This window comes from Sabethes cyaneus, chromosome 3, assembly GCF_943734655.1.
Source record: "Sabethes cyaneus chromosome 3, idSabCyanKW18_F2, whole genome shotgun sequence".
Lineage (NCBI taxonomy): Eukaryota > Metazoa > Arthropoda > Insecta > Diptera > Culicidae > Sabethes > Sabethes cyaneus.
The window spans coordinates 21,968,925-22,027,627 of NC_071355.1; the positions used below are offsets into that span (position 1 = coordinate 21,968,925).

General features: G+C 39.1%; 3 protein-coding genes and 1 long non-coding RNA gene across 4 annotated transcripts; 3 read left to right on the forward strand and 1 right to left on the reverse strand.

Annotated features, from left to right (window-relative positions):
* The first annotated feature begins 22,352 nt into the window (after positions 1-22,352).
* On the forward strand, positions 22,353-23,500 carry LOC128739369 (arrestin domain-containing protein 2-like). Its single transcript, XM_053834853.1, has 3 exons — positions 22,353-22,467; positions 22,532-22,711; positions 22,773-23,500. The coding sequence occupies exons 1-3, from the start codon at positions 22,353-22,355 to the stop codon at positions 23,498-23,500; spliced, it is 1,023 nt and encodes a 340-aa protein (XP_053690828.1).
* An 803-nt stretch (positions 23,501-24,303) lies between these two features.
* Positions 24,304-24,561, reverse strand: LOC128744027 (uncharacterized). The gene is made up of 2 exons (XR_008412348.1): positions 24,431-24,561; positions 24,304-24,360 (listed from the first exon to the last, which is right to left on the reverse strand). It is a non-coding gene; the product is annotated as an uncharacterized LOC128744027 (long non-coding RNA).
* Positions 24,562-33,478: 8,917 nt separating this feature from the next.
* On the forward strand, positions 33,479-34,687 carry LOC128743293 (arrestin domain-containing protein 17-like). The gene is made up of 3 exons (XM_053839843.1): positions 33,479-33,670; positions 33,727-33,852; positions 33,915-34,687. The coding sequence occupies exons 1-3, from the start codon at positions 33,556-33,558 to the stop codon at positions 34,631-34,633; spliced, it is 960 nt and encodes a 319-aa protein (XP_053695818.1). The 5' UTR covers positions 33,479-33,555; the 3' UTR covers positions 34,634-34,687.
* A 12,567-nt stretch (positions 34,688-47,254) lies between these two features.
* LOC128743935 (arrestin domain-containing protein 17-like) lies at positions 47,255-48,515 on the forward strand. The gene is made up of 3 exons (XM_053840649.1): positions 47,255-47,369; positions 47,615-47,746; positions 47,803-48,515. Exons 1-3 carry the CDS (start codon positions 47,255-47,257, stop codon positions 48,513-48,515), a joined length of 960 nt encoding a protein of 319 aa, XP_053696624.1.
* Positions 48,516-58,703: the final 10,188 nt, after the last annotated feature.

Here is a 58,703-nt window from a genome sequence, read left to right on the forward strand (position 1 = left end):
CCGTTTTGCAACTACATTTGCACTGGCATCCGGTCACGCAGGGTTTATCCGGAGTTCCACAGCAGGTGGTGCATTTGCAATCTGCAGAACAATTAATTTAAGGTTAACAACAACAAATACCACCCACAATCAATACCACAATACGCACCTTTACCACAGCACTTGCACGGCATTTTGATCCTGTCAGTTTTTTCCTACACTTTCGCACTTCCGAATGATAAAAGATTAAGACACTTGGTGGGTGTTAGGTACCAGTTGAGTGCTAAACTATGCAACTATTGCATATGATGCTGTCGATTCCCCGAGGGAACACTTTTATAGGTAACTTTCGATTGAACGCGCAGCGTGCGGAAAGTTCGGAAGCATTTGTTTACGGTGCGCGCTGCCTCTGTATCGATGGATGGTGTCGTGTCGTGCGCAATTGACAAACAAGACGCTTGAATGCATCGTACGTAGCAGGCCGGGTGGATTCGTCGGTTATGTTCTATTTTGCGCTCTTACTATTTACCTTGCCCGCAGATGATAGAAATGAGTCAAACCGTAATCGTCACCGTCCGTCACGACTAGTTTCCTCAGTTGGAACGAAATTGCTCGAGGGTAATGATTGGAACGGCAGCAAATAATGATAACGCTTGCGAACTGAATTTATTCGTTTGCGGTGTGCATCGAAAAATTGAATAAATTATTAGTAGACATTACTATGAAAAGGACCTAGACTTAGACGCAAAATCCTTTTCTGGGGCATGGAGATTTTTCAAAATCAAATTTCTGGGGAAATTCGTTAATAGCTTTATAAACCAGTTGATTCTGCAATGCTCAGTTAATCAATTGTTAACATTAAAATTTGGTGTCGTCCGGAAAAATAGGAAACATTTAGGTTTTTTTGACAGTTTTGACGAACCCAAATGTTGTTGATCATTAATCACCAATTGATAAAAAATCTTTTTAAATTCCGGAGTCCCACCTGTCCATTTTGTAAGTACATAAACAAAATGAAGGCCACTTGCTTTGTTAAATGAAAATGGTAAACTTTCCACCAACAGGTTCAACCTTTCATCGAACACAGGAAAACACATTCGTCTATGACGTGAAAATTAACCGGTCTAAGAAAGGTGTTCCTAGCCATGTTGGCCATTTTAACCAATGTTTTTATCAAATTATACACTTGAAGGTAATTGAAATAAACACGCATGTAAAGCAAGCGTTAGCCACATGCAAACCAGTCGGCCGAGCACAGGTTCGTTGTGGTTGGCCGGCAAATGCTGTGAGTATTAATCCTGATTTCACGGTGAATAGTGCATTCAATTCAAGGTCAGTTGGAGTAGACTAACGAAACGTACTTTGATTGTCCTGTTCCTGTCGCTATACCGTACTGTGAATGGACAACAATCGGAGGACTTTTTCCGCTTCCTGTCGGTCGGCTTCCATCTCGGTGCACTTACCATTCGTCGGCTTCATCCCTGGTCAACACGTTCCGGTTACCATAAGGAAAGTTAATGGCGGTAACATTATATCAATTAGCATAAAATTGCTGCAGTACAGCCACGAGCGTGCAAGAAAGCTAATCAATAGCATCAAAGCGAGCCCGCTTTCGGTCGTCAGCCAGCGGGAAGAATCTGTCACGTACGAAGTGGACCTGCCGCTGCCGCGAGGTATTCCACCGACTGGTGAAGACCACCGCCGTCAAGTCGGCTATCAGCTGGAAGTTACGCTAAAAATCGGGACCATGAAATACCTGCGACTTGCGTTACCTATTCGGATCGTACCACCCAAACTGGTGAAAGGTAGAATTGTTCCACTGGATAGTGACGTTTTAGTTCCAGTAGTGGCGTTTCTGTAAATAATAGAAAAAAATGATGACAATGCAAATTGTTTTTCCGAGAAAGGAATTGCATCAGCTTGGGAACTGTCAATGTGTCATCACATCATGGCATACTATGCCTCGTCACAGCATGTACGTTGCGCCCGGAACGAAAGGGCGCATGTTGCCTCTCGCGCCTGCATCGAATGGGTTATCATGAGAGAGGTGCTTAAGATTGCACACGACTTTTTTATCGGTAGCATGTTCAGCATGTATAAAAGCAGTTTTGCGGTTTCAATGAGCAACATTCACTTGGTGCAAGTAGTATAGCTAAGCTTCAAGAGTTTCTCTGTGATTTTACTCGGTTCAACTTTACCTAACCTCATCGAGAAAAAAAAACAGTACAATGTCCTGTCGGTGTTGTGGAAATGGTAAGTAATTTGAAATTGCGGTTCAACACAAATTTAGAAAATTCATTTCTGTTTCTAGGAAATTGCAAGTGTACCACTTGCTGCGGAGATAATGTGTCCTGTCGGGGGCCGAACTGTCAATGTAGCTGCTCGTGCAAGACTGGAACGGGTTGCAATCAATCAGGATGTTGTTGTTGAAGACATGTTACGATTTTGCTTTGAAATCTATATGTAAAATGAGAGTTTTGCAGTTGTAGTCAATAAAACAATTAAAGACGACATATGTATTTTAACTGTATAATATATTTTACAATAGTAGAAAAATTCCTCTCCATTGTACTCGCTCCTGGGCTACTCGTCGCCGATTCGTTGCGCGTCTCGACACACGCAAGTTGGCTTCAACCTGGTCGAGCCATCTAGCACATTGGCCCCTCTATTCCTGGTGCCGGTGGGGTTCACGAAGAGAACGGATCACTGCCCAGTCTTTCGGCATCCTTGCGACGTGGTCGGCCCACCGTAATCTCCCAACTTTCGCCAGGTGTACGATGGGAATCTCTCCAAGCAGTGCCTATAGCTCGTGATTCATACGCCTCCGTTACTCTTCGCTTTCCGTTTGTAGTCCGCCAAAAATAGTCCGCAACATCTTTCGTTCAAATACGGCTGGTGCACGTATGTCCTCCGTTAGCAAAGTTACTGTCTCTAGTCCGTAGAGGACTACCGGTCTGATTAGCGTTTTGTACATCGTCAGCTTTGTGCGGCGGCGTATGCTCCCAGATCGAAGTATCTTGTGGAGGGAAAAACAGGCTCGATTTTCAGCTTGAATGCGTCGTTAGCTCTCCTTTCTCGTATTATTGTCGGCGGTGACCAGAGATCTCAATATATACGAACTCATCAACCGCTTCCAGTTCATCGCCGTCAATAGTCACTGTCCATGGGAGGCAAACATTGCTTTCTCTTGAGCCTTTTTCTACCGTATATTTGATTTTCGACGCATTGGTTTGTAACCCTAATCTCCTAGTCTCCGTTTTTAGTCTGGTGTAGATTGTCTCCGCCGTCTCAAAGTTTCTAGTAATGATGTCGAGGTCGTCTGCAAAAGCTAGGAGTTGGCTACTCTTGCTGAAAATCGTACCTCTCGTTTCAATGCCCACTCGCCGGATCACACATTCAATAGCGATATTGAATAACATACAGGACAGTCCATCCCCTGGCCGCAACCCTCTGCGCGATTCGAAAGGGCTGGAGGGTGTCCCCGAAACGTGCACATAGCATATCACTCGCTCCAGTCCAGTCATCCACTTGTGCATTATCTGCCATAGCTGTTCACGTTCAACTGTATCGTATGTTGCTCTGAAATCTACGAAAATATGATGCGTGGGCACGTTGTACTCCCGGCCTTTCTGGTGGACTTGCCGGAGAATAAAATTTGATTCGATTCGATTTGATTCGAGGGTCGTTGGTCAGGTGATCGCAGAATCTTACGCTCAAAAATACCATGTGGTCGTCGGTCGCTCTCTTTCAACGTTTATGCTTCATGACCGTTGAATACCTTCTGCAAAATTAGCGTCTTATAGCGCGTGGGATCCGGAAGGGGTTGCAGCGTCGGGCTATCACGCTGCTGCAATCTCCACCAGCTGCCATATACTCCGTTTTGCTATAGTTTATAGTGAGTCCTACCCTCGTAGCTTCCTCCTTAAGATGCGTGGTCGCCTCTTCCACAGCTCTACGGTTGACACCGATGATATCGATGTTGTCAGCGAGATCAGTTCTCTGCACGCCTGCCCTTCGAATAGCACCTTCCAATTCAAATCATCTAACGTCACAAACGATCCGATATCTCACCGCTTTTGTGACGCAGGATTCTGTACCAGTAAGACTTGCACGTATCAACCTAATTAGTTTTGTTGGAAAACCATATTCAAACATAATCCGCCACGACTCATTTCGTTTAACTGAATCGCACGTCGTCTTGAAGTCTATAAAGAAATGATGAACTTGCAAGTGCAATGGCTGGAAGTTATCGAGGATTTTTAACCGCTCAATTAGCTTCGAGGTACGTTGCCGGTCTAACAAACCGGTCGTCGTATATTCTAATCTCGACGGGGCGGTGCTGCTAGATAGAGTCAATAGGATTATTGCAATAGCCCCGTAACTGTCCTGTACTCGAATAGCCGGCTGCGAAATCTGCCGATAAAGAAGGGTCAAGTGCTTGAAACACGTTTAAACCCAAGGCTTTCCTATTTTTCCATTTTCAATTTTAAGTCCACTTTTAAGTTGTTTAAGTTTAAGTGACAGTGGAAACCCTAAAGAAAATTATATTTTGTCACATGCATTTTTTTCTTCTCCATTTAAAGGGAAATGAGCAGTCATTAACATTTCATCGGAGAAACCAATTTCGGAAGCAGTTTTCGGTCCCAAAACAGAGGCTTTTAGAAATGTATTTACTGCGTTCTTCTTAGGGTAAATGATTTTGAAATGGACCTAGTCGAATTCTGATCTTGAATGGACCTATTTTTAAATAAGAATTTTAGGATATAATTATCAAGTCTTTGTACTGTATTTAGCTTTTATGTTTATCTTTAATCATTTCTGAACGTAAATATACCAAAATTAAATTAAAATTATAGCCAAAACCACTTTATTGCCGCTTATTTAAAAGTAGCTGTTTTTCAGCGTTTTGGCAGTCACCATAGAGTATTTTCAAACTGTTACTACCCGGAACCCTTCTGGTTTGAAATAAAACAATACTCTTAAAATGATGCTAAAATATGTGTAATTTCAATTTAGGTATTTAAAAGTTCAGTAAAACCAGTAATAAACCAGTAATTCAGTAAAATCTTCAAATTCCTTAAAAATGTTAACCCCCTTTTTTGATCTTGAATGGACCTAGTTTTGATTTTAGAATGGACCTAGTTTTGCGCTCCGAGACATCGCTGGCGGTAGCTATCATTGCCTACCACTAACGAACACGCCGTTGTATATTCCATATAACTGCTTGTTGTCACTATAGTATCTCCGTTTATAATTAATCTATAAGCACGGGATATTGAAAGTTGGCTTGATTTATAGCCTAAATAAAAACTTAATTTTATTGATAAAACTAACTATCACTCATCCTTTTTCGTAGTTGCTTCATAGTGTTTGTACATTGTAGCCTCTAGTTTTGAAACTAAAAAGTCTTCCTAATTAGTTAGCTAACATATGTCATTTTATGCTTAAAACAATATAAACTTAATTTATACTCAGTATTGTACAAACATTTTAACCATCATTGATTAAAAGATAAGATGGATCAAAAGATAAGAGGGATACTAACTGCATTCTGTTAAGGGGGCATAGTACCTTTTCAATTTTTTAAAACCTAAATTTTTTATTGATTATTTCGAAAGATTAACATTTTGACCATATGTGTTTGAAGTCGTTTGCATGAATTCCAAATATTGACAAAGTTACAGCTATTTGTACCGCGCATGTCTGGAGCGATTAAACAACGAGTAAAAACTTCAACGTCGTTTTTCTCGAAACCAGGTTTTGAAAGTCGGTACCATAAATATCTCAAGAACGGCTCAAGCAATTCTTATGATTCTTTTTTTGTTTGAAAGCCAACAAAATTATCTAGTGTTTGACCTATCCTTTTCTTGATATTGTAATTTTTGAATTTTTTAGAAATGTTTAAAGTCAATCTTTAAACATTTCTAAAATTTCGCTTAAAAACCATACTTTTATGTTTCAATGTCTGCCATTTTGTTATGTGTTCGAATTCTAAAAAAGGATGGATCAAACACGAGATAATTTAATGTTCTTTCATGTCGTTTTGGAATTTTTCAATTCGGATAAGCCCCCCAGCGCCAATCCATGGTACCGCAATTCATGGTTTTTTTGAACGACTATCTTCAAGGCGCCATAGGGGCAAGGGAAGAGGTTCGCTTATGAAAACAAAATTGCAAATATTAGTATAAAATGCAATGTTTCGAATGCAAAAAAACCGATTCAATTTGCCTTTCGCGTTATCGAGAAAAAATTATTTGAAATTAGGCAAAAAATATGGTGTAAAAGGTACTATGCCCCTTAAAAAAGAGCTATTTTTGCTTCATTTGCATTTAGCACAAAACCAGTTACACTTAAATTTTTCAATTGGATTTTACGTATTTGTTTTAGCACGAAGCAAAAGTGTAATCTATATAATCTATATAAGTAATCTATATAAGTAGAGCAAAATTTTCCCAATTTGTTCGCCTTATGTAAAAAAATTCCCAAATTATGCTAAACGGGACAATTCTTGTATCATTAAAAGTAATGCACAGAAGAATGAAACAAGTTATTTGAGAATACAATTCTGAAGATTTATATATAGCTTTATTGTATAGGAAACTCTAATATTGGAACTTCGAATTGAGTTACAAAGCTAATATTCCAAACTCTATTTAAAGTGGTTATCCCTGCTTAACTATCTACAGGCAACATCGTAAAAATGGTTGGAATCAAAATTTTTTTCATGGACAAATAACGTCCTGTATTTTCCATATAAATACAGCAAAAAGTTTTGCTGTAAGTTTAAGTTTTGACAAAACTCAGATGAGAAATAGTTTAAACACGTTAATCAAGCATATACCAAAGCTTCAAAACACCTTTAGCGCGCTGACCGAAAACCCTAAGGCCAATAAAATTCAACCGGATCCTGTAGTCACAAAATCAGACTCGTCTGAGTAAAAAGAAGCAGCCACTTCTGATGGTTAAGAACGCCAACTTCCTCACCCTCGTGAAACTTTGTGATGCCCAACCGCCCTACAAAATTACCCGGTTTGGCAATAAAATCATCTCTGCGTCAATGGAGGATTTAGAAATTAGGTAAAGGCCTGGATAATGATATGGTGCAAAAAACATAAAATTTGGATCAATATCTGGACCATTTTCGAACTGGATATGCCCAAAAAAATAATATTGTATTTGATAATTTTCTAGTTTAGTTAAAATAATTATGGGGCTCAGAATAAAATAAAATTAGGCCATTACAAATATTTTATAAAGTTTTTGTCCTTCCGGTGTCGGTTCCGGGCCACTAAAGGGGGGGGGGAACAAAGTGAATTTTTTAATCGAGCAAAACACATGGGTTTGAAGCATTTTTATTTAAAGTTTAAGCGTGAAAACCAAATCTGTTCTTGCTTTTAATATATACGTTATTATTTTCCACGCAAAAATGTACGAAAAGAAGACAAAAACGAGAGAATTTTTTTTGGACGATTTTCGGAAACTCCGAATTCGAATTTCCATTTCTGTTTCGTGCTAGAAGTGTTAAGTACACTCATTTTTCGAGTTTTTCAGGCTGTAGAGGCCACGGAAAATTGATTTTATACTCATATCCTCCAAATTTTTTTTAGCCCCCCGAGTTTTCAAGCCAATTTCCAAAGGGGGGGGGGGGTGACAAAAACTTAAAAAATATTTTGCGAAGGCCTTATATTCCGCCGATAAGTAAGCAGGTTGACTTCACATCACCTTTTGGTCGATTGACAGATTAAAAATCAGTTTAGTAAAATATTCAAAATCAAGCAACCGGACTAACGTTGTGCTACGTCATCCGTGGTCGTATCTTATACACAACCCCTCTGATTTTTTTCTTGGGGGATGTAAAGTTTTCTTTAAGCACCTCTCCCCTCTGACTTGTGACAAAATTAATACCTCCTTGTCCACCGAAATTGAGTGACCCTGAGATCTAAAATATTCATTTTTGAAACTTCCTATTTTCTATCTGGTACAGTTCTTCATCGACTATCATTTAAAATTAAAACCTAGTATCTAAGCTTACCTTTAAACCTAGTAGAATTACCAAGTCTAATTTTTTCAAGCACCATTTACAGTATGATTTCGAATTTGACAACAAATGCGTGTCGCCTATGTTGCCAAAAGCGAATCCGTGGCAAAATCTAGACCATATTTCAACTGAAAAAATTGCATATAAATGTATCAAAAATTGAATAATTACCACTAATTAACGAATTTTTCACGATTGCAATATTCAAAATGTTCGACAGGGGCTGTCGCAAACCTTTAGATGCTTTGCAGTAAGACGTAGTCCTACGTCAGTAAAAGTCTGACCTTTCGAAATATGTAGTCACTAAATAAAAACTCGAACCCCGCTGTACTTGATAAACTACGTTTAATACAAGTTATATTACATATTTTTAATGAATGGTTTAAATTTTTGAAACTAATAGGCGACATAATTTTTTTATGACGTGGAAATCGTTTCAACCATATCTGAACAACAGGTAATAATAAATTCCCAATATACAAATGTCACACACAGATACATACACAACGCATATCATGTCACTGAAACATGGTTCAATTGGTGGGCTGACATAAAAACAAGACCCTCGGTGACTGTGACCGATTTCAAATTTTTCAACCGACTTTCATACCTTTCTCTCTATACCGCCTACTTAGCTTCGAGGTACGACGCTGGTCTAACAAGCCAGTCGTCGCATGTTCGAATCTCGGCTAGACGGTGCTTGCTTGATAGAGTCAGTAGGATCGTTACACTGGCCCCGTAATTTTCCTGTACTCTAAACAGCCGGCTGCGAAGTCTGTCGATAAAGAAGGGTAATGTCTAATGACGGTTTTAAGCCCACGACTTTGCTTTCATACCTTTCTAACAGAGTATAAGAAAGGTAAAAGCTGTTCAACCTTGTGTCCTATTAATAAATAACAGTAGTATAGTTGTACTATTAAAAAAAAATTCTTTGTTATTATTTTGTTCATTTACATGGAAGAAACTATGACAATCCTAATTTAGGTCCATTTCAAAATCAAAAATAGGTCCAATTCAAGATCATGTTGGGTCCATTCAAGATCAAAAAAAGGCTTTGTCAAAAAACGATATATTTAATAAAAGTTTCATCAATTATACATTTTTAAAGTACTGATAATGTAGAAAAAACCCGATTTAATCCACCTAGTGGTGAAAGGAACCTTTGTTATACGGTCTTACTTGGTATTTGAGATAGAAATCGACACGTTTTCGGAACATAAATCATCTATTGGTTAACGTTGCGTAATGCCTTGGTTTACATAAAATTTTTGAAAATTGAATAAGTTTACAAATTTTGAACAAAATAGGAACACTTTTAAATTTTGATAGATCCTTTTTTCATGTAATTGCTGAGTAAGGATAAGTAAGTTGTTATTAATTTGAGTAAGTGCAAATAAAAGTAAGTTGTAAGAGGAAATCTTATTCTTTAACATATACATTGCCTAGTAAAGGCCTAGTTTATAGGTTTATGAACTATGCATAATTTCCTGTAATGCCATTCTATTTGATTCACATCAATAGAGTTTTCTTGAATAATTTTAATCAATTTTTATTAACCTTCGGTTACTTACGCTGTTGTATTTTGTACAACACGTGTAGGTTTTTCAACGCCATATTGTTATAAAGTTACAAATCGTTGTTTAACTAACGAATATTCTTCAATAAACTTATTCTGAGCAAAATGTGATAATTATTCAATGCATTAATAATTTAAATTGTTTGAAAAATAGATCAGCATAAACCGCCATCACAGAAACGAAACAATCAGCATGCGAGGTGTACCGCAATTGACCTCAAGTGGAATTTTCTCTCGTTTCTACATAAGGAAAAATGGAAAAAATAGCAAAACTAGCCAATGTAAAATGTTAAAAATGTATCCGTCTGCTGGTAGTTGAGTAATTCGTAGTGAAAATTAAGGTATTTTTTATAATCAAAGTGCTACAGTTCCTAAACAAGCAAACATAGAGGTATACTATATTCAACAAAGTTGTGTATTTTTATCATTTGTACAATTTTGTAATACAAGAAAAAGTCATACAACAATTACAAAAAGAGCAATGATAGAAAAACTGAGTTTACAAATTCATATACAATAAATAAGATTTTTCTATCTTAGCTGTAGAGATGGAAGGTTACTGTCTCTAGCAAAATTTCTTGTAATAATATGCTCTATAACTTTGCAGAGCACATCAATGTGTTATATTGATACTGAAGAAAAATATTTTTTTTTATTTCATTTTTAGGGGGATTAGTCAAAATTTAGATTCCACCAGACGATAGAGCTTTTAATTTCAAGAAACTATTCTAAAGGTTGGATAAACTTAAAACCAAGTTTTCCCAGTCAAACCTCTAGTGCGCACGATTTCTTTGGTTTGGGGTTATAGTGCGCGCGAGTAACTGTGTTGCAAAAGTTGGCGCGAGTGTTCGAGGGTTAATATCTTTTGACCGGTACAACCAATTCTTATGAAATTTTGCATATATATTCGTAGTGTCAAAACCTCTCGTTTGATATTAAAATAATTGAAATTAGGTAAATTATCTTGGTTAAAATCATTATAAATTATTGTTAATTTTGGAGTGGTGTATACGGTTGCTCATAACTTTCAAATTAAACGTCCAATCAAAAAACCATTCAATAGTGATCTATTAGCATATATTATCTTTCAAATGAGACTAATAGCGCATAAATCGGTTTAGCCATCTCTAAGAAACAGGCGATAATTATTACCTTGTCAAAACAGGTTTTTTAAGCATAACTTTTAAACTACTTGTTTGTTTTCAATTAAAAATTTCTGAATAATTTAGCTTTAATAAGGGCTTTCATTTGATACTAAGATCGTTGAAATCGGTCATGTAGTTCTAGAGAAACCCGTGTCACGTATTTTTCACATTTTTGTTTATAACTTTTAAACGAAACGTCGTGTCACGAAGCAACTCAATAGTGATCTACTAGACAATAATACCTTTCAAACAAAAGTAATAGCGAACGATTCGGTTCAGCCATCTCTGAGAAACAGGCGATAGAAAAAATCATTACATACATACACACACACACACACACACACACACACACAGACATTGCTCAAATCGTCGAACCCTATCGATTGGTATATGTGACTTGGCCCTCCGGGCCTCGGATCAATTTCGTGTTTTTCGACCACTTTTTAAACCTTTGTTATAGTATAACAAAGGTAAAAGGTGGTACTTTCCAACAAATAGTAACATCACCACATATCTATACCTATAAAGAATGATTTCTGTCTGTCTGTCTGTCCTGTGTTCCTTATAGAATCAAAAACTACTGAACCAATCGGCGTGAAAATTTGCATGTAGAGGTTTTTGGGGCCAGGAAAGGTTTTAGTGATGGTTAGAGACCCCTCCCCCCACTAAGAGGGGGGGCTCCCATACAAATGAAACACAAATTTCTGCATAACTCGAGAACTAATCAAGCAAATAGAACCAAATTTGGCATGTGGGTGTTTTCGGTGACAAGAATTTATTCTAGAGTAATTTGAGACCCCTCCCCTCTTTATAAGGGGAATTATAACTCCTCTCCCCTTTAAGAGGGGGGGTTTCCATACAAATTTCCTCATAACTCGAGAACTAATCAAGCAAATGGAACCAAAATTGGCATGTGAAGGTTTTCGAGGGCAAGAAAATTTTCCATGTTGAATTAGGACCCCTCCTCACTTTAAGAGGGGGGGCTCCTGTACAAATGAAATACCAATTCCCTCATAACTCGAGAACTAATCAAGCAAACGGAACCAAATTTGGCATGTGTGTGTTTTTGAAGACAAAATTTTTTTCTATGATGAATTGGGACCAATCCCCACTTTAAGAGGGGGGGGGGGCTCCTATACAAACGAAATACAAATTTCCTTATAACTCGAGAGCTAATCCAGCAAATGGAACCAAATTTGGCATGTAGGTGTTTTTGGAGGCATGAATGTTTTCTATGATGAATAAGAACCTCTCCCCACTTTAGGAGGGGGGGCTCCTATACAAATGAAATACAAATTTCCTCATAACTCGAGAACTAATCAAGCAAATAGAACCAAATTTGGCATGTGGGTGTTTTCGGTGACAAGAATTTATTCTATGGTAAATTGAGACCCCTCCCTCTTTATAAGGGGAATTGTAACTCCTCTCCCCTTTAAGAGGGGGGGTTTCCATACAAATTTCCTCATAACTCGAGAACTAATCAAGCAAATGCAACCAAATTTGGCATGTGAAGGTTTTCGAGAGCAAGAAAATTTTCTATGGTGAATTAGGACCCCTCCTCACTTTAAGAGGAGGGGCTCCTGTACAAATGAAATACAAATTTCCTCATAACTCGAGAACTAATCAAGCGAATTGAACCAAATTTGGCATGTGTGTGTTTTTGGAGACAATTTTTTTTTCAATGATGAATTGGGACCCCTCCCCACTTTAGGAGGGGGGGTCCTATACAAACGAAATACAAATTTCCTCATAACTCGAGAACTAATCCAGCAAATGGAACCAAATTTGGCGTGTAGGTGTTTTTGGAGGCAAGAATTTTTTCTGTGATGAATTAGGACCTCTTCCCACATTAGGAGGGGGGGCTCCAATACAAATGAAATACAAATTTCCCCATAACTCGAGAACTAATCAAGCAAATAGAACCAAATTCGGCATGTGGAGGTTTTTGGAGGCAAAAATATTTTCTACGGTGAATTAGGATCCTTCCACACTTCAAGAGGGGGGCTTCTACACAAATGAAATACAAATTTCCTCATATTTCGAGAACTAATCAAGCAAATGCAACCATATTTGGCGTGTGGGTGTTTTTGGAGGCAACCGTTTTTCCCATGATGAATTAGGACTTCTTACCTTTTTAGGAGGGGAGGGGGCTCCCATTCAAACGAAATACAAATTTGCTCATAACTTTAGAACTAATCAAGCAAATGGAACCAAATTTGGCATGTGAGAGTTTTAGATGGCAGAATTTTTTTTCTGTGGTGTATTACGACCCCTTTCCCTTTTAAGAGGGTGGGCTCCCATACAAATGAAATACAAATTTCCTTATATTTGAGTACTAATCAAGCAAATGGAACCAAATTTAGCATGTAGGAGATTTTTGAGTCTTGAATTTATTTTATGATAGTTAGAGACCTCTCACCCCTGTGGTAGGGGGATATGGACTCTCATACAAATAAAACAGAAATTTTTGCGAAACTCAAAAACTAATGCAACTCGAGAAATTCGAGACTCTTCCATAAAACATTAATCAATAACAAGACCACAAAAACTATCTATAGTAACACTAGATCATTCAGGACGAGCCGGTCGCGAGTGTTGCCGGTGACCCGCCGTCGGAAGCGCCGCCCACTGGGGGGCTTGCAAAACTCGAGAAGTGACAAAGATCATCCGAGATTCATGATTTATGTACAACACAGGTTAATTTGTGGCAATACGAAGTTTGTCGGGTCAGCTAGTTATTTATAAATGACGAGTAAATTGAGCAGGAGTGCGAGTGGTGGTGTTAAAAAGCGCTAAATAGGTCCATTCAAGATCAATTACCCTACCAATCTGAATGCATAGAATATATTTTCATAAATAGAATTTTTGATTTAAACGAAAAAACTGCTTTTGAAATTTACAGAATCATCCTTGAATGATGTAATTTTTTGTTGTTCCTGAGTTATAACTGAAAAACTCGGTTTTCCTGAGTTCAAAAATTCATATCTCATGAACCAAACAACGTAAAGGAAACCGTTTCTTATGGAAAGATTAGTAAATTTTCTTGGCATTTTCACAGATGGGGTTCAAATCCAGTTATAATCTTCGATTATAGCTTGGTTCGACCCATGCACCTTCCAGCATTACCATTACGCCCCCCTCCCTCACTTTCCCGCTCTTTCCCCTCCATTCCGAAAATTTCATTACCCCTACCGTCCCTTCATCAATTGTAGAACCACCGTTTCAAAAAAAACTACAAGGTATACAGCCCTAAGGGTTGTATAAATGGGTGACGTAGGACTATATGTTTATAAGAATCTATGAGTGCCATTGTTTAAAAGAAAAGAGCGAAATACTCAGATTCAATTCTTCATTGAATGCAATGGTGGCTTTGAAAATACGTGGACGGGAGTTCATAAGGACAACGCCTGCAGCCATTGAGCCATAGAAGATTTCTTTTAAAAATCACTTGTGTGTACCATAAAAGTTGAAATAGTAATGAATGACCAGCCCACAGATTGTTGTATTAAATATGATTATGCGTAGCTTGACATGTTTCAATAATCTTACTTTTACTCGCTTGTGGCCTTTAAAAGGGCCATTGGTTACAAATAAGATTCACTGTCTTTTGCCTCGAGAAGGTTTTACTAGTTTACTTTCACAGCTTACAGCTTGTTACATAGCATAAAATATGGCACATACGCAAAAATTTCTGTTTTATTTGTATGAGAGTCCTTATCCTCCTACCACAGGGGCGAGGGGTCTCAAACCATCATAAAATAAATGCATACCTCCATAAACCGTTACATGCCAAATTTGTTTCCATTTGCTTGATTAGCTCTGGAGTTATGAGGAAATTCTACCCTCTAAAACCCCATATGCCAAATTTGGTTCCATTTGCTTGATTAGTTCTAGAGTTATGAAGAAATTTGTATTTCATTTGTATGGGAGCCCCCCCTCTTAAAAGGGGAAGAGGTCTCAGTACACCATAGAAAAAATTCTTGCCTTCGGAAACCCCACTTAAAATTAAAAAAGAAGAAAACTTATCCAATTTAGTTCTACTATGTGTATTTTATTCACGACAGATACGTATCTCGCCTACGACTTGCAGGCTTCCTCAGTGTTTGTTTTCGAACTGAGGAAGCCTGCAAGTCGAAGGCGAAATACGTATCTGTCGTGAATGAAATACACATAGTAGAATCAAATTGGATAAGTTTTCTTCTTTCTTAATTTTAGGTTTCGTATTCTACTAAGACGCTCCAAAAACTTTAGTCCCCAAGTAACAATCTAATAGCAAATTGGTCTTATTCATTTCTTATAGTGGGTTTATCAGAGCATCGCAAAGTCTATCTGGTTTTATAATGTTTTTCCCCAAGTAAATTTTATCTTATTTGATTAACATTTCTGAAGAATGACTGAAGGAGAAACACCCATAAAACTGCATTATGAATAAGTGTAATTCACATTATAAGCAGTTTTAAAGGAAACTTGATTTCTGCCCAAAACGACGCTCCTTAAAACTTAACAATAGTTTTGACAACAATTTAAGGCATTCTTCTGTAAGATTGGTTTATCTTAACAATGCTGCCATAAAATTCTCTTAAAACCGTATATTCTTGAAAGAGAAATCATACTCCTAAGAAAGAACATTCTAATGTAAACAACTAATCTGTCAAAATGGGTGTTTGAACCTAGAGTAAATTGGATAAATATGCATCTTTTAAGCGAGAATTCAGCAAAAATTTGTCCAATGTTTTGAAAACTATTTCATATGAACGATCAGCGAAGTCACAAAACAATGAAGTTCCCAAGTAACACACTTGGTTCTAAATAAGAATTGACAACGGATTTAAAACAAATCGAATTGCTAACCTTTCGTTTCCACATACTTAATTACGACCGGATTAACACTGAAACAGCGCAAGAAACGAGCTAAAATATAACATGTTCGTGAAATATTTCAAAGTGACGCCTATGCGTTGCATGGTTTTTGTACTACCAACTAAAAAGCTTAATCGCGCTGTTGACAGGAATTTTTTTCTGATATTTCCCTGAAGTTATATTTACATTTACAAGCAAATAATGACAGACATTTTTCGCAAAATAAAATGGCCAAAGTTATATTTCGGTAATTCATCAATAACTCAAAGCAACATTGTAGCCTTCAAATAACCCAAACTAAAGTGCAATTTTAAATTTATCGTGAACTTTGCCATTCTACTTCCGAAAAATTGATGCGCTCAAGATTTACTTTTATAAGCCAAAGTTGAGTGGAATCGAAATAAATATCATTTTTTGACAATCTCACAAAACATGCTAATCTCTTTGAAAACCGGTGGGATATTTTGTATTAATTATGTTATATGTCCCTTGTATATATAAAATCATTCTACGACACAAAAATAATGATCTATTACATTATATTTTGGCGCAGTCATCAGCCATGTTTATACAAGATTGCGTTCAAATGAGCACACCGATAACCGAAAAATTCGAAACCAATAAAAAGCTTTACTGTATGCATTTTGCTTCGCGTTAACTTACAACTGATTCACAGTTAATTTTTATTTGTGAAAGAACTTAAATTGCGCTCAAAAAATACCCAGAATACTCATAAATTGGAGCATTTAAGCTCAATAAAGTACTGCAATGTTGCGAAAATGTGTCAAAGTTATGGATCTGTGCTGTATTCATTGTCATCGCTTCGCCGCTGTTCAATGCCGGCAATTCGCCACTACGTAGTTGCTGATATTGGTTTGATTTTTGTGTGAGAAAAAAAGAGAAGGAAGTATTTTTGCTTTTGTTTTCACGTAAGTTTTGACAATTCGGCATGGAGTTTCGTGTGGGTGCGAACAGGTTTAGAAATCTCTTTTACTTTCGTAGTCGCGAATACTCAGTTGTAAATGTTCAATAAAAACTTAGCTTTACAACCGAAATGCAACTTTAACCTGTCATTCTGGCTGAAAACATCGGCGTTAGAAATAAAACATTTTTATAACATCTTGTTTTCCATGAAACTTATTTATAATTTAAATGCAACTGCTTTCTGAATATTTTTCTAAAAAACATGTTGCAAGTGTTACTTGGGTTATCAGGAACAACTGACTATGGTGTGTTAGTTAGGGTAAGTTAGAGAAGGGCGGTGCTGGTGATGATGCATTAGTAAATTTGTATGAACTGGATAAATTTGGTTCGATTGTGTTTTGCCGGCGGCGGTGCGGGTTTCCTCTAGAGTTGGTCGTGTTTTTTTAAACTTTATTAGCCAGCGTTTTTGTTTGGAAAATGCTTGGAGGGGTTGAAGCAGACGAGGCATATTTTCTAAACCCGATAGTAAAGAAGAAGTATATTGAAAATTCTGTAGATTAAGCTTTACGCATGGACGTAGGGATGGTTCCTCCTCAGAAGAAAAAAAGAGAAGAGAAAAATTCAAACTGTGCTCAGTCTTCAACGCGATTTATTCTGCTCCGTTTCATTTTAACTTTTCTCTTTCTTGCTGAACGCAGTTGTATGAGCAACCGCACACTGTGCTACTCATTGAGGAGAATGTTAATACACTTTGAATACGTTGATGCGATGCGCTGACGTATGACAACTACGGGTAGTTTTAACATGGGTAGTGCGTTGCGAAAAAACGACGATTGTCAGTCGGTCATTGCCATTAGAAAAATATTAATCCATTAATGCAGTTGAATTCTTACATTTAGTATATTCAGTTGAGTTTGGCTCGTGAACGCAACTGCATCATATGGTTAGGCATGTCACAACGGCAACAGTGCGAAAAATGTTATTTAGATATGACAACATTAGAATTCCCATGCATTTGCTTCTTGACGCGCACCAACAGGAAAGTCCCATTATAAACAAAGGTAATTCGCCGCTAAGATTCAAAATTTAACGACTTTTGATTGTCTTGACGCCTCTGAGTCTATAGTTGTTGTACGCGCACCGGTTGTTTTGTTTTCACGTTTACTGCTGTAGCTACCGAGAGGACCGGGAGCAAAACCGAAAGTTGCTCATTTAAAGAGCGCATTAAGAAGTTTTTCTGCGCGTCAGTTTTTCTCATTATGTTTAGTCTCTTTCTCATTGTGTGAATTTATTTCTCATTTCTGAAAGCAGTTCTGCTCATTGTATTGAACAAAAAAAGTTGCACTTTTTGCACAATGAGTGAGGAAATAACAAGCCTGCATGGACGCATTGTCGTGCAGTCCTCTTTTAATTTTTAAAATCAATTTATATTGATGGTCAACATGACGACTGCTATACTTTAAAAATATTGAGCTTAATGCAAGTACAAACAACACGTTACATCGACACTTCGTTGACGTTTTCTTTGTTTATACTAGAATGGTAATCTTGCAAAAAACTTGGTGCTCTGAAGTAATTCAAACAATTCTTATTCAAGCGTAACTTGTCTTCTTCAAGAATGCAATAAGTATAGATGAACTTTTCGCCCTCTTGGATAAATTTTCTTTGTCTTGTGTAAGAAATGTTAGTCTAATAAGCGCTTTCTGGTTGATTTAGATAAAACCATTGAAAAAATTGCGAACAGGGCTGTTTTGATTACTTTTGAAATTGAAACCAATTGCATAAAAATGTTTTATTTTACAATTCCGTAGGTGTTAAATAAATGTTTGGACATGTAAAAGGCTTTTTGCCGCAATTTGTTAAAAATTTGGTAGTTATCAACTTCTTCATGAAATGATAGAATGTTTGTATTGATTAAATTTTCAATAATCTAGCAAAAATAACCGGCGCGTTAAAATTTTCTAACTTTCATGTCACATCGACAAACTGAGCGTGGCACGAAAAAAATCTCATTTATGGGCAACCTAGCAGCTGCTTTTATTACCATTTTTATTATTTATATCCATTTTGGAAAAGCAATATCTGTGAATGCTTTTTTCTCTTATAGCTCTTAGTCACTTTAAAAAATTCAAGGCTGTGAAAAGTGTATGTTGTCTTGCAAGTGTTCTTTGAGAAGATAACCATAAAATCATCAACACTTGTGGTGGTTTTCTTTTAGTTTTAAGCGACTCTTGAAAATCACTATAATAAATAGATATCGATAAGAATTACAAGTTTTGAAAGGACCTTGGGAAATATTCTTGAGATCCTTCTTTAGTGTGGGCCTCCTTAGTTTTTTACGGGTTTTATGGCTGTTTTATCGAAGTTTTGTAGAATTACAAGTTTTTTAATCGGTTTTAAGGAGCAAATGCTGGAAACCTCTTCAAGTGCATCTTAAAATTGAATTTATTACTTGGGTCAACCTCCACTTGCCAAATTTGGTTCCATTTGCTTGCTTAGCTGTAGATTTATGAAGAAATTTGCATTTCATTTGTATGGGAGCCCCCCCCTCTCTTAGAAATGAAAGGGGTCTCAGTACACCATAGAAAAAAATCCCACCTTCAAGAAACCCCCAATGCCAAATTTGGTTCCATTTGCTTGATTAGTTCTCGAGTTTTGAAAAAAAAAAATAAAATTGCTGGCCATTTTATCTTTCCAAAGACATACAAATTGTTCAGTTTCGTTGAGTAGTTTAGTAGTTATTAGCATTTGAAATCTTTCATTCCAACGTTACACTTCTATTTTCGTTTTCACAAAGTGCTACCCAGTCCCAGATAGTAAACAAAAACGTAGTCCTACGTCAAAAATATTAATATTGATGCCTGACCGCATTTCAAGGTCAAACACTAAAAAACACGAGTTTGGTCTATAGATACGTGACAGAATAAGAGGGAAAACGGAACATAAAAAAAGTGGAAAAGAGGAAAACGGAAGTGAAAGAAAAAAAACGCGGCAAAAAACAATGAGACATGACAGAAAAAGATGAAGAACGGAGCAAAAACAAAGAAAAATGATAGAAAAGAAGGAAGAAGGAAGCCGAAGAAAACGAGAAAAAAATGAAGATAAACTGAACAAAAAAAGAAAAAAAATAAGACAACAAAGGAGAAAAACGGGATAAAAAAGAAGAAAGGACGAGGAGAAAATATGGGAGCAGCAAAAAGAAGAAACAAGAACAGATAAAGAGACAACGGGACAGGAAAGAACAAAAAATGGGGAGAAAAAAATGAAAATGGGAGACGAAACGGATAAATCGGAAAGGAAAACCAGAACGTGAAAGCAAAAGAGGAAAAGCAAGACAAAATAAGAGGAGGGCGAATGAATAAACAACGAAATAAAAAAACGGACACGAGACTCGGGAAAATGGAGAAAGGGCCTGGACGGGGAAAATCGGAAGCAGAACGACGAAAAATGGAACAGCGGAAATTTAGGAATCATGATTAGGGCAAAACACAGGAAAGGGAGAGAAGAGAAATGGAACAGGGAAAGAGGAAACGCAGAAAAAAGGAACAACGAGAGAGAAAACGAAGGAAAACGAGACAGGAAAAGTGTTGACACCGCAGTCAACTGTTGGGCAGTGCGACGGTGTAATCAGCCAAGGTGCAATCCACAGAACGTGACTCGTGTAAACTGACGGATAAAAGTCAAAACAAATGAAGAGAAGTGAATCTAAGTTTTGGCAAAATTAATTAAACTAAATAGTTATAAAAATTTCCCGCCAGTGCTTTATATATTGAAGAGCTAAAGTGGATAAAACGTTAAGACAGTTTGTGAAAGTTAAACGTGATTCTAAATAAACACTTGAGTGTACAGTGTTTTGAAATAGAAATTGGAGATACAAGTCTGCTCACTAGGTCAAAGGTTTGAACGCGCGAATCTTGCTGTTGTTGTGCTTATTACCTAGCCTGAAAGGAGAGAAAGATTAATATTTAAATCAAAAAGTCAAAAGAGAAAAAAAATCAGAAAGAAACAGGAAAAAAAAACTAAAGGTAAAACGTAAAAAAAACTGGAGTTAAAAAAGGAATACTGGAGATGAAAACGAGGCAAAAACAGAATAAAAAGACAGAAAAGACCTTAAAACAGGGCATCAAAAAAGGAAAACAGCACAGACGAAGACGAAAAATGTGAAAGAAAAAGGCAATAAAAAGAAGTAGAAAAATCCGAAACCTGGAAACGAAAAAAGAGAAGAAGAAAATAGAAAAGATTGAAAATGGGGAAGAATAAGAATAACAATAAGAATAAGAATAAGAAAAAAAAAGGAACACGAAACGAAACAATAGAACAGGAATCACGGGGCAGAAAAAACGGCAAACATGAGAAATGAGAAAGAACGGATGAAAAACGCTACAGGAAAGGAGAAAAAGTGGAAAAATGAGACTGCAACAGGGAAAAGGCAGAACAGAAAAAAGGTAAAATGTGTGATAGAATAAGATGAAAAATGTCAATTTTGATTTTAGGTCAAACTTCGTGTCTATGTACGGTTTGAAGTAAAATTTAAAGCTCGAATTAGTCCTAATTCGAGTCTAATTTAATTCTAATTTTAGGTTTAATTTTAAGTCAAATTTTAACTGTTATTTCAAGTCCAATTTCAAATGTAATTCCAAGTCTAATTTCAAGTCCAATTTAAATCCAATTCATTTCCAGTTTAGAGTACAATTTGAATCCAGTTTCAAATCTAATTTAAACTTTATTTTCAAACCTAATTTCAAGTCTATTTTAATTCTAAATGAAATCAAATAAAATTTTATATTTCAATGTTTAATTTCAAATGAAAAGTTCAAATTCTGTTTTAAGTACGGCTTCATGTCTAAATCCAAGTAAAACTTCCAGACCAAATTACTTCAAATTTAAGTCTAATTTCAAATCCAATTTCCAGTTCAATTTGAAGTAAAGCTTCACACCCAAATCAGTCCAAACACAACTCTAATTAAATACCTAATGTCCAGAGTCCGATTTCAAGTCAAATCTCAACTCTAATTTCTATTCTAGGTTCAAATCTAATTTCTAGTCCAATTTCAACTATGATTTTGGATTTTTGGAATATTTGGAAGGTATTTGAGTTCATTTCAGGGGTTGCAAATCAGTTCCTCTACTGTTTGATTAACTTTTATTTTTTAAGTTTTGGGGATAATAGGGCACAATGAACCCTTTTCCGAAGTATTTTTACCAGTATTTTTACATAAGAATAGGTAACAAATTTTAATATAAGAGCAAGACATGTAATAATTCTGTTATCCTCATTATTTTGGTTGACCAGAAATATAACAAATGCTGTTATTTCTATCTAATTGAAATATATTTTTGTTATCTGTCTGTTATAATCATTTGTTCGGTTGGTGAAATCTATATTTGCAAGAATAAGAACACTTTTTTCCGACTTTTGTTTGAAATTTTCTACCATCCCCGAATATGAATCTATTCAGCCATCAAAAATCCAGGAGAAATTATTGAATCGACCCAGAATCGCATTATCAATGAGCCATTGTCACACTCTGCTGCTGCTTACGCATTTTCGAACAAATCTCTACGGAAACCAGTTGCAGCAACAGCAGCAAAAGTGCGCCCAAAGTGTTGCCAAAATATATGTACCGCATAGAACAGCCGTACGGGACAGACTGGCGCCTGTGAGAAGACAGCATCTTTAGCATCATCACACATCAGCAGCACAGAGCACAGCATATTACGCGGTGAACCACCGACCGCCTGCCCGTATGTACTTAGTTTGCATGGGCTAGGACAGAGAACCGGGTGTTGCTCCCGACTAGGACACGCTCGGTGCAGGACTACAAGCAGAATGCGCATCAAAGTGGAAGTTATCCTTACCAGTGGCTCCGACGGAGTGTTCCACCCTGGCCAGGAAGTGGTTGGCGAGGTGCTTGTTGGATTAACCAAAACGATTAAGGTTACACGTACGAGTGCACTCGCAATTGGCGATTTTATTGTTGATGCCGTAATTGTCTCTCACTTTTGCAGGCGTGAAATTGGTGGTATGTGGCTTGGGACTGACGGAGTGGAATGAGGTCGACGGAAGAAGTGCACGGTTCCTGACGTTGGAGCAGTTCTTTTTTCAGGCGAATGACACCGCTTCCAGTACCACGTACAGTGGCAGAGAGCGCTACATGTACTCGGAGCTGGTCCTCAGTCAGCCCAATGGTATGGATTTGTACCTTTTTTTCGATGGTTTATCAGAAAGTGAAATACTAGCTATTTTTAGACTTTATGACAGCTGGTGGTTACTCGTATGGATTCGCTTGTCCGCTTCCGGTTACACTGCCTGCTTCATTCGAAGGAAACGATGGTTCCATTCGGTATTCTCTTACGGCCATTTTGGAACGGCCCTGGAAACGCTCAAAATCACATTCACTTAACTTTCAAGTCACGCGTCAAGTAAGCCTCAACGATGATCACCTTGTGCCACTGAAGGCCAACTATACCAAAACGCTTGGATGTTGGCCATGTCTCGCCGGTGTCTCGCTTTCCATGTCGGTACAGTTGCCAACCAACGGATTCGTTCCGGGACAGATAATTCCGGCGCTAATCATCGTTACCAGCAGAAGAAACGTCAAAATTCGCAAAGTCATAACAACACTAAGACAGCAAACGACGTACAGTGCACAGTCGCCCAAACGGCGCCAGCGAATCGAAACTACCGTCATCTGTCAGAACGTATCGCCGGGAATTACCCTCCCGGAAGGGGGTGTCCTGGCCGAGGATAACCTGCAAGTGCCTTGCTTGCTGCCGTCGACCAGCAGCAAACATTCGAAGCTCATCAAGGTGGCGTACGAGCTTAGGGTGAGCATGGAAATCGACACGTGTTTCCTGCAGGACCCCTGCGTCACCCTAGCCATTCCGATCGTAATCGGAACACTGACCGAGCAAGACGGTGCGGAACTGTCCGACAACGAATCCGTGCACGTATGGTCGCTGCAGTCGGAAAACTAAAAACACAGCACAAGATATAAGCTTCCCTTTTTATTAAATTTGTCTAAAAACCGTTCAGTATTGTAATAATATTATGTAGTATAGGAAACATTGGAATTACAAGATTTATGGGATATTCGACACGGCAACGTGTGATCCCATAATTTAGATTAAGGCCAGCGTCTCGAAAAAATGAAATATATTTCGAACGCTTATAGCTCTGCCAATTCTGAATTGTCTTTGATGGTTTGCATACCAATCGATTCATAAAAAAATGTAACAATTGCGTGATAATTATATAATTGTTGTTTTTCATTTGCTAGATTGTGAAAATTGGTGAAAAGTTTTAGGAGTAAATTTTCTCACCCACATTTCCGCTGGGATCGGCTTGCTGTCCCCTGACGCAGACGACAACTAGAAACATCTCCTATTTACTGCATTTCCGATTATTTCCGTTCAAAAAAGTTGATCCATTCCGGTATTGTTTCGTTAAATAGTAACGTTCGAACTTTTCTGTAAATATATGAAAAAGCGAACAAACTCACTGAGTCATGAAATTGTTTTTCCAAGAACGTCATGTCATCACATGGCATACTATGGTGCTTTGTCAGCACGTACGTTGCGCCCGGAACGAATGGGCGCATGTTGCCTCTCGCGCTGCTGGTTGGTATCGAAGGGGTTTATCATGAGTGGTATGTTAAAGATTGCACACGACTTTCTTATCAGTATAGTAGCATGTTCGGCGTGTATAAAAGCTGTTTAGGTTTTTCAATACCAGCATTCACTTCGTACAAGTAGCGTAGATAAGCTTCAACAGTTTTTCGGTGATTTTACCCGGTTCCACTTTACCTAACCTCGTTGAGAAAATACAGTACAATGTCCTGTCGGTGTTGTGGAAATAGTAAGTCATTTGAGAGTCCGATTCAGCCAAATTTAGAATTTAGTACTTACCGTAAACCAAATTCATTTCTGTTTCTAGCAAATTGCCAGTGCACCACTTGCTGCGGAGATGGTGCACCCTGCGGGACGAACTGTCAATGCAGCTGCTCGTGCAAGACCGGAACGGGCTGCAATCAACCAGGATGTTGTTGTTAAAGACATGTTACGGTTTAGTGTTAAAATCTATATGTAAAATGAAAGTTTGGAGTTTAAGTAAATAAAACAATTAACGGGAAACTAGCAGTCATCAACTTTTCATCGTTCAGCCCAATTTTGGAAGCAGTTTTTGGGCCCAAAAGCGGGGTTCTGTTTAAAAAAAATGTAAATACTGCATTCTTCCTGCCAATCTGAACACAGCGAATATATTTTCATGAACAGAATTTTTGTTTCAAACAAAAAAACTGCTTATGAAATTGGCAGAATCGATGACGACTAATTTCACCTTAAAGACGACATATGTTTTTGAACTGTATATACAGGGTGCTAGGTAGCTTAGTGCCAATATTTCAGAGGGTGATAGAGGATCATATTTGACGAAAAAATCCTTCTACGCATATGGCCAAATCTCAATCGTTACAGAGTTATTAAACATTTTCAGCTTTCGGTTCTGTTTACCTTAAATTAGCTCTGGTACAAAAGCTATGCTAGCTAGCTCAATTATGTTACTTCCATTCGAAAGCTGAGAAAATTTTGTATTAAAAATTGCGTTTAAACCTCCCACTTTATGAAATTTAGTAACTTTTAAGAAGCAAAAAGCTTTGAAATAAGTGTTTCTCAAGGTATTTTAATCGAATTTCTCCTAAAAATGTGTGATAAAACTGATTGCTGTTATTCACCAATTTAAAGCGTTCTCCAATTAGTTCTTTGCCGTAAAACGTCTATCTCTTTTTGTTTCGTCGCAATTTGATTTTAAACGTATGAGTTTGGGTGTTGAATAAGTAGGTAACCGAAATCTCATACATCACGCATATCACACTAGATTACCACGTGCGTTGAACACATTCTGACACGTATGAAAAACAACAAAAATGTTTTTCATAAATTGAGGGTTCGCCGCCACTTTTGCTTGCATAATCCTGCAAAACTCAAGCCGCTTAGGTTTATTCGCTAGCAGCAGCTCTTGAACCTGCAGTGTCAACAAATACTCCGTGAAGTAAATATTTCGCCCATGCTGACACTATGCTAGGCTGCGACGTTTTAACACCGAAAGAAAAGCTATTCTGAAGAAATATTTAGGATACAGGACTCTACCCCTCCACAGCCGACAGGTAGCGGCACGCGACACAAACTCTGTGCACAAACGCCTGAGTCGTTCTTGCTTTCGAAACTGTCTATGAAATGTCGAGCAGCAAAAATTGAAACGAGACCCTAAATCTCGGGTACTTTTTCATGGCGATGTATCTGACAATGAGAGATTCTCTTCGTTTCTCCTCTCTTCCGCTTTTTACGGCGAAACTAAAGCATTAAAAGGAAAATTTTCAAAACATTTGGCTAGCTAGTGCCTCCGGCAACCGATTCGTGCAAAGCTGACGGTCTACCCTCGGTTATGCTCCTCGATGATAAAACAGATTTTTTACGTTATTTACGCACAGATTTTTTACAGTTATGTACGCTGATCTATCCGCGGCTTTCGCGTACCATTGCCACGCGGCCCAGCAGCCGTTATACCAAGCAGTTACTGAGTCGTTGACGGATCCCTGTCGGAAACGGTAACTGGGTCTCGGATAGGTCCGGGATGGTGGCTATATGGACGACAAGCAGGTTCCCGGTTCAAGAGGTTGTGTCAACTGCAGACGAGAGCTTTGCGGTTGCCAAAGTGGGTGGAGTGTGCTACTGCAGCTGTTATGCTCCGCCGAGTTGGTCGATTGAGCAGTTTACGCGGATGGTAGACCGAGTATCAGTTGTGCTGACTGGTTTAAGGCCGGTGGTTGTGGCGGGCGACTTTAACGCTTGACTGAGGAAGTCGTCGCACGAACCATAGGGGTCGGATTCTGCTTGAGGCTCTGGCAAAGCTCAACGTAGACCTGGCCAACGTCGGCACCACTAGTAGCTTCAGTAGGAATGGTGCAGAGTCTATCATCGACGTGACATTCGGCAGTCCTGGTCTGATAGGAGACTGGAGGGTAGACAATGGCTACACTCACAGTGACCATCAGGCGGTCCGCTATGGTGTTGGTCAGATAACGAGGCGGCAGGCGGCGGGTAGAGCCAACACTCCGACCACCCGTGGATGGAAGACATCATACTTCGATCCCGAAGTATTTGTGGAAGCGATCCGAAGAGAGTGCGGTGATCGCGATATGCCCGATTCGAACGCTGATCATTTGGTAGAGGTGCTGTCGCGAGCGTGTGACGCCACCATGTCTAGGAAAAGCCGACCGTGGTATGGTAGATCACCGGTTTACTGGTGGACAGAAGAAATTGCGGAACTCCGCGGAGCCTGCTTTCGTGCAAGGAGAATTATGCAATTATGCAAAGAGCTTGTTCGGATGAGGGCAGAGCAGAATGTCGAGTAGCACTAGTTTCTGCACGCGCAGCGCTTAAGAGTGGGATAATAGCTAGCAAGCGAGCGTGCTTTGAAAAGTTGTGTGCCAGTGCCAATGCGAACCCGTGGGGTGATGCCTACAGGGTCGTAATGGCCCACAGAGCGATCGCCAGAGAAGCTGGAGCGGATCATCGAGGGCCTCTTTCCGCGCCACGAGCCAAGGCCCTGGCCTCAGGCCGCTGAGTCGTCCCACGGCCGACGTTCCAGTATCTCAGATCATAGCGTAGGACGGTCGGCCTCCGTGCCGAACATCCAAAGTAACATGGGCGACGGCGGATTAGGATTAGGTCGGGGAGGAAGTAACGGTTACGAACGAGGAACTCATTGAGATCGCTAAATCCCTAAAGGTGAGCAACCCAAGGAGCAAAACGGCAGCAGTTAAAAGAGCAGGTGTGGAATAAGAGTTGCGTGGTAGCATCCGGTGCTGAATAAGCGAATTTGCTGAAGTACGTGTTGTTTAAACGTTATATCCCACATTTTTCCTAGCTTCTAATCAACATCTACATGTTGTTATTTAAGTGTGGAACGAGAGTCGAATAGGCATTGTGCAAACATATCAGCAGCACAGCTAAGAACAAGTGTAGAATACCGGTCGTTTAAAAGCTACCATATCAGCTAAGAGCAATTGTGGAGAAAAAGTGGAATAAGAGTGGAATAAGCATTGTGCAAACGTATCAGCAGTATTACAGAAAGCACGTGTGGAATAGTGGTGGAATAAGGATGGAATAAACGTGGCGCAAACGTATTAGCATCATTGCTGACAGCACGTGCAGAATAAAAGTGGAATAAATATTGCGCAAACGAATCAGCAGCATTGCTGAGAGCAACTGTGGAATAGTGATGGAATAAGGGTCGAATGAAAGCTGCGCAAACGTATCTGCTGCATTGTTGAGAGCAAGTGTGAAATATGTGTCGATTAATCGTCGTACAAATGTATCAGTAGCACCACCAGGTGCAGGTGTGGAATAAATAGTGCTTGATGGCAGCCAATAACACCAATAACTTGAATGACACTTTATACTTTACACTTTATAATTTATATAAATAAATTTATATTAGGTACACTTTATTTCTTTTTTTACAGATTAAGAATAGAAAAAATTTGCATTACCACTTATAGCAGAGACAAGTCTTTGCTGGTCGTGGCAATCCTTTTATTTGTTGTTGTCTGGACGGTATGTATCTCCCTTGGCGTGTCGTTATCCCTCGTCTAAGGCAACCAGCTCTCTTGACGCTTTGCGAGTTACTCACAATAGATTTGCTCAGCAAGATGAATTGCGTCGGGCTAAAGCCGCCAGAATTGTTATGGTCGGGTAGCATAGTGGCGATACCACCACTGCTAGCGCCGTACCGTAATCGCGTGACCAGCTCCCGCTGCCGGTGCACAAAACCCCACTTCTGCTCGTGCCATCCACTGCTGCTTTTTGTTTTTTAGATGAAAAAAACTAAATCCGATCCGATGACAAATATACGTAGCGATTAGCTCAGAAAGCAGTACTATCTGCGTAAACTAATGACGGGGTGACAAAAGCACTATTCCTCTGCGGTACTGGCACGAACCACTTCTGCTGTTAACTATTCTCCGCTGTTGCTAACTAATAACATCACTGCTAACTAACTGAACAATCGCACACAATGTTCGCAGCTAGCCGAAAGTTCTGGATTTCCAGTTTCCAGTGAATTTCACTCAGTAGCACCGCTCACCGTCGTCAATATTCAAGAGAAAAAAAACTTTGCGTTGTGAGTGTGTTATGTTGCTGGTATTGCTGGTGGTACAAGCGAAATACTTTAGCACAAATAGTTTATTAAATGTTTAACATGTGCAGAATAAATACTTCTAAAGCAATCTTGTACAGCAGATGTCAAACATGATTTAAGAAACTACTCTTCAGCGCTTAAATGTATTTTAGCCCATTTTTGTTCCACGCTTGACAAACTTAAACTGGTAAATCCACATCGGCTAAAAACTCGGAGCCTGTCATCTGTCAGATTATCTCAGATGTGTTCGTCGATGGCTTCCGATCATCAGGATGTAAGTTCGAACCCGGATGAATGAAAAAAGTATAATGGCAGGCTTGATAAATTTTGAGTCAACCAACGATTTCCTACTAAGTCTCTCATTAAATTATAAAAATACGAATACAAAAGTGAACATGAAAATAACGAAACCCTCAAAATAAAATAACAGTAGGTACTTCCTGCATATTTTATTCTTTTTGCTTGTCTAAATATTGAACTGCTGTGGAATAAACGTAGCTTCAGTGTCATTAGCAGCAGTTTAATAAACATCTCTATGCGTACTGAATAAACGTTTTACTATACGTTGATTAACAGCCATACAAACGCATCTTCCACGTCCATATTCCGCACTGTGCTGTTTAAATTCTCCAAAACCTACTGTATAAGCATTGAACAGAGGTGTTTAGATATACTTTAAAAGCAGCTATACAGCATGTGCTGAATAAAAGCTGTCGGTGAAACGTTTAATAAGCAAAAATTGTTCCTTGGGAAGGCACCGGGACCAGACGGAATCCCGAATATGGCCATCAAAGCGGCTATTCTGGAGGCTCCCGAATTATTCGGGGCAGTAATGAGTAGATGCCTGGAAGCTGGCCACTTCCCGGACAGATGGAAGCGACAGAACCTGGTCCTATTGCCGAAGCCGGGAAACCCTCCGGGTGTCCCCTCGTCATATAGGCCGATCTGTCTGCTCGATAATGCCGGCAAGGTACTGGAAAGGGTTATCCTTAACAGACTCGTACAGTACACTGAGGGTACAAACGGTCTGTCAAGGAACCAATTCGGTTTCCGAAAATGCAAATCTACGGTGGATGCCATCTTGTCTGTCACTAAGACAGCGGAGGTGGCGATCCAGCGCAAGAGGACAGGTATTCGCTATTGCGCAGTTGTTACGCTCGACGTGAGAAATGCGTTTAATAGCGTTAGCTGGGACTCCATAGCCAACTCGCTTCGGAACGTCCAAGTGCCGGTGTCGCTGTACAGAATTCTGGAAAATTATTTCCAGAATCGTGTGCTATGCTACAACACGGAGGAGGGTCAGAAGTGCGATCCAATCACCGCAGGGGTTCTGTAAGGTTCCATACTGGGCCCGGAGTTGTGGAACGTCATGTATGACGAGGTGTTGAAGCTAAAGCTCCCGGTAGAGGTGATGATTGTCGGCTTTGCGGATGACATCACCTTGGAAGTCTATGGTGAATCTATCAGAGAGGTAGAGTTGACGGCTGCCCACTCTATAAGCATTGTTGAAGATTGGATGCGATCCAGGAAACTGGAGCTAACGCATCATAAAACGGAGGTTATCGTGGTGAACAACCGTAAGTCGGTGCAGCAAGCAAATATCAGCGTCGGGGACTGCACCATTTTGTCAACGCGGTCCTTAAACCTCCTGGGAGTGCAAGAAGGCTTCCACAGCTATTTCGGCATTGTCTCGTATGATGTCTAATAGCTCTGCGGTATATGGCAGCAAGCGAAGGCTATTGGCCAACGTGGTCCAGTCCATACTCAGGTATGGCTTACTTGAGCTACAAAACCGCTGGAAAGCCGATCAACGGCGAATGAACAGCCTAACTACCATAGTCCAGTTATTTAAGAGTGTGCGTTAAGCACAATAGCCCCTCCCTGAAGCAATACCGATAAGGTGGTGCCAGGGGGGATTGAGGCTGGAGACTCGAGTAGGCTTTTAGTGGGTCTGGCTGGATCCTCATGCCCCAGTAGGGGGGTCGGGATACCAAACCCCACCCCCTGAGTTGTCTTCTCAGGTGTCTGATAGCAGATTTCCCTATTTGTAAAACGAAAAAAAAAATCCGCGGCTTTCGACAAATTGAACCATCAAATTGCTATTCACCTTTCATTCTGGTAGACTAAAATTTTCGGATCGTCTTAGTAAAATACGAAACCTGGAAAATTAAATAAAAAGAAATTTTTTTTTTTGACAGATACGTATTTCGCTTACAACTTGCAGGCTTTCTCAGTGTCTGTTTTCGAACTAATTTAATTTTCCAACATTCTGGTAGCCCACAAGGCAGCCATCACGGGTAAAAGTAGCTGTTTTTCGTTTGCATTATTCTACCATCTTTAGAATGTTTACCTTCCAACTACTTCCAACTATTTCATGCATTATTTCAATGATATTATATAAATTAAAGTGTTGGAAGCTTGAATCACGTTTTGAGGAGTGATTCAAACTTCGAACAGCTATTCCGGTTTTCCGGGTTTTCCTTCGGGAAAATTAATTGTTTGCATTGTAAAGCTGTAGAAAGCAAACTCGCTTTATATGTAGTACATGGAGTTCGAAAATATTAGCAAATGACTTCAGAAATATGGATTAAAATTAATTATTGTGTGAACAATTTAAACCACACTGTTAGGGGGATTTCAAAAGACAGTGTTTAGACAAATAATGTAATTTCACTCATTTAAGTTGAGTGACACTAAAACTGAGACTGAAATATTCGAGCTTTGAATGTCGACCATGGAAGTGTTCGAAGTTTGAATCAAAACCGAACTGTAACTTTTTGGTGTTTTTCATTATAAAATAACATTTTATCCTCATTTTCAAAATTTTCCCATAAAAATAAATAAATTGTCATGCTATCGAACCATTCATGGGGGTACAATAAAGATGTTTTCGAACATTTCGCTTTGAAGAACGTTCCAGCATGGCTTAAGTGTTCGAAGTTTGAATCAGAACGGTACCCAAATCTTGCAAATTTATCCGACTTGCAACTTTCATGCCTTGCTTGCGGATTTTATGATAAAATGATAAAATTTTTGTCTACAAAGTGAGTAGCAATAACTGTCAGTGTTCTTTGGACGTGTTTGATTAAAAATGGGCTAACCATACATGTGTCTGCATATTTTTCGTTTAGAATGTATTCAAGTGTCAACACTGCTTGCACGTTTGTTATGAATTTTCATCCGTTTATGAGTCGTTGTAATCATGGATGCAAAAAGGGAACTTGTGATAAGTCTGGTTTTGAAACATTTTCGACCATATGATATTTTAAAGAAGTTGAAGCCATTTGGAACAAATGAAAGATTCATCTTTCGAACCATCAACCGATACAAGCAAACCGGTTCTTGGAAAATACTCGCTAAACATGGCCGTAAACGCACTGTAAAGACACCGGAAGCCATCAAACGAGTAAAAAAGCGAATTCGACGGAAACCAGATCAGTCTGAACGGTAAATGACCAAGGAACTGAAAATTTCGCAGTCAGCCATGAAAAATATGTCGAAAGATGATCTTTGATTAATTCCATACAAAAACAAACGGGTGCACGGTTTGACTGAAGCGGAAGGTTGCAAAAGTCGAAAGATGTCGGTAGCTGTTCAAGCGGGTACGGTGATTGTGATTTCTCGGGACAAACTGGCTGTTCAAAGGTTCCAGAATGTTTCCAGGGTGATGGCATGGGGATGTTTCTCCGAAAATTTGAAGGTTCCATTGCTGTTCATTGGACCAGGTGTTACATCGATAATGTTTTGAAAAATCATTCCAATCGGCAAAAAATACCACACGAACGCACACCAACAAGATTCTGCACCGTCTCACCAAGCGAAAGCTACACAGGTTTGCTGTGAGGACAATTTTCCGGATTTCATTTCTTCGAAAGAGTGGCCTGCCTCTTCGTCTGAGTAGAATCCTCTCTACTTTCCTTGCATGGGGTCACATGCTAGGCAAACCAAAGGTTTGTCTGTGGATATTTTCAAGCAATGCCTTAGAACCTGTATCGTGCGTGCAAGCACGCTTCTCAACAACGATGTCATGTCATTACATGAAATACACTCAAAATTGTAATTTATGTAAGCTTATTTTTGTGACTTATTTGTTGCTTTACTGAAAGTTATTACTACTCGCCCTGTAAAACCGTCTGTTTTTAGAACTTTTGATAGCTAATTAAAAGTTATTACGTTGAGCGTCTTAGCAGAATCTCGAATACGAGTCTAGTTAGGAAGCCATCCTAATTTGACTCGTAATTTTTGATAGTTTTTTAACCGCTGTGTTAAGTAGTTTACAATACAAAAACACGTTACAAAAATTAATCATCACCGGTCATTCGTCCTACATTCATCCAAGAGCATACTCCGATTCTCACAATACTCATTCAGTGTGTAGGAAATTGGCTCACCTTCGTGCGTCACTCTCCGTCTTATGCCTATACCCGGACGGTTACAATTCTCATCTCGCCAGTCTGTTCGTCATCCTTTCCCGTTTCGCACCGCTCTGTTCACGAGGCAGCGCCTGCAAGTTAGGCAAAGACAAAAAACACGTTGGCTGGCTGGTGCTTAACGATGGAAATCCAACCGTTTTAGTTGTATCCTTTACGACGCACTCAGTGGACACTAGGACTGGTGAAGCATATAAGCTTAGGTGGTGGTGCCACCACTATCAGTATTTAGTTACAGTTAATGTAAATCAATAGAGACATGCATAATCGCATGCCTTACACGCACGATTGACGCAGCATCGGCGACAGACTGGCGCCGCCGCTTGCTGTGATGCTGTTCACTTTCTCTGCTGGTTCAGGATTCAAACGTCGTCGCTTTCGTCATCCTGTCTGCGGCTGCTAAGATGCCACCGAAGCTCGAGATCATTCTCACCAACAGTACGGATGGGATTTTCTATCCTGGCCAGGAAGTGATCGGTGACGTGATTGTAACTCTCAGAAAAAGCTATAACGTGTCCAGTGAGTACCAAAAGATATTCGATTGGAAAGCAAATTAACCGGTTAATTTTTTGCAGAATTAAAGTTAACAATTTTTGGTGTTGGTAAAACAAAATGGTTCGAACGGCAAGGTCGTGGTTCGATAGCCTACAAGGCGAAAGAACGTTACTTGTACTCAGAGTTGGTCCTGTTCCAAGCTGACGGTAACGATTTTAATTCGTCATCATACAGACAATACAAACTACTCAACTTGAAACAATTGCAGAAAAATACAAGGATGTCCCGACCGGAACGTACAGTCATGGTTTTGCGTGTGTCCTACCGGACACGCTGCCTGCTTCGTTCGAGGGCAAGCGTGGCCACATTCGTTACTGGCTAAAGGCAACCCTCGAACGTCCCTGGAGACAATCGAAGATTCATTCTCTCAACTTCCAACTCGTCCGGCAGCTTGATCTGAACAATGAAATCCTTATGCCGGTTCGTTCCGAACTAACCAAATCTCTCGGCTACTGGCCGTGCGTTCCGAGCGGTGTTCTGTACGCCTCCGTAGAGCTACCTACGTCCGGATTCGTACCGGGACAGTTCATTCCAGCGGTCATCCAGGTGAACAATAAGGGCGGTAACAAAATCACTCGAATCGTCACCATGCTGGTCCAGAAGATTACCTACAACGCCAAACGACCGAAGGTCCATCAGAAGGTGAAACGGCTGGTCGTGTGCAAGAGTGTAACACCGGAAATAACCCTTCCGGAAGGAGGTGTACTTGCGGCGGAAAACCTACAGGTACCGTGGGTGCTTCCGACTAGCAGTTTTTCACGGGTGATAGAAATCGGTTACGAGCTGGTGGTCGAGTTTGAAATCGATACGTGTTTCTTCAATGCCAACCAAAGTGTCCGCGTTCCGGTGGTAATCGGGGTGATTCCGGCGCGTGATGCCGACGCCGTGGAAAACAATGCTATCCGTGTGTGGACGCGGAAAGCTTGAATATCGGAACCGGTACTGGCTGTTATTGTTGCATTATAAGGTCTGAGAAAAATTAAAGTGTCTACGGCTTTTCTCGTTACGAGATTTATCGTTGAATTTTCATATCTTTAGCAAACTTTGCCAAATAAAAGATTCATCTATTGCGCAGTGTTTGATGGTCTGATAGTGTTATTCGAATGTTTAAAGAATCGGTGACATGAGTTAAAAAATTTGAATGATTTCTGCTCTATAGGGTGAAATATCTTCTGGTTTTATACTGTTAAAATCATTTTATTTTTAGTTTTGTTTTCCTATGTCTTTCAGGGAACGGATAATCTTGTCATCATAAATATTTCGATGGCAGATTTTACAAATTTCAGTTTTCTTATTGTAGCATACATCGAACTTCCCACCTGAAGGTAAAACAGACGACGAGAAAGAAGCACGTGCACGGTTGACACTTGATTTGCATGCGTGTTTGTTTTCAATTACTTTCAAGTGTATAATTTGACGAAAATATTGGTTAAAAAACCCACATGGTCAGGTACACCTTAGTCAAACTGGTTAATTTACACGTCATAGAGGAATGTATTCTCTTGCGTTCGATGAAAGGCTATGAAGGCTAAAAGCGTTGGTGGAAAGTTCGCATCTTGCACCTAAGAAATGGCGTTGAATATTTTTATGTACGTGAAAAATGACCGGATGGGGTTCCAAAATTTAAAAATAACGTTTGTCTATTGGTGAGCTATGAACTTAGAAGTAAGTGAGCAGATAGTATAGAACGCGCTTGGATTAGACGGAACCAGATTGGATAGCATCAAAGCGACAAGATTGTTTTTTAGGATAACGAATGATTGAGCAGTGGTGTTTAATTTGAATTTTCTGTGCTAAAAAAATATTGTTCGAGTTCAGCACACAATGACCAAAAAACATCCATGCGTCAATCATGTGGTTGTTTCTGGAATTTTCCTGCACTACCAGTCCCAGTAAGTAGGGCACACAGTCAGACTAATTTTCATCGAAAACTAATCAATTTTTGTTGTTCAGAGAAAACCGCAGCTTCCTGATTGTACTTAAGAGTAACAATCCTATATAATATTGTGTGTTCAATTTCAATCACAAGCGGTGACTATTAAACACTATTAGAATCGCTTTACTTACTATTATTACGCTTTATTACTATATACATGCTATCCCTAATATAGGTAATTGAGGCTTCGGCAAGCGTTATCTTTTACTCGACGTCATCGTTCCAATTATTATTGCCCACGAACTCTTTCGTTCCAACTGAGCAAACTGACGTGACAATCATCGATGGTTGGTAAGTGCGCAAAATGCAACATAACCGACCGACAAAGTCACCCGGCCTGCTGCGAACTATTAGCGCGAGCCTCTTGTCAATTGCGCACGACACGAAAATTGTACATATAAAAGTGTCCCCCGCGGGATCGACGGAATAGTTTGTGGGTTAACCAGAAGCAATCAACCAGTTTACAACCGACGAGTGTCGAACTTCTTTAATTTATTGGAAAGTGCAAAAGTTTGAAAAAGTTACAGGATCAAAATGCCGTGCAAGTGCTGTGGTAAAGGTAATTATTTCTACCTAGCTGTATGGATACGATAGTTTCTGTTTAAACTAAAATTCATTTATTATACAGCTGATTGCAAATGCACAAACTGCTGTGGAACTCCGGACAAACCATGCGTGACGGGATGCCAATGCAATTGTGGTTGCAAGACGAATAAAGGTTGTGACCAGCCCAAAGGATGTTGCTGAAAATTCCAAAACAAGCTGAATCAAGTTGAATCTAAAATGTTTGTTATGTTAAAAAAATAAACAGTGTTCTTTTGGTAGCTAAAAGTTATTGGCGTTAAAATTTTGAAAATATTCAGATCCATTGCATTAGCTTCTAGCAGAAGGAACCGGAAGGTTTGCTGGAACCAATGGTGAACCTGTGGGGAAGGGCTAAAGGGAGCTAAGTTCTTTATCAATTTCAGATCTCGACTCTATATTGGACTTTTTCCTTTGTTTTGTTAGACTTCGTCTTTCTGAAAAGTAGCTCTGGCGTGCCCAGGCTGGGGCATACTTGGGTACGTGCCCCACCATATCTGTAAAATTTATTGTAAAGCAAAATAATTTCTGCAACTCAGAAGTCCACAGTTTTTAATTTATTCCGTCACTGTTTTTGCTATGAGTAAACTGATTGCGTAAAAAAAGTTCCAGTTTTAAGTCTACTTGTTAATTAAATTTCAAGTTTAGTTTCAAGCCAAATTTAAACTCAATTTTAAATTCAAATTCAATTCAACACCGATTTCAAGTCCAATTTTAAGTCTAGTTTCAAGTCCAATTCCAAATGCAGCTTCTAGTGCAATTTAAATCTATTTTATATTCAATTCAATTTCTACTTTAAGTTACCTTTAGAGTCTAATTTTATGTCCAGTGCCAAGTGTAATTTCAACTTCAGTATATCATTTCAAGTTTAGTTTCAAGTCCAATTTAGAATGAATTCATTTCCATTTTCAAGCCCAATTTTAAATTAAGTGATGGTGGAAAACTCCAAAGAAAAGTCGAACAGAAAAGTGTAACAGCATACATTGGGCAAAATCGACCGAAAAAAACGGAACTTTTTGATGCCGTTATTTTTAAAGGGTAAGAAGTGATTTTTCTTATGTAAAAAATCACGAGAAATCGATTGATGGGAAGTATGTAGCCCATTTTGCCCCCTTCACCCAATTTTTTTAATAGTTTTGAAAGAACCACACACCAATTTTCTCTAATTTGAGATTCTATGGTTAGAAAAGAAGAAGAAGAATGTTAGGAAAAAGGTATATGAACAACTTTATTTTAATGCAAGATAATGTAGTAGTCTGTTTTGCCCAATTTTACTCAAGGTTTTTGAATCACAGGCAAAATGCCAATTCGATACTTTTACCAGAAATTTTACAAGAAGGCATGCTTGCTGGGAAGGTTGAAAAAGTCAGAAGATCGAACAATGATCAAACTTTTCACAAAAATGTCATGTAAGGGAATGTTTTGCCTTGCTTTACCCTACAACTTTTACTGAAATCTGAGAATGTTTTGATAGGAAAAGGAGCAAATGTGAAAGTGCTCCGATTTCGTTCAAATTTGGTGTGTTTGTTCCTAGTTGAAAAATTTTAGACTCATATTTTTTTATTGAACGCTTAGTGTGCCTCTTTCTGAGTTGGGGTTGCTTCAAAAAACATAATGTTCTTTCTTTCTTTAAACTTTCGATGTTTTTGTAGTTCGGAATGCTTAGAACTACCGTCGAACATATTTTCTGAAAAGTTGATTGAAATATCTTTTATTTAGAACTAATATCATTAAAATCGGTTCAGTGGTTCAAAAACTATGAAGCTTTGAATGAAATAAAATCGGAAAACATGACGATTTTTGTGTTCACCCTAACTAAGAAAGGGGACCCTAAGCGTAAAATTAAAAAATATGGGTCCATAATTTTTCAGCTAGGAACAAACATACCAAATTTGAACGAAATCGGAGTACTTTCACATTTGCTATCAATACATTCTCAGATTTCTGTAAAAGTTTTACCCTACAACAAGGCAAAACATTTCTTTTTCGTGACATTTTTGTGAAAAACTTGATTGTCGTTCGATCTTCAAACTCTAATCTTCTAACTCTGGTAAAAGTATCGAATTGGCGTTTTACCTGTAGTACAGAAACCTTGAGTAAAATGGGGCAAAACAAACTAGATTATGTTGCATTGAAACCAAATTGTTCATATACCTTATTCACAACATTCTTCTTTTCTAACCACAGAATCTCAAATTAGAGAAAGTTTATAGATAATTTTTTCAAAACTATTGAATAATAGGAGTGAATGGGGCAAAATGGACCACTTCCCGTCATTTCCGCGCGTTGTTAAATGGAAGACAAAAGACAACAAATGGAATGGAGGAAAATCAGGACACAGCAAAAGGACGAAGAAACGGAACAAATAAAAAAGTTGGAATAGAGAAAGAGGAAACAGCGGGACAGTAGAAAAAAGAAAAGACGAGAGAGAAAAAGAGTGAAAGCGAGACAAAAAAGGGAATACGGAACAAAAAAAGAGAAACCAAATGAGAATAGGTAGAGAAAAGGAGAAAGATGAGACAAATGTGGAACAATGGAACGGACGGGAAAAACGGAATTAAAGAATAAAAAGGTCGGAATATGGGAAAGACAGTATTAAAATATGAATGAAAAACATGAGGAAAAAGAGAACTGAAAATAAGAAAAGATGGTATAGGAAACGAAGAAAAACGGGAAATTAAATAGGAAACACGGGAAAAACTGGACTGAAAAAACGGCACAGAAAAGGAACGTGTGAGAGAATAAGACGTAAAATGTCCCTCGCAGTTTCAAGTAAAACTTCGTAACCAAGTTCGTATGCATGTCCGGTTTGAATTCGCTTCTAGTTCAAATTAGTCCAAGTTAAAGTCTAATTTATTTCCAATTTTAGGTTTAATTCCAAGTCAAATTTAAACTCGGATGACCAGTCTAATTTGAATTATAATTTCAAGTCTAATTTTAATCCAATGTAGGGTACGGGTGGGTATTTCCAGCCCATTAATCAGTAGCCTGAACAATATTCAGAAATTACATTGAAACTATATTTATTCGATACAAGATTTTTATACCAGTTGATAGAATATTATTTACTGAATATCGGCGTGTATTTTGGTTTTAATGAAACGTCACTGAATTTGAGTTATAGTCGCGACAAATGATGAAGTCGCTGCGGCTAAATTGAGCCCATTTTCTATAGTGGTGTCTGTGTTTTTTAAATCCGACCGGCCTAAATAGCCTGCACAGGGATTAGATGCTTTGCAAAAACAGATCAAAAGAGGACCGAAATTTTTGTGTTCTTCCGTGATACAAAGAAATAGAATTGGTCTGTGATAGCATATTCACAGCTGTTTAGTTTCTAGAATAAGTAAACGTGATCATAATTGTGTGTTTTCCAAACCATCATCATGAGCGGATACGCGTAAGCGATTGCTGCTGGTTTTTTTCAGCCTGATTACGTGCCAGAGGAAAAACATGTTTATTGAATAAAATTTAGCAAATTACTTACATTTTTATGAAAATAGTTATAACACATTAAAGCCTATGAGTGCAACATTCGTTTCAATATTGTTATATAGCGGCAAAGCTTTTATTTGGGAAAGTGTAGCCAAAAAAGGTAATGTATGCCGAAATTAGTAGCGTGCTGGGTGTTCGGATATGAACCAGTTTTTTGTAGCAACCGATTATTTTTCGGTAATGCTCAAACTAGAATATTATATTTGCGTTAGATTAATTATGGAAAATATACATTCGACTTACAAGAAGTGGTTTTACTGTCTATCCTTTACACCTTCTTCCTATACAACGCCGATCGCAGTATACCTATTAATATTCTAATTTCTTTATTTTATTTCACGTTACAATTTATTACAACTTACGGTTTGGTAAGTACGTTTCTGCCTAAGGTCAACTTAGGGTGTGCTACCCTACTTTATCTTTCGCGGTTGTAGATACTATGAACGGATTGAACCAGGTAAGTATACTTTTTTTACACTTTTGTTTTATTTGTTTTAGACTACTTACAATGGATTTACGGTTGGTTACGTTGATTATTCTTTACAGGTAAGTATCCCAGGCTACTAGTATTTCGATGGTTGCTGTATCTGCAGGTAAGTATAAACAGGTATTGTTTACATTTTGGTATACATTAATTTCACTGCATAACTTCTTCCTTACCACTCAAAACACTAACTTCTACCACTTATCAGGCGCTGTTTCGCGAACCCGGTGCTATTTCGCACGTTGAAAATGGTAAATAGTCGGTATTATTCAGAATTAGCTTTGAAACACTTTCTATTTGTTTTTCAGAACACTTTTGCGATGGCGTTTTTTATTTATCTTCGCTCTTCTTTTACCCTCTAACCAACATAAACGTCATAAGCGATGTTGGCAGTGTTGCCATATATGCGGTATCGTAACACTGGGAATACCCTCCCGTACTCTATGTTAGGTATTTTAAGTCCAATTTTAACTTCCTTTTCGAGCTTAATTTCAATTTAAATTTCAACTGCGGTATCCTATGCTTATGCTGCTTAATTTCAAATCAAATTTGAACTTTATTTTCCAATCCAATTCCAAGTCTAATTCAGTTCCACTTTCAAATAAAAACTTTACATATTTTTTAAGTTCGATTTCATGTCTAATTCCAAGCCAAATTACTCTAAATTTAAGTCCAATTTTCAGTTCAACATGAAGTAAAGCTTCAAGCCCAAATCAGCCTAATTTCGACCTAATTTCTAGTCTAATTTCAAGTTTAATTTTAATTCCAATTGCACCCGACAGTCCAGAGTGTTCAACCCGATCGACCGGTATTTTTGTGGCAATCAGTAATAATTAGGGTTGGGAGTACCGACACTATTTTTGAGAACCGGTATTTCGGTACTGGGAGCATCAGTGCCGGTAGTACCGGTTCCAGTACCGGTACCCATATGTGTTTAAGAATTATAAACTTTATTTATAGCAAGAACCGAAAAAACTCATTTATTTATTTTAACACTGATTTATTTTCGTGCTACTAGATAGAGGCAGTAGGATCGGTGCACTAGCCCCGATCCTGTCCTGTACTCTAACAGCCGGCTATGAAGTCTATCGATAAAGTCTTAGAAAGACGTTTGAGCCCAACACTTTGCTTTTTTCATCTTCGAGATTTGATTTTAGGATGCACAGAATCCATTACAAATTTGAGAGTGTAACTTTGCTTATGATGGAAGATATACGCGCACTTGCGTCATCTGAATGAAAGGTATTCTGGACTATTATAAGCGAAAAACAGAAAGTGGCGTAGGCTCAAGCAAGTGCTGCAGGCATTACTTAGAGAGCTTTCCATTGTACACCTGGAGAATATCAGGAAGCTAAGGAATTCCCTTGGCACCAGGAATAGAGGGGCCCAACGCGTTAGACCCAATGGCCTAATGGCTCGACTAGGTTGAAACCGACTTGAGAATTTGTCGATACGCTCAACGAATTAGCGACCAATAGCTCAGGTACCCAGGACCGAGTGCAATGGAGACAAATTCTTGCTACAGCATGAGCCACCCTGGCTAGATGAGAACCCGCTAGATGAGAAGGAGAAGGATGCACAGGACTTTCAATGCATTGTCTTCCATGCCAAAACAAATCTTAGTATTATAATTGCCAGGCCCTCTTGAAATCTATCGACTCGACGTGCTCATGGCATCGAAAAACATAACCAAAGCTTTGCCTGTCAAGGGCAAATTGAAAGAAACCGATTTATTTCAAAGATTTCTTTGGTATCTTGGCGTAATCGAATTCGTTGAATCTGGAACTGCCTTGAAGTACTGAATTTAATCTATTTATCACTTCGTCATCTTTACTAATGAATTGTTTCTGCTTATGATAATCGATGTTAATAATGATGGACATTATGGAATGAAATTTCCTTGATAAACCAAACTACTGGGCTGATTCTTTTGTAGTGTAGTCGGTCAATAAACTTCGTAGAAGGCAATTTAGGTGTAGTGGTTAGCATTTACGCCAAGGACCTGGGTTCATATCCCAACCCTGTAGAAGTCAAGAGTGACTATTGTCGAAACTAAAAACTTCGTTGTATATTACAAAGTTATCAGGGATGATTGTCAGTTTTATTTCTGCTGCAACGGATATAAATTTCAGCATCAGCGCCTGGAACCGAAAATACCGGTATTCTCGCATGCCAGTACCGGTACTTCGGTACCAGAAAATTGGTCGGTAGTACCGGTATTACCGGTTCCGGTACTCCCGGTATCCCAACCCTAGTAATAATAAATTCACCGTCCTGCGATAACTCCGTTTTGCCTGGTCAAAACATTCACCGGAAAGGTCGGGTGCTCCACCTTTTGTTTATGTCTGGACACGCTAGTGGTAGTGGGGTCATTCCAAAAAATCTAACTCGAAAAGTGGACAGGTTTTGAACGTTCTTAGCGGTTTCCTGATCGATTTTTATTATTTTTGTACCAGTCGATTGGAACATCTTCTACGCGTCGAACCAAATGATGTCGATTTATTGAAAATATGAAGCTTTGTGATGAGTTGGCAAATGGCAAAGACGTCATCAAAGTTTTAACGTGTTTGATGGCTCCGCTTGGGAAGTACTCCAGAAAAAGTGCCATAAACTCATCGACCCGACAGGTCGAAGATTTTTTACGTAGGGTACCGAAGGATGTTTTCAGTTTCAGCTTAGCTTAGCTTAGACTGAATGCACATATTACACATGTACAAGTAATATGACTGCATAAAATGGTTCACGTGACTAATCTAGCATGAACACTTCCTATCTAATTGCACAGGTTCATGCCCGACTGGTTTCGTTGAATTCATAATTTGAGAGGTAACCTAATGAGTGTGAATTACTTTTTCATATCTTTTATTATATTTTCTTTATAATAAATCATAGCTCGAGGTATGATGTTGGCCTAATAAGCCAGTCGTCGTATGCTCGAATCTTGGCTGGGAGAGGCAGAGGCTGTTGGAATCAATTCAGGTTTCCACGAGCGATAATGGCGGCTATTGAGCACAAGTGGCCACAATCTTTTGACATTCATTGCAGGAGCGTCGATTCACCTTAATTGTGATAGGATATCTAACTAGCACCAGATCAAATATGGGCCATACAACAATATTCCTTATTAATGGACGCAGTTGTAATATGGCTCTACAGGAGGGAAAAAAAGAAAAAAAAGGAGCGTCGATTTTGCCCTGACGGAGTTACTATGGAAACATCCATGTTTGGTTGTTGTTCGAGTGTAAACATGTAAACATTGTTTCATTTTGCAGATCAGCTGAAGTGGAACATAACTGAACGGACTCAAACTTTTTTAGTGGTTTGCGGCCATAATTTTCTGAAAGCACCGGCTCAGGATACTTTTTACAATCGTGCGAATTAAACATTCGAGTGCACTTAGAGGCAAACATTAACTTCATATTGGTCGAGCCGTTGCCAAGTTTGCTCTCGAACAGCGTCTCGTTTTGATAAGAACACTAGGCTAGCACCTAGGCTTTACTTCTTTTCTTTGCTACCTTTTGTTGTATTTTCTTTATAACAAATCATAGCTTAAAGCTTACTAAAAATAGTTCATGCTAATTCACTCAATCGACCAGTTAGCTTCGAGGTACGATGCAGGTCTAACAAGCCAGTCGTCGTATGTTCGAATCTTGGCTGGGTCTTTGCTAACTCACAGCTAACTGATCTAATACATGTCCTTAAGCTTAGATTATTAAAACATAGGTACGCCACTCTTCGCAGATTCAATCGTCAGTAAAGTGGCTCCTGACGGCAGCAGGGTGTACTAACCTGCCATAGTATTCGTAGAGCGTTTTTATAAGCACACGTTTGACTGCATCATCTGTCACTAACACTTGAATAAAATGAGAAGGCGATACAAAGACTGTGATAGTCTAGTTCATGCTACCGCCAGTAGTTAGTGCTGATGGCATACTTTTCACTGATGTATGATGAAATCAAAGACTGGCTTATCTAGTCCCCTTAATAATCTAAGCCTTAAGCCATAATTGCAAATGGCTTACCGCTGATAGTTCAGCTTGACGGGGCAAGCCTTTTTAAGTCCATCAGCCAGTAGGTCTTCAGAAGTAACGTAATTTATGTTAACCAATCCTGTTTCCAATGCATCTCGAATATAGTGCTACCTTATTTCGTATCGATAGTCGCTTGTGCTCAGGCTGTCACGCAGGATCTGGATGAAGCCAGTTTCTTGAAACGGCAACATCAGTCCTCTCTACCATAAGGCTTTGTGAACTGCTGTAGATATTCCGCTTCGTATGTGGATAAACCGATCGTAGGCTGTCGCTTACTACACCAAGAAATAGCGACACCCTGTAGCTTGAACATGTTGCCGCTCGTTGATTTTTTATCGTCCAATTCAGCTGCCCATTCCGCATCGCTATAGCCAAGAAATTTGCATAGTTGCCATCCTTTTTGTAAACCAGTTTCGCACAAAAGCAGCTAGTTTCGTCGGAAAAACATGTTCTAGCATTATTAGCCAGAGCTCATTTCGTTTGACTGACTCGTTCGCCGCTTTAAAGTCCACAAATAGATGAGGAATCTGCAAGTTGTACTTCCAGAACTTGTCTACTAACTGACGCAGGGTAAACATTTGATCCGTCATGGAGCGACCCTCACGAAAATCAGCCGATGAAAAACTCCGCTAACGGTCTCAGTCTACAAAACAGGAACCGGGGAGCACATTATAGACAGAATTCCGACTAACCACTCCTCCGCCATTTGTTCTTTTTTCCAGATCCCAACAATGATCTGGTGGATTGCTTCACAGTTTTTATCCTGCTGATCTTCGTGTTTACCGCTCCATTCAACAGCGTCCGACAGTGTATTCCAATGACAGGACGGAAGAAATGCTCCTTCCTGATCTGCGCATTTGTATCTCCGACGATGATTTTCACCGGATAACTCGTTGCTTTTGCTTCCCCAGCACTACGAAACCAACTTCATGTTCTGGCTTTCTACCGTCACTGTAGTAGATGTGGTACGTTCTACGGAATTTGACCATCAAACCTCCCGTTCGACTCTGATTCGATGCAGTTCTCGATCTAGCAAACCAGCTCATGGAGTCGGCTCATAGAGAGGTCGAACATTCCACGTACCGAGTTTCCAATCGTTTCCGATATGTCGTTCAATTTTCCAGAAAAGTTACTACCTAATACAGTAATGACCCGATTTTGTCACCCCCATGATGAATTTAGGGGTGACAAAATCGGGTATTTTTTTCAATTTTTATTTTTTTGCAGATAACTTAGAACGAACTACATATACTTCATTCTGATCACTTTGAGGCCATGTCGCACTTCCTTCTACCTCTCTGTGGACATTTGTCACTTTTTCACAGCACTCCCAAAGGTATGAAAACACGCGTTTTTTAATTGCGCCGAAATGGTTGATTATACTGATTAACTATGTTCAGAGAAATTTCACAGCGTAAGAAGCTCTTTCTTATGGTATGAACGATTCTTTGATTAACCCCCCTAAAAGTAAGATAGAAAATTTATTTTTCAAGCAGTAAGAGATAGAGCAAAAAAAAGTTCTACAAAACTTTTGAGAAGATTATTATAAAGAACTTTGCCAAAGAAAGTAATCTTCTAGCTATTATAGTTCTGGAGATAAGAAACAACTTTTGTGGAAACTCCACGATAATCAACTTGTTGAACACAGTTCTTTTCACAGTGTTTTAACACATTTGACATACTAAGCTTTTGATAAATCAAAAGCGTGACAAAATCGGGTAAAAAACGTGACAAAATCGGGGCAAAAACGTGACAAAATCGGGGGTGACAAAATCGGGGAGTGACAAAATCGGGGAGTGACAAAATCGGGTTACCACTGTAATTGAAAAATGCGAGTTTACATGAGTACCATTCCATTGCAACGAGCTTGTTACACGAGATGATTATTAGGGTGCTTAGGCGTGTAATTTCAAGAATTTGTTATTAAAGTTAGTATCCAAATAAACAAAAAAGTCTATGGAATTGAAATTAAAAATTAAAAAAAAAAGAATTTTATTAAAAGTTCACTTCAACCCAAGAAGAAAACCCCTGCATAAAAAAATCTGAGCAGAACAACAAACCGAAAGAGTTTCCATTTTTTTTAAAGTGTAAAGAAATATTTCTCAATTTTTGCCTGTCGAAGAACAAGCAATCGTTCTTATTGTATAAAGCCCTAAGGGAGAAATAGCGCAACAGCGCCAGTCGTCAATCAAAGACCAGCTTGACTTCAACCTTCGTATTTCGCTTCGCACCGACGGACGACGACGACGGACGGCACAAGCCAAATACAAAGGCCTACAATCACTGCAATCACCCACATCACAAGTAGGACTAACCCAATTGTTGAACAACCTCTTCCGAATTCGCGACAATCCATTCATCAGCGGCGATCCTTCCGTGATTTTTTTTTCGTTCTTCCGTTCCGTTCGTTTGAATATTTACATCCGTGCCCCGAAACAGCATCCAAACCAGTAACGCCCTGCCCCAGAGATGAATGAGTTCAGACGATAGTAATTGAATGAATTACCTACTAAATACGCTACTCAGCAGAAGAGAAGCACCACATACAACGCGCCTCGAAGATAGGCAAGCTACTATAGCACAATGTCGCACATGCGCTGTCTCGTATCACCGTTTCACGGTGAGAAGTGAGACTCGTCTCGGTATGTATAGGTGCCAACCGACGGTTAGGATTAGGCGGACAGAGGAAAAACGGGGTGTTAAAAATTAAATTTTCGCAACCCTACAGGATAAAGCAAATCGTAAAGCTCACCACCACACGGATGCCACTGGTACCGATGAGGCTTGTATGTACCTAGCGTCCACTGTTGCGCCTGAAGGATATACCACCATTCGTGACTCGGTTTTTTCAGTGTTTACTAGGATCGCTTCGCAGTTGGCGACGAACAACGAACCATCGAAGCGAACGTAAAATCGCACGTATCTCTCCTCCACCCAACAGACAGGCTTTTGCTTCCATTATACCTATTGATAGGCTATTTTTTCGCTAGTGCGTCTTATTATAGTGCTCTAAGTCAACCAATATGCCAACCACCTGTAAGTTTCGGCTTAGGAACGACACCAACAAGGTGTACTATTGCGGCGAGAAGCTGGACGGAAGCGTTGAACTAACGTTCTCCGAAATCAAAAAAGTGAACGGTAAACATACGTTTTGTTCGACATGCCTTTGTTCGATTGTTGCGGGTGCTTCTCAGGTGCGAATATTTACTCCTTGATAAAGCGAAAAGAAAAGAAGAAAAAAACGATAGTGGAGTTGGGGTGAGAAAATGGGCGCGACTGTCTGGCAAACGGCATAACTTGCAGGCGCACTAGTAGAACGCAATAGTTGAATGGGCGAAGAAGCGTTCAATGAATTAAAGGGTGTAAAATTCGTCTTTTCGCAGGAATCAAACTGATCATAGCAGGCGTCGCCCATGTTAAATGGATACAGCACAGAGGGCCCAATCGATACAGCACTACGTTCAAGGGTAGTGAAGCTTGTCTTCACTCCGAAATCGATCTGCTGCGAGCGGATGGTAGGATCTAAATGGAAGCTTGATTTTTTTTTAAATTCAACCCATTTATTTGTTAGGCGACTCAATGGACGTTCCGGCGGGAAAGCATACCTACAGTTTCGATTGTTTTCTGCCGGAATCGCTGCCGGCAACGTTCGAAGGAAAGCATGGACGAATTCAGTACATTATTACGGTTATCCTTCAACGTTCCTGGAAGGCGGACAAAATTTTTACAATCGAATTCATAGTGCTACGGAATGTCGATTTGTGTGCAGAACCACCGTCGATTCGTGGTCCAGCTCGGGTCGAAATCAGTAAAGCCTTTCGCTGCTGGCCTTGCCGAACCGGGCCTTTGACAGTTACTCTTCAAACGTCAGCAACTGGCTATGTTCCTGGTCAGCGAATTCCTCTGGTGCTGGAGATTAACAATGGTAGCAACTCCAAGATCCAATCGATTCATCTGAAGCTGGTAATGGTAGTTTCCTATACCAGTGACACGCCCAGAGTTAAACTGAAGGTCGATAGGGAGGATGTGGTACGAGTTGAGCTGGACCAGGCAGACGACAGCGACGAGGTTAAGTACGAAGAGAATCTAATAGTGCCGCAACTACCGGCAACCAGTGGCAGCGACAGTTGCTGCAAGAAAATCAAAATCGAGTACGAGCTGGAAGCCGAACTGGAAGTCGGTGCCGTACATCAGGTGCTCAAACTAAACATTCCCGTAGTAATTGGTACCATTCCGCTCAACAGCGATCGACGGGAATCCACCATCATGGAATTGGAAACTTAGACTCCGACTTAGTGCCACGATACAGCGCGCACGATACAAACGGTTTTGATTTCACATATTTTGGAGTGCTTCACAGTTTACATACATATATAATATATACATGTTGACATTTTACATATTATACTGATATACTTTATAGCGATGTTTTGCAATGTGTCCAGGTTTGCTTGTTAATGTTGAAATGTCACAATGTAATAAAGGGAATAACCATAATACGCTCAACTCAATAGCAATAGCAATCATTATAATTACCATGCCGAACTCTCGCCGAACTACGCGAATTCCTCTACTGCTTCATATCATTCTTTAACTTATATCCAGCTTCACCTCGGCACCAACATCATGGGCAATATTGAACAGCAGGTTAGAGCAGTCCATTAAACGCCGAGGAAGCGACTGAATTATCCCACCCACTATTTTGACGTATGATTGCGTTATACGAATGCGTCGTACGAATCAACTTAGCTAGTTTCGTCGGTAAACCAGATTCTAGCATTATCTGCCGCAGCTAATTTCGTTTGACTTAATTGTACGCCACCTTAAAATTAACAAACACACCATGAATCGGCAAGTTGTACTACCGGAACGTGTCTAGTAACTGACGCAGAGCAAACATTTGATTCGTCGTTAAGCGAACTTCACAAAAAGTTTACTTGGCACTTGCCGACGAAGGACTCCGTTGACGGTCTCAGTCTACAGAACAGGATTACAGGACAGTACGTTTTAAACAGAATTGAGCAATGTTATGCCTCGATAGATTTTACACTCGTATGGATGTCCTTTTTCGAAAATAGTCTTACTCCGACATTATATTCTTTCGCCCAGCACCTAACGATTCGTACAGCCGCTAGCTTTCCGGTTTTAAAAGTTCTGCTAGGATACCGTGTTTCCCAGCAGTTTTGTCATTTCTTGAAATTGGCAGCGAAATTAGACATGAGATAGGGCTTGAACTGGGATTTGTAATAGGACGAAATTTGAAATAAATGCTAGAATTGAAACCTAAAATGGGACCGAAAACCGATAAAAAAAATGGATTCAAATTGAACTTGAGACCTTGAGACTGGACTGATATTGAACTTAAAATTTGATTTAAAATTGGACTTGAAATTGAATTTCAATTTGATTCGAAGTTGAAATTCCGTTTCAGTTCCCGTTTGCTGCACGAGGTGGTACAGTTAGAGCCAAGTCTGTCCAAGGCTGAGAGAAGGAGTTAATGATGATGAGCAAAAGAGCCCGAATAACACAACCCCGAATGTAACACTAGCCCGAATACAACACTAGCACGAATGTAAGAGTAGCCCGAATGTAACACAAGCCCGCATGCAGCACGAGCCCGAATGTAATACCAGCACGAATGTAACATTAGGAGCTCCGTAAACTGCTGTATGAAAACAGAAGGTTAAGTTTTGAATTGGAGTGTAGCACCCAGGCTTTGCTTTCGGATCGGTGTTGCGAAGCCCACACTCGTGTGGTCTAATTTCCTCACAGACGCGTACTCATTCTTTCTAACTCTCGCTCTTGATTATCCGTGCACTGCAACAAGTTTTTGCGAGTGTGTGTTTAGCTAACAGCTATGGTCGTCGTTGAAACCCGAGCTGCTGATAGCGATTACTCGCGAGGGTTCGCACTCCCGCGCATGAATAAAATCGAGAGCGAAGATGACGAAGAAAACGAAAAGTAATGCAAAATTTGTACCACATTTCTTCATTAGCTTCACGGGCAGCTGATTGCTCATGAGTTTTTTGACTCGCGAATAAGCTACGCAGGAAGACAATGAGAGGGTGTGCATGCGCGAGTGTGTGGGTAGCAGAATGTCTGCACACAGCAAAGGTGGTTGTTTCTTTTACGACGGTGTGAGCGATGTAACCGTTGAATACTATGCTTCTCATATTCTCTCGCGTGTGAGTAGGCATCGTTGACTCCTCGTTCGATTCGCAACATTATTTAATCCAGGTTTTATTTAATCCCGAGAATAATCAAGAATAAGACGCACAACAATAGTAATTTAACCAGTGGCGACTCGTGGGGGTTTAGCTTACCTGTTCAACCAGCGAAAAATACAAATTAATACGCAGCTTTTTTTATTATTGCATTTCTATATTTTATTCATAAAGCAAACATTAGAGGTATACACGTAACGCTTGCTATGTTGCGTAACCAGTATATTTCGTGTCTGCCATAATTCGCATTGCAGTTCCGGTTTCTATGAAGATGGAACTGTTATGCGAGTAGCGGCAGCACAAATACGCAATATAGCAAGCGCTACGTGAATACCCCCATTATTTAAATAATAACGGAATATGACGGTTTACTTTACCAGCAAACTCGTCTCTGAATTTTAACTACGATCCGAAAACTTTTCGTTCAATTTACCTATTGGACCAAATTCAAGAATAACCACCTTACTGCGATGCGCGCACATGCCCACACCACACGCACCACAAGCAATATGCGTAAGTTGTTCAATGCTAAAGATGAACGAGTTGATAAGAAAATTTTGCGAAAAATGCAGGCCAACCGCGCTTTATTTTCAAATCCACTTCGTACCAACACATTGTTCCTGGTGGTAATTCAGTATCAAGAATCAACACCAGGAATAATGTGTTGGTATGGTTGTGCATTGAGATCTCTAAAGCAACGTTCAAACGTCGTGTTGAACGGTTAGTTCAAAGAAATCACGAACGAGTGATGAAAACAAGTTTGTCGGGCTGAATTTTGTTGTCTGTCCTATGAACAGGTTGAACATGCGAACTAGTCGCCACTGAATTTAACTACTGTTATTAATTGGTATGTAAGCTTTAATTGAAAACTAGCCCCGCTCTAACCTAAACCTATAAATACTGAAACAAAAGACCGCCTCCTATTCAGTTTGAAAGTCGTCAAAAGCGGCTTCGTTAGAATACAGGAAAATTACGGGGCCAGTGCAACGATCCTATTGACTCCATCTAGCAAGCACCGACTAGCCGAGATTCGAACATACGACAACTGGTTAGTTAGACCAGCATCATACCTCGAAGCTAACTGGGCGGCTTTTTTTATAAAGGTAACTTGATCCGAGGACTAGGGAAAAATAACTAGAGGCCATCTGGATCTAGGAAAACGAATAGCCCTAGATAGATGTGATTTCTGCGGGGCTTACAGTGGTCTATTGACCATTTAGCAAATTTTACAGCAGACGCACTTTTCCGAAAAACTCTATAAAAAATTGTATTTTATTCAGGTTCAACATGACAATATATGAAAATCCCAACTTTTGTTGAAATATGCGATTTATTCATACCAATGCAATGTACATAGACCAGTATGTATTAGTATGTAATATATATGAAAATATTTTACCTGAAATCCCCAGAACGTTCCGCAACATAGTAACCTATATCAATGGGATTTGTAGTCAATAAATGATGCAAAGCCCCCATAAAATGGGTATTGGTGAAATCAGATACATTTCGTTTGAATCCAAACGTAGAAAATTCGAAAAAATTACATAATTCAATCTTCGTCCTGAGGTTGCCGGTAACGCAAGTGCACTTATTTGCACGTGTGGTTGACTTCCGCTGATGGAAAGCATACTTATCTTATACTAAATTGATTCGTTTTTCCCCTATTTTTTGTTTTTTGACGTAGGATTACGTCTTTGTTTACTATACCGGGTAGGGTAGCACTTTGTGAAAACGAAAATAGAAGTGTAACGTTTGAATGAAAGATTTCAAATGCTCATAACTTCTATACTACTGAACGAAACATAACTGTTAATATGTCATTGAAAAGATAAAATGTCCAGCAATTTTATAGTAACATACTTATAATAATCTTTCATACGCTTAATAGTGAAAATGTTTGTGAAAACAAGGTCAAATTTCGTTAACATGGAAGGCTAGCGGTAAGTACGAATGATAAGCGGGAGCGGACTACTGTGATAGCGGCTAGTAAAAGCTTTTCGGTCCAGGATACAATGAATCGATGCTGATAACCTGCATGCGTGTTGTCTTCAGAGGTGTGAAATTGTCAAAATTTGGCGGACTAAACATCCACGGATGGCGACAGCTCTGAAGTAGCCTTCATATCGAAAATAGTAGCTACTAACAGATAAATTATAGCTAATAGACTATGTGTAAATGCTTTCTGATTAGTTTCAGTTGTTTCATGATTAATCAATCAGTAAGTAGGTACCAGAACCAAAAGTATTTGCTTTGGCTTTTATGTTATTTGTAACCAATGGCCCTTTTAAGGGCCACCAACAAATTAAATGAAGGGTAAATAAAATTTTTGGTAAGCTACACTTCGCATTTATAATTGCAAATTTACTTTCTTGTAAAAATATTTATTTTATCGTACCTAAAACTCTAAATATATACTACTTTGGAGGCGTTCCTTTCAAACTACTGTGTAAAGCGTCGTTAATAAAAAACAACAACGACAACTTCAAACTACTAAGCTACAACACTGTAAAAGTCCCTAAAACAATTTTTGCAGTTGCTGATACATCAAAGAGATATTTTCAGCTGAAAGAAAATTAAATTTTTTCTCCAATAATTACTTGATGTTGGAGGCCACCAAGGCTGATTGATGGATGATATTCACATTTATCTTGAAGCATTCACTAGGAGCTCGAATGACATGATAATTCTGTGCCTTCCGGTACGGCATTTTGGCTAATTCACTCATAAACAAGAAACGAACGAAGATCTGAACCTCACAAGCGGTTTCCGTAGCGCATCTGCTTACTGTTTTAATGAGTCAAGCTGGAGGCGATAAATATACTTATGAACATACACATGCCAGAAATGCAGTCTGCATTAGTTCTTGCTCTAATGATCTGACGTAAAGGAATACTCCATCAAGTAAAACATGTTATCAATACAATACAATATAATGTTAACATAGGCCTACGTCACCCTTTTGTACAACCCTTGTGGCTGTATACCTTGTAGTTTTTTTTGTTTTGATTATAGTCACTTTAACAGCTTAGGTCATTCGTGACTTCTGCGGGATTTGAACCCGGGTCCTTGGCGTGAGGGGCGTGAATGCTAACCACTACGCCGGAATTAACCCTTTTCCTCTATTTGTTCTCTGCACTTGTTTTGATCTTTTCCAAGTTTGACATCTACCTCGACCTCGAAGATGATATCGCGTGAGTACCCGTGAGGAGTACTCCCTACCTCGTTGTCGTTCAAGAGCTTCATCAGCTGAAATTACACTCTCATTGCCTCCCACAACAATGTATTATCAATTAGTCACTGTGGAAAGCAACGCAATTGAAAAGAGAAAACCAGAAGAAAAATGCGATCTAATCCACCAGGTGGTGAAAGGACCCTTTGTCATACCATCTTACTTGTTATTTGAGAAAGAAATCGACATGTCTTCGGAATTTAATTTAATTGACGCTATGCTAGTTGGTTCATATCACTGCTACTGAGAGATACTAAATAAGAGAATGATAGTACCTTTCATCAAAATCATTAAAATTGGGTTCACTAGCTCAAAAGTTATTATTTAAATAAAGTTTAGCAAAATGACGATTTTTGAACCCACCCTATGTCAAAAAGAGGACTATGTTCCCTGTTTCATTGGTTATTGGTTTTTGGTTATTTTCTATCCCGTTTTCTTTTATATCCCTGTCGACCTCTTTTTTCTGTTTTCTTCGTACGCCTTTTCGTGTCTCGTTTTTCTCTTTCTCTCTCTCGTTTTGCCTTTTTCTGCACGCTGTTTCCTCTTTTACAGTTCCTTCTATCTTATTTTCCCGTCTTGTGTTTCGCCCTTTACCTGCATCTTGTTTTTCATCTGTGTCGTTTTTCGTTCCATCTTGCTCCGCTTTTCCTCGCTTTCATGTCCTGTTTTTCCTTCTTTTCTGTCACGGTTTCCTTTTTATCGTTTCATTTTTTTCCTTCATTTCTTGCTCCCGTATTTTCTCTTTCCGCTCAATTTTTCTCATTCTTCTTTTGTCTTCCGTTCTTCATCTTTTTCTATAGACCATTTTTATGGTTGACTTCAATCAGATGCGAAGACCATCTTTATGGTTGACTTCAATCAGATGCGATTGCATGAACAAAGCCAGTGCTTGAAGGGTTTCCTGTGAGATCTTCTGACAGCACTCACGAATCCGCTTTTTGAGTTAGTTTACGTTGCCTGCCTGCTAGTTTACAAACTGCTTGCCGTTTTCGAAAACACGACGTGCAAGGATGAACAAAGAGGTTCTCGATCGGATTCTGATCCGGAGAACAAATGAAACGGTGAGAATCGAAGTGATTTTTTATTTCGCACTATTTTTTATAATATAGAGGAAGGAGGGGTAAAAGTTCGATAGGGGTAAAAGTGCGATTCAATGATTTATACGTGCACGTGGGTGACTACTTTGACAGCTTGAATTTAACGTAAACTTTGGTTGTTTACGAAGCATAGTTGCTGAGTCATGTGCAAATTTTATTTTACGGCGGATTCGATGTAATTTTTCGTTACACGGCAAATACGATATCAACAGGAGGATATTTCTTGTTGAAAATTTGTAGCAGCGTTTTACGTCACTCACATATATGAAAATACGGCAAAAAAAAATTACAAAATATATTTCGCTTTTCCATAATTGAATCAAACCCTGTCAAACGCCTAGCGGGGTAAAAGTGCGACTCCTGGACGGGGCAAAAATGTATAGCTAATTATATATGCACTATATTGCAGATACTAGAAACGGAAGATCTGCAGAAAACTGTGTGCTCTACAGATGTTGGCCGACGGAAAACAATGTTTTTCCGCTGATGAAACAAAAAACAAACGTTTAGCAAGGTTTCGATCTGACGGAGGCTGCAATACACCAGCGCAAAATAGGAAAGGTGCAAATTGAGAATATTCCTTACCGAAACATACCGCAGATTGAAGATAATATGGTTTTGTTAGCTACTGCTGTTCTAATTTCATGGATTCGAGCTTCGTACTTTTGCCCCGCTAGTGGGGTAAAAGTGAGAATGGGAACTTGATCAGAAGAATGAAGAATTTATTTTGCATAACACTATTATTCCAGATGATTTATAGTTGAATGTGAAGACATTGAGTTACTGTAGCACTATAGAAATAGAACATATTTTGTTGTTGTCCATCTTTATATCTCACGAAAGTTATTGACAACTTCAAACATCGCACTTATGCCCCGCCTTATTCTATTAGGATCAAATGTTTGTACTTCGCAAAATAACAAATATAGGGTAGTTGATCCAATAGTTGTGGTAGTACCAATAGTTGCGCTACTATTCATTATTAATGCATATTTTCGTCACCGTAGCATTTTAGATAAAACAATTACATTCATTATATAAAACAGGCTTTTAGGAGTACTGGTAGTTAGACTACGCCATTTAAAATTAAAGCATTATTTGCTAAAATGCCAATTTTCCAAAATCCAACGCGCAGTTGGAGCGCACAACTATAGGCGCTCATCTATAGTTTTGCTACGATGTTTTTTCACTTAGCAACCTAGCAATGTATATGGAATACCACAATTAAAGGAACATCAAACTTAATTAAGGAAACATTAGCGCAACTGTTGGTACAATATAATTGAATCAGAAAATTCATTTTTTCTTTCTAAAGTTTCTCGTACAATGAAAGCAATTGTCTTGCCTTGTGACAAATACCTTGTATTTGATAAATTTATATCCCACAAGCATTAATTGAAGCATATACCTCAATAAACAAGCAAAATGAAGTTATATTGTGCTTAGTGGCGCAACTAATAGATCATCTACCCTAGTGTTTGGAAAAATTGAACAAACAGGTGATAAACAACAAAAGAAACCATAATGGTAACTTAAGGCCCAAACAAAATGCTGCGTCAACGCATCCGTCAGCGTCAATTTGACCGAAAACCCATGGAAAAACTGTCAGAATAACGCTGACGGACGCGATGACGCAGCATTCTGTTTGGCCCTTTAGGAGATTGTAAAAATAATGCGAAACTCATGATGGCACTATTTTTTGTACCACTCAATGTATTCAGAAAAACCAAGTTTTTCAGTCATAGCTCAGGAACAAAAAAAATGTTGTCATGAAAATATTATAATTAAAAGATTTGAAACGACATACAAGAAAACAACGTTTTAAAAAAAATGCCATGTGGAAGAACATATTTTTTCGACTTTCCTTTGGAGTTTTCCACAATTCCTATACTTTAAAACGGAAAATGAACTTGTTTTAAATTGGACTTGAAACTATACCTACTGAAATTGGATTTGAAATCGGGCTTGAAATTATACTTAAAGTTGGACTTAAAATCAAAGTTGAAAATAGACTTGAAGCTGGAACTATTTTTACGCAATTAATTTACCTATCGCTAAAATAGTGGCCAATTAAATTATAAAATTGCGGACTTCTGGGTTGCAGATATTATTTTATTTTACTTTAAATTCTACAGAGAAGGTGGGACACGTGCCATAGTATGTCCCAGCCTGGGCAAGCCTGACGCCAGTCATTAGAGTCATAGATCATTACACGGGAGCTCCTAACCACACTTTTTTGACAGTACTTGGTGGTTTGTTTACATGGTGTTAAAGTTTGAATTGAGGTTTCTATCTTTGTCCGGCAGATAATAATAAAAAATTATAGTTTTTATTTAAGAGAAAGTACCTTACATGCAGTTTAAAGCACCTGATGCAGTAATCCTTCACGAAATTTCAAATCGAAACCGCTGGATGTGACAAAAAACATGTAAACAAACCACCAAGTGGTGTCATTTGACGGCATAATGACGTCATCGCAAAATGATCTATATCTGGCAGGTTCGTCTGCAGCTCATTTCCTTCTACAAAGTAAAGCAAAGACTAGGTGCTGCGTTCCATTTTCGAAAAACTGCCTTCTGTTTATTTTCGACAGACTGTGCAGCCAGTTGCGTGGCAAGTGCCATGATCCTTTTAACTCTAACAGGTTCTTCCAGCTTAGATTTGAACCTACCCATAACCGGAAAACGAAGAGAGTTTTCGTCGGATAAAGAGTAAATACAATCGGGAAAAAAGTCGGGATATTTTTTCAAGGAGTTGCGTGGCCTCATTGAAAATTTTAAGCTTGCCTTGTATCACACACTGTCTATGCCCTTTTAAAACAAATTAACCGCTACCAAGTGGCTACTACAGTGGACCCCCGTTCGTTTGAACGATTCCTCATGCAAACTAACGGGGTTACTTTTTAATTTGAACAACTGGTAACCCGAAATATGCTGAAACCTGTGTGAAGTGGCCGCCCTGATCTTTGTTATTGTTTTGGTGGTTTGTTTTAGTTGGCAGTTGCAAGTGCGAATATTGCATTTTCCGATCGGATTTCTCTCTAAATCGTTAGGAAAACGAAATGTGAAACCGATTAAGCACGCTAGGTCAGTACAAACGAATCGAACAAATGATGTCATGTTGAGAATGACATTTGAACCATTTTTAATTTGCACGTCGTGCAAACCAACGGGGTTCAAATTAAAAAGTGTTCAGATTAAAAATGGTCAAACGAACGGGGGTCCACGGTAATAACTTAATAATTTTTACTATATTATTTGTTTGATACACAGCCAACGCGTAAATTGATTTCACAAGCGTTATCATTTTTTGCTGTCGGTCCCAATCGTTGCACTCAAGTTTTTCAATTCCATTTGATGAAACTTGTTATGACGTTATTGATTTATGATTCATCCAAAGTCGGTGGCTGGTTAGTGCGCAAAATACAACACAACCGACAAGCCCACCCGGGCCTCGGTCTGCTACGATCGCTACGATGCACTAGGGCCTCTTCTTGACAGCTGCGCACGGCACCTTCGACGCGCGGCTTGGTAAAATAAACAAAATGCACGCTGCCCGGAGGGCATTTAGAATTGCCTACTTATAAAAGAGTTCCCTCATGAAATCGAGAGCCTCATAACAAATTACGTAGTTTGTGGAACAAGATCATTGAACTTTTATCATTCGACAAATAACATATCCGTGGAAAACTGTTGGATAACCAAAATGCCGTGCAAGTGCTGTGGTAAAGGTAAGTTTTACTATGACGGTTGTCGATTAGCTATCTGTTCTGTATTTTGGTTATACGTTTTAAAATAAATTGTTCGACAGATTGTAAATGCACAAGCTGCTGTGGAACTCCGGATAAACCCTGTGTGACCGGGTGTCAATGTCAGTGTGCCTGCAAAACGAATGCAGGCTGCGATCAGCCGAAAGGATG

Bases quoted from the DNA above. Each gene is read 5' to 3' on its own strand.
- LOC128743935 (XM_053840649.1), top strand. From the start codon at position 47,255: ATGCCAACCACCTGTAAGTTTCGGCTTAGGAACGACACCAACAAGGTG. The intron at 47,370-47,614 runs GTAAACATACGT...GTCTTTTCGCAG, and splicing joins CGAAATCAAAAAAGTGAACG to GAATCAAACTGATCATAGCA. The intron at 47,747-47,802 runs GTAGGATCTAAA...TTTATTTGTTAG, and splicing joins CGATCTGCTGCGAGCGGATG to GCGACTCAATGGACGTTCCG.
- LOC128743293 (XM_053839843.1), top strand. From the start codon at position 33,556: ATGCCACCGAAGCTCGAGATCATTCTCACCAACAGTACGGATGGGATT. The intron at 33,671-33,726 runs GTGAGTACCAAA...AATTTTTTGCAG, and splicing joins AAAAAGCTATAACGTGTCCA to AATTAAAGTTAACAATTTTT. The intron at 33,853-33,914 runs GTAACGATTTTA...AAACAATTGCAG, and splicing joins GGTCCTGTTCCAAGCTGACG to AAAAATACAAGGATGTCCCG.
- LOC128739369 (XM_053834853.1), top strand. From the start codon at position 22,353: ATGCGCATCAAAGTGGAAGTTATCCTTACCAGTGGCTCCGACGGAGTG. The intron at 22,468-22,531 runs GTACGAGTGCAC...TCACTTTTGCAG, and splicing joins CAAAACGATTAAGGTTACAC to GCGTGAAATTGGTGGTATGT. The intron at 22,712-22,772 runs GTATGGATTTGT...AGCTATTTTTAG, and splicing joins GGTCCTCAGTCAGCCCAATG to ACTTTATGACAGCTGGTGGT.